At 48.5% G+C, this 71,477-nt stretch overlaps 2 protein-coding genes across 2 annotated transcripts; both read right to left on the bottom strand.

Annotated features, from left to right (window-relative positions):
- Positions 1–27,213: 27,213 nt before the first annotated feature.
- On the bottom strand, positions 27,214–29,112 carry LOC132590313 (zinc finger protein 391-like; the record flags this gene model as incomplete). The annotated part of the gene is made up of 2 exons (XM_060263378.1): positions 27,214–27,307; positions 28,529–29,112. Coding segments are annotated over 2 exons (678 nt in total), but the record flags the coding sequence as incomplete, so codon positions are not given.
- A 678-nt stretch (positions 29,113–29,790) lies between these two features.
- On the bottom strand, positions 29,791–63,827 carry LOC132590309 (oocyte zinc finger protein XlCOF6.1-like; the record flags this gene model as incomplete). The annotated part of the gene is made up of 4 exons (XM_060263366.1): positions 63,753–63,827; positions 56,251–56,377; positions 52,254–52,646; positions 29,791–30,224 (listed from the first exon to the last, which is right to left on the bottom strand). Coding segments are annotated over exons 1-4 (1,029 nt in total), but the record flags the coding sequence as incomplete, so codon positions are not given.
- Between the last annotated feature and the right edge of the window lie 7,650 nt (positions 63,828–71,477).

Below are 71,477 nucleotides of genomic sequence, written 5' to 3'. Positions count from 1 at the left end.
AACCTCTCTCCCACCCTCCCCAGATATCTAGTCTTTCAGGATACCTCATCCCTACGAGAGCCACACCTGAGCTCTTGCTCAGAGGGAGCTCCTGACCCTACAAGTCCCAGTCCCCAGAAGGCCTCCTGTCCCTGCAGTGGACTGTCTGATTGTACCAACCAAATGTTGCTCCGAACTCAATCCAAAATCCCCCATGGCTATTCCTTGCCTCTTCCAGAGCCAGTTTGGTGTAGTGATGAAGTGTGCGGACTCTTATCTGGGAGAACGGGGTTTGATTCCCCACTCTTCCACTTGTAGCTGCTGGGATGGCCGTGGATCAGCCATTGCGCTCGCAGAGCTGTCCTTGAAAAGGCAGCTTCTGAGGAGACCTCTCTCAGCCCCACCCACCTCACAGATCCAATATCTTATTCTTCTTGACATCCCCAGAAGGACTCCTCCCCCCCCAGTGGGTTGTATGATTGTACCAACCTGCACTGGAGACACTGTACTGATCGCCTGTAGTGTTCTCAGCCTGGCTCAAAGTGCTGGTTTGGCCCTTTAAAGCCCTATATGGCTTGGGTCCTGTCTACTTTCTGGACTACCTTTCCCCACACAAGCCCTAGAGAGCACTACAATGAAGCTTGTTAAATCTGTTAAAGACCCCCGGGCTAAAGGAGGCCCGTTTGACCACTACAAGGGCAAGAGCCTTTTCCGTGGCTTCGCCTGCCCCCTGGAAGGCCCTGAGGAGACCAGGGCCCTGCGGGATTTATCACAATTCTGCCGGGCCTGTAAGACATACCTGCTCAGGCAGGCTTTTAATAACAAAGTGGAGGCACTTTTAACATCTATGGGGTGTGTACTATCTACCCCACAATGGCATCACAAATTAATTCAAAACAGACAAAGCGTGCTATGTGAACTGTATTCAAACTGTTATAAAATTTTAATAATGTTTTATTGTTATAATGTGAATCTGTCATCGAATTGTGACCGTTGTTAGCCGCCCTGAGCCCGTTTGGAAGAAGAAGATAGAAGATATTGGATTTATATCCCGCCCTCCACTCCGAAGAGTCTCAGAGCGGCTCACAATCTCCTTTACCTTCCCCACAACAGACACCCTGTGAGGTGGGTGGGGCTGGAGAGGGCTCTCACAGCAGCTGCCCTTTCAAGGACAACTTCTGCCAGAGCTATGGCTGACCCAAGGCCATTCCAGCAGGTGCAAGTGGAGGAGTGGGGAATCAAACCCGTTTCTCCCAGATAAGAGTCCACACACTTAACCACTACACCAAACTGGCTCTCCCCACAAGGGCGGGATACAAGTACAAGAAATAAAAATAAAATAAATAACTAAATCTTGCTTCGAAGTCAATCCAAACTCCCCCATGGCTATGCCTTGCCTCTTTCTTGGCCTAACTGAATGATACTTACTGTCAGACAGCTCATTTGGGGAGGAAATATGCTCTTGAGATCCTGTTGAGAAACTCCCCAGCTTTTCTTTGGATGCAAGGCGATTGTCTTTCACCACCAAAGTCTCTCTTATACTTCTGGCTTCATTTGCAGAGAGAGAGAAAGAAAAAGTAATCATTCTTCCATCGGGAAGGAAATAAATTCAAGAGTAAAAACTCTTCTGGAATCATGGTCAGGATCTTAGCCCGCAATCCCAGCCAGTGTAAGAGGGACAGATCTGTGAGGCAAAGCAGCCTAGTTCCCCTCAAGGGTTAATGTGAGTATTAAATGGTCCGTCTGACTTGCAGATGTTGATGATTTCACCCCGTCCCCCAACCTTATCTTTCTCAAGGCTGGCTTTGGTGAATCCTGAGAACCTGTATCCGGTTGTGTAACCAGGAGTTAGAGGGGACTGGGAGGGTGCTGACAGCTTCTGCAAGATTCCATATGGGAGGACCCTCGATTGGGTCATTCGGACCACCTGACACTACAGAGGTAGAAGTATATTAACAGGGGGACCAAGGCTTCGGTTCTTGACAGGATCTTTTCCAGGTCACAGTCAAAGGGGATGTTTGTAATCCCATCCAGGGGGGAGGGGGTGTTGTAAATGTAAGCAGCAGAGAAATGAGGATCTGGCGCATTCCAGATTCTTTGTCAGGGTCTCTTTCATCTCCACCTTTGCCTCCGGCTGGGACACCTTCTCAGTAACACCAACAAAGCAGGATCACATTTCACACAACAAAAGAAACAAACACTGGTGTACTGGCTAACAATGTTTAGTAAAACCTTTTTAGAGAGCAGCCTCGTGGCGCAGAGTGGTAAAGCAGCAGTGCTGCAGTCTGAACTCTCTACTCACGACCTGAGTTCCATTCCGGCGGAAGCTGGATTCAGGTAGCCGGCCCAAGGTTGGCTCAGCCTTCCATCCTTCCGAGGTCGGTAAAATGAGTACCCAGCTCACTGGGGGGAAAGTGTAAAAGACTGAGGAAGGCAACGGCAAACCACCCCGTAAAAAGTCTGCCGTGAAAACATTGTGAAAGCAACGTCACCCTAGAGTTGGAAACGACTGGTGCTTGCACAGGGGACCTTTCCTTTCCTTTTAGAAAAACCATAATTTTTTTTGTACATTACAAAAACACAAGAAAGGTTCATTCTCACATTGCAATATTACAAGAAAGGTCCAATGTGCACCCAGAAACGTGCCACTCAATCCCTTTGGAGCTTGCTTTCTGCCATCAAAAGGAATGGCTTGCTCCTAATAAAAATATTGTAGAGAGCAATGTGCCAGCAAGCTCCAGAGGGCTTTTGTATCTGATTAAAGAAGTGGTTCAGGACTGGTTTAAGCTCCAAGTAAATATATATATATATATATATATATATATATATATATATATATATATATATATATACACACACACACACACACATACACACACACACACACACACACACACTTAAGTGGGACTGAGTGGTAAGTTTTTACCAACAATTAACAATATCTTAAAATTTAAAAATTATCAATTTCCATTCAGCTTTGTGGTGTGTCCTGTTGTTATCGCCATGGTTTATCCCAAGATGAGAGAACTTGAAAAAAACAGATGTTGCAGAAGAACATTTACATTCCATTGTTAGAAGACGTTGAGAACCCTGAAAGAAATAAGAAGGACTACTCTTGAGGAAGAAGTTCATTGACAAAATGAGCCGATATCTCATCTAAATCTGAGAGGCTCACTGGACCTCTCTCCAGGCCAATAGCCAGAAAATTTCTGGTGGAGGGGCTCCAGAGGGAAGAAAAATTGGTGGCGGGCAGCGGAGCAGCAGTGATGAATTCAGGTGGGGGCCACAAGAGCGGTGATGAGAGTGGGGGCCACCAGAAAAGCAGCGGGGAGTTTGTGCGGGGGCTGCAAGAGCAGCGGCGGGGAGATCGGGTGGGGCAGCCAGACAAGGAGTGCGGAGATCGGGCAAGCGCCGCAAGAACAGCAGCAATGAGATCAGGGGCTGCAAGAGCGACGGGGAAAAGAGGGGCCATACATGTTGAGGAGGGGTTCGGTGGAGGGGCCGTGCCCCCCTGGGGCCTCCCTTAGGTACGGGCCTGCCTCTCTTGTAATACTGTAATCTGAGAATGGACCTTTCTTGTGCTGTTGTAATGTAGGAAAACATTCTATGGTTTCTCCAAAAAGGTTTTACCAAACATTGTTATCCGGGACACCTTCTCAGGCTTCGGTGACAGCCACAACACTGGTCTCAGTTGCCCCTCACCAAAGCTGGAAAGGCCTCAACATGATGTATTGCTGTTCAACAGTTTGATTCCTGCATCATCTCAGGGGTACCAACTCACACCTTTGTCCCCTGTGAAAGCTCCTTACCCAGAGAGATGGCGCTTCCATAGTTCTCCTGCATGACTTCCCTGTAGAGAGTCCTCTGGCCCGGATCCAGCAGGGTCCACTCTCCTGGGGTGAAGGAGACAGACACTTCCTCAAAGGAAACGGAGCACTGAAAGAAAAAGGAGATTCCCTCGTCAGCGATCACAAAATCCTAGAGTTGGAAGGGACCTCCAGGGTCCTCTAGTCCAACCCCCTGCACAATGCAGGAAACTCACAAACCCCTCCCCCTACATTCACAGGATCTTCATTGCTGTCAGATGGCCATCTAGCCATCTGCCTTATTTTCTTTCTTTTTAATGGTTTTAACTGTTTAATTTTAACTGTCTTATTGTGTGATTTAATTATTTCATTATATTGTAATCTTCCCTGAATCCGACTTGGGAAAGGGCGGACTAGAAATCCGCAAAATAACTAAATAAAATAAAGAAACCTCCAAGGAAGGAGAGCCCACCACCTCCCAAGGAAGCGTGTTCTATGCAGGTCAGACATTGCACACTGGAAGGGAGGAATCTGGGACGGAACAGGATATACGGGTTGGCATGGGAAAGGGAGCTGGATTTAGATCCTCTCTCATCTGGACCGTTGTAGGAACTGTGGGAGCAGAAGCCCCCCCTTCTCGAGAAAGAAGAGGGACCCAGGCTGTCACCCGCTCATCTCCCCTACCTGGACTGGAGGTAAAGCAGCCGTTTCCACACCTCCAACAACACAGCGGCTGAACAGCGTCTCTCCACTGCCTGTTCATAACAGAAAGAAAGAAGGGAGGGGGTTTGACTTCTTATTCCATTTGCTTTGTCACTCCCTGCTTCACGCACCCCCTTCCCAGGCGTCTGAGACAAGCCCTGTGTACACTCAACACATTCTTTCACATTTTTTACTAAATCCTGGGAGAGGCAGAAGAGAAATACCCATGAGGCTTGGGGTGAAAACCTCTGCCAACATATTTCAGACTTCAAACGTGCCCTGGGAACTCTGGAGTTCCTAAAGTTACAGCATCCCTGCTGGATCAGATACCAAAGCCAGGAATCCCATTCTTCTGCCGCCTGGACCCTTGAGTCTGGGCTGGGGGTGGATATAGATAGGGGTGGAAATGACGTTGCATGAAATGTCACCATCATGTTCAGCCCAAATCCCAGATGTCACTGGAGCATTTCTGGAGAATCCAGGGCAGGGGTGTCGAACACTTGCACCGTGTGCCAGAAGCGACTCGCCCAGGGCTTCAATCAGACCCATGGAGCTCTTTTCTGCCCCCTCTTGTCTTTACCCTTTGAACTTCTAAGACTACCTCCCTTTCAGTTCTCAGGTTCTTTGAAGCTCTGAGGCAGAGTCTCCAGTTTGGAGCTTTAAAAGCTCTTTGAATCCCTCTTTGAAGCTCGCAGGTTGATTCTCAGTTCCCAGCTCTTCCTGCCTTTCTTTGCTGGCTGCTAAAAGGAAAACGGGTGGTGGATTTTAAGGTCTGTTCCATGTTTTCCTTGTAGCTTTCTCTTTGCTCTGCAATGGTTTTAAATGGAGCGGAGAGGGTTACATTTTCAGAGTTCCTACAGGCAGCTCAAACTCCTGCTTCCTGGAGTTGTGTCCCTGCAAACAAAATGTTGATACTTCCAGCCAGCTTATCTGTTGAATGGCTCTAATCTAGTGAGTACTCTAATGTGGGAACCCACAGCCAAAGGGGGATATTGTACTGGAAAGCCATTGCCAACCTGAGTAGACTTGGGGGTGGGGGAGAAGCTTACAATGCCATTTCACTGTTTCCACAGAGTCATACCCTTTGTGCCTTTTCTTGATGTTTTATTTTAAAAACTGCACTGCCAAATTTCACTGTTCCCCCACCTTTCCAACAAACAATATACTGGAAGAGTTTTAAGTAAATTTGTATTTTAAGTTTAAAAATAATATCTTTAACTGTGTTTGTCTGCGTCTGTTATAAAGTTTATATCTCCACTATCTGGCAATATATTTTATGACATAAAAGGCCTGGCCCCACAAAGTCCCATTTCTGACAGCTCCAGCCCTCCTAACGAAGGAGTTTGACGCCCCTGATCTAGGGTACTATCCGTGCCAAGCTTCACACCAAGGCCTCCCCAAATCTCCTGGGCTTCCGGCCACACCCTGTCATCCCAATTGCACAATCCTGTTTCCCACAGTGGCCCCTCTGATGCCACTATAAGCACAGGCACAGAAGCCAAATCTCCCCTTTGATTCTTGGCCTCTAGGAACTGGTTTCCAGTGCTCTGACCTTAATGTTCTCCCCATCACATTCACGGGGTGCCCCAATCGCCTCCAGGCACAAAGAGTCCTTACCAGAGGAGAGGGCATCTTGGGCACCCTCCTGGGCCTGCGCCCTCTGCCCTTGCTCCAAGGAAGCTCTGTCTGCCCCAGAGAATGCAGCTTCTGCCTTCACCGATGGTCCCCACATCTGAAACAGCAGCGAGGGAAAGGGGTCAGAGATGGAAAGGAAAAGAGGCCAAGCACTGGATCCTGCCCCACTCCCAGACTCTGCACCCTTCCATCAGCAGACCTGGTCACTTATCTGGAGGGAGCAGAAATTATCTACTAGAAGAGGCTGCTGAAGGAGGGATTAAATCTCCCATTTGGAGGATTAACTCTTGGACAAATTTCCCTCAGGGAAACCTTAGATAAGGCCAGATATTGAATTGGACGTAGCCGGAGGAAACCCCCTCACCTGCTGCTCCGGCTGCCTCTTCTCCTCTGCCTGACTCAGGAGGAAACCTTCGGCCAAGGCCACCGCCTGGGAACTGCTCTCCGGCCCACATCCTCTGACCCAGCACTGCATTTCTTGGGGCAGGAGGGCCAAGAACCGCTCCAGAACCACCACGTCCAGGACCTGCTTCTTGGTGCGCCTCTCCGGCTTCAGCCAGTGGTTGCAAAAGCGATGGAGCTGGCTGCAAACCTCTCGGGGCCCATCAGCCTCATGGTAGCAGAACTGCCAGAAGCGTTGGAAATGTGCGTCTGAGGTCAAGGTGTCCTTAGGCAGAACCTCTGGCACAGGGCTTTCACAGAATTCAGCGTTGCTCCCAGCTAGGGTGGGACGGGGGCCTTTGCTTGCCGTCTTCCCGGTGCCACGTCCTTCTGGGTCCTGTTCTTCCATCTCCTTCCCCTTCTCTTGGGCCACCTCCGTCTGTGTCAATGTCCCTTTAGTGAGTTGGCTATGAAGAAAGGTTTCTTTCTGGGGAGGGGTAAAGAGAGACAGAGACAGTTAAATGTCACAAGGAAAGCAAATGAGAATTGCCCCAGTGGATCAGAGCAAAAGTGCTTCTTGTGGTTGGTAGATCAGGTTTATTTTCATTTTGCTATAAAACATACCAAACTATTTTAGATACGTCTCCCTCATTCTTTTGGGAAAGTTCACTGTCTCTGTTTAGTTCTTTAAGGATATTACAAGCTTAACCTCTCATTACATTGGTTCAGTCTGTCCCAGGGGTGAATTCATAAGTCCACGGAGGAGAGAGATCCAGGCGGGCAGCTGTGTTGGTCTGAAGCAGCAGCAGAACAAAGCAATAGTTAAGTGGCACATTTAAGACCAACAAAGTCTTATTCAGTGATGAAGGGTGCTTCTAGCACACCAAAGCTTACATTCTGAATCCACAGGACCGCCATTGCTGTCAGAGGGCCATGCAGCCTCTTTTGAAACACCTCACAGGAAGGAGAGCCCAGTTAAAGCACAGAATCCTAGAGTTGGAAGGGATCTCGAGGGTCATCTAGTCCAGCTCTCTGCACAATGCAGGAAACTCACAAACACTTCCCCCTAAATTCACAGGATCCTCATTGCTGTCAGAGAGCCATGCAGCCTCTCTTGAAACACCTCCCAGGAAGGAGAGCCCAGTTAAAGCATAGAATCCTAGAGTTGGAAGGGACCTCCAGGGACATCTAGTCCAACCGCCTGCAGGATGCAAGGAACTCACAAGCCCCTCCCCCTGAATCCACAGGACCTTCACTGCTGTCAGAGGGCCATGCAACCTCTGTTGAAACACCTCCCAGGAAGGAGAGCCCAGTTAAAGCACAGAATCCTGGAGTTGGAAGGGACCTCCAGGGTCATCTAGTCCAACCCCGTGCACAATGCAAGGAACTCACAAGCCCCTCACCCTAAATCCACAGGGCCTTCATTGCTGAGAGAGGGCCATGCAGCCTTTGTTGAAAAACCTCCAAGGATGGAGAGCCCAGTTAAAGCATAGAATCCTAGAGTTGGAAGGGACCTCCAGGGACATCTAATCCAACCCCTGCAGAATGCAGGAAACTCACAAGCCCCTCCCCCTGAATCCACAGGACCTTCATAGCTGTCAGAGGGCCATGCAACCTCTGTTGAAACACCTCCCAGGAAGGAGAGCCCAGTTAAAGCACAGAATCCTAGAGTTGGAAGGGACCTCCAGGGTCATCTAGTCCAACCCCTGCACAATGCAAGGAACTCACAACCCCCTCCCCCTCAATCCACAGGATCCTCATTGCTGTCAGAGGGCCATCTAGCCTCTGTTTAGAAACTTCCAAAGAAGGAGAGCCCAGTTAAAGCATAGAATCTTAGAGCTGGAAGGGACAAGAAACCCCTCCCCCTCAATCCACAGGACCCTCATTGCTGTCAGGGGGACAGGCAGCCTTTGTTGAAACACCTCCCAGGAAGGAGAGCCCAGTTAAAGCACAGAATCCTAGAGTCAGAAGGGACCTCCAGGGTCATCTAGCACAACCCCCTGCACAATGCAGGGAACTCACAACAACAACAACAATTTTTATTTATATCCTGCCCTCCCCGCTGAAGCAGGCTCAGGGCGGCTAACAACAAGCCCCTCCCCCTCAATCCACAGGACCCTCATTACTGCCAGAGGGCCATCCAGCCTCTGTTGAAACACCTCTCAGGAAGGAGAGCCCAGATAAAGCACAGAATCCTAGAGTTGGAAGTGACCTCCAGGGTCATGTAGTCCAACCCCTGCACAATTCAGGGAACTCACAAGCCCCTCCCCCTCAATCCACAGGACCCTCATTGCTGTCAGAGGGACATCCAGCCTCTGTTGAAAAAACTCCCAGGAAGGAGAGCCCAGTCAAAACAGAATCCTAGTGTTGGAAGGGACCTCCAGGGTCATCTACTCCAACCCCGTGCCCAATACAGGGAACTCACAAGCCCCGCCCCCTCAATCCTCAGGACCCTCATTGCTGTCAGAAACCAATCCAGCCTCTGTTGAAACCCCTCCCTGGAAGGAGAGCCCAGTTAAAGCATAGAATCCTAGAGCTGGAAGGGACCTCCAGGGTCCTCTAGTCCAACCCCTGCAAAATGCAGGGAACTCACAAGCCCCTCCCCTCCATGCACAGGACCCTCATTGCTGTCAGGGGCCCCGCAGCCTCTCTTGAAGCCCCTCCCAGGAAGGAGAGGCGGGTCCTTCCCTGCAGGCTTCCGGAGCCCGCCCTGCTTGCCAAGCCCTCCCGCCTCCTTCCGCTGGGCTCCGTGCATTGAGCGAGCGGGGCTGCCTTCGGGGAGCCAGAGCCGGCGTGCAAGAGCAGCAGGAGGGGGCTGCAAGACTCACCAGTCCGCCGGCTCCGTTCCCCCAGGGCCTCCGGGTGCAGCAGCCACAGCACGCCGGCCTCGCCGGGAAACCCTCCCCGGCCCCTGGGTTCCGCCCCCAACAGTTCCGGCCTCCTCCAGGAGTTCTCGCCCGGCGGCACCGGCCTTCTCCCTCCGTCCGGGGGACGCCCTTCCTTCCTCCCTCCCTCCTTCCTTCCCTCCTGCCTGCCAGTCCGCCTGCTCCGTTCCCCCAGGGCCTCCAGGTGCAGCAGCCACAGTGCGCCGGCCTTGGCGGGAAACCGCTCTCCAGCCCCTGGGTTCCGCGCCTTAAGAGTTCCGGCCTCCCAGCCCCTGCCTGGCCCAGTGGCACCGGCCGGCCTCCCTCCCTCCCTGGGACTCCCTTCCTTCTCTCCCTCCTTTCTTCTTTCTTTCTTTCCTTCCTTCCTTCCTTCTCCCTCCATCCTTCCCTCCCTCCTTCCTTGCAGATGGGCGGTCCTTTCCATGCGCTGTCTTTTAGCCCGGGCCGGTAAACGCAACAGGACCTTCCCCTGCTCCCGTTTCCTTGCAGAGCTCTGCGTTGCAGCAGGGCAGGCAGAAACTCAGCGGGTGAAGTTCGGCGCCTGGCATTAGGGTTAACAAGTCCCATGCAAGAAATATCTGGGGGCTTTGGGGGTGGATCCAGGAGCAAGGCTGTGAAAAGCACCATTGTTCTCCAAATTTGACTGCACACCTTTTTAAATGCCTTCCCTCCCTTGGAAAAAATGAAGGATATGGGCACTTTCTTTGGGGGCTCATAGAATTGAACCCCCTGGTACGATCTTTTTGAAACTTGGCAGGTATTTTGGAGAGAGGCACTGGATACTATGCTGCAGGTTTGGTACCCCAACCGCAAAAAAGAGCCCCCCTCCGAGCCCCAGATACCCACAGATCAATTCTGTATTATACCCTATAGGAATTGGTCTGCATAGGGAATAATGGAGTGCTGGAAGACATTTTCCTCGCCCTCTGCTTTCTGATGACCCTGAAGCGGGGTGAGGGCCTCTAAACAGCTCACCCTCTCCAGGCTACAGAACCAATGAATGCTTTTTTGGGGGGGGGAGTGGATGGACTCTATGGCATTGCACCGCAGCTAGGGTTGCCAACCTCCAGTTAGGGCCTGGGGAGGGATCTCCTGGCATTGCTGCTGATCGATAGTTGATTAGAGAGATCAGATTCCCTGCTTCAGCGGTCAAGCCCTATAGCCCTGTGCCCTGATGAGCTCTGCTCCCCAAACTCCTCCCTCACCTGGCTCCGCCTCCAAATCTCCAGCTCTTTTCCAACACACACCTGGCCACCCTGCACCCCACTGAGGTCTCTCTCCTCCGCTGGCGCCATCCCCAAATCTCCAGGAATTTCCCCACCTGGAGTTGGCAAGCCTCCATCTCCCACCCCCCACTGATTTATTGATTACTTATTAAGAGCCCCGTGGCGCAGAGTGTTAAAGCTGAAGTACTGCAGTCCTAAGCTCTGTTCACGACCTGAATTCGATCCCCGGCGAAAGCTGGGTTTTCAGGTCGCCGGCTCAGCCTTCCCTCCTTCCGAGGTCGGTAAAATGAGTCCCCAGCTTGCTGGGGGGAAAGCCATAGTATGTGTGTATATATATATATATGTGTGTGTGTGTGTGTGTGTGTATACACACACACATATATTGGCCACTGTGTGACACAGAGTGTTGGACTGGATGGGCCATTGGCCTGATCCAACATGGCTTCTCTTATGTTCTTATGATCAATTCTCCATTATACCCTATGGAAATCGGTCTCCATAGGGATTCATAGAGTGCTCGAAGCCATTTTCCTCGCCCCCTGCTTTCTGATGACGCTGAAGCGGGGGGAGGGCCTCCAAACTGGGGGATCCCCTGCCCCCCACCTGGGGATTGCAGCAAACCAAAGAAATAGCGTGATACAATAACGAAGAAACCATCCAATTCACTTATACAAATTTATCAAAAATGATCATAGCTATAGTGATATCAATTTTTGATAAATTTGTATAAGTGAATTTGATGGTTTCTTCATTATTGTATCACGCTATTTCTTTGGTTTGCTGTCCCCCCTGATTCTCCCTGGTTGTATTACCCACCTGGAAATTGGCAGCCCTACCTGGCATGTTGAAATACCTGCCTGTCCGGAGAGTGCTCAAGAGAAGCCCCACAGGGGAGGGGGAGCCAGGGGTGTAGCTAGGATTTTAAAAGTCAGGGGGCCCCCTTTCCCAGCCACAATGGGGCTTGCTGCTTCTCAGAAGCTTTCTGGGGTTGGAGCAAAAGCTGGAGGTTCTGAAAGCGGCCAAATCGGGGCAGCCAATCCTAACATTTTGGAGTCAAGAAGGGACTGCAGTGTGCAAGCAGCCAGCAGCCGGATCCCTTCCTCCCCTTCCCGGTCCATTCCATGCCTCCACCACCTGCTCCTCCTCCCCTAGCACAGCCATGGACAGAGAGAGAGAGAGAGGCTGTGCCCCAGAGGGCCTCCTGGAAGTCGGGGGGCAGTGCCCCCATGGGCCCCCCTGTGGGTACAGGGCACAGGCCAGGGGGGGGCAGAGGGGAAAGGAAGGGGTGGCCTGACTGGTGCTAAGGATAAGCAAATGCAGTGCAATGAGTGCCCAGCGCATTTTGCGGGGAGCGTACGGGAAAGGGTGGGCTGGTGGAGTTGCAAACCTCTAGGTGGGGCTTGGAGATCTCCCGGAATTTCAGCTCACCATCTTCAGGCTACAGAACCAATGGGTGCTTTTTTTTGGGGGGGGGGGGGTGGATAGACTATGGCATTGCACCCCAGCTAGGGTTGCCAACCTCCAGTTAGGGCCTGGGGAGGGACCTCCTGGCATTACAGCTGACCTATAGCTGACTAGAGATATCAGAGTCCCTGCTTCAGCGGTCGAGCCCTATAGCCCTGTGCCCTGATGAGCTCTCCTTCCCAGGTTCCACCCACAAAATCTGCAGCTCTTTCCCAACATGCAGCTGGACACCCTGCATCCCACTGAGGTCTCTCTCCTCCGCTGGCTCCGCCCCCAAATCTCCAAGAATTTCCCAACCTCCCAATCTCCAGAAATTTCCCAATCAGCAGTGCTTGTAGAGAAAAAGTTAGGAAAGCTAAAGCTCAGTATGAGCTTAGGCTGGCCAAAGATGCTAAAAACAACAAAAAAGGGTTCTTTTCTTATGTTCAGAGTAAGAAAAAGAGCAAGGACACGGTAGGCACATTGCGAGGGCAAGAAAGTGAAATTGTAACAGGTAATGAAGAGACGGCGGAACTGCTCAATTCCTACTATTCCTCAGTCTTCCCTTCTGAGGGAAACGGTACTCAACATGGCAAAAACATAACATATAAGGAGGGTATGAAGTTCCAACCTAGGATCAGCATAGGGGTACTACATAAACACCTAGTTTCTTTAAATGAAACTAAGTCCTCAGGGCTAGATGAATTGCATCCAAGGGTTCTAAAAGAGCTTGCAGATGTAATTTCTGCGCCTTTGGATATTATTTTTGAGAATTCTTGGAGAACAGGAGAGGTGGTGGAAGATTGGAGGCGGGCGAATGTTGTCCCCATCTTCAAGAAGGGGAAAAAAGACGATCCGGATAACTACCGACCTGTCAGCTTGACGTCTATACCTGGAAAAGTTTTAGAACAAATCATCAAACAGTCGGTCCTGGAACATTTAGAAAGAATGGATGTGATTACTAAGAGCCAGCATAGTTTTCTCAAGAACAAGTCATGTCAGACTAACCTGATCTCTTTTTTTGAGAAAGTGACTACCTTGCTGGATCAGGGGAATGCTGTAGACATTGTTTTTCTTGATTTCAGTAAGGCTTTTGATAAAGTTCCACATACTATCCTTGTTGAGAAGTTGGTAAAATGTGGTTTGGATCCTGTTACCGTTAGGTGGATCTGTAACTGGTTGACAGATCACATCCAAAGAGTGCTTGTGAATGGTTCCTCATCCTCTTGGAGAGGAGTGACAAATGGAGTGCCTCAAGAATCTGTCCTGGGACCTGTTTTGTTCAACATCTTTATCAATGATTTGGATTAAGGAATAGAGAGAATGCTTATTAAATTTGCAGATGATACTAAATTGGGAGGGGTTGCAAACACAAAAGAAGACAGAAACAGGATACAGGATGACCTTGACAGGCTGGAAAACTGGGCTAAAATGAACAAAATGATTTCTAATGGGGATAAATGTAAAGTTCTGGATTTAGGTAAGAAAAATTCAATGCATGGTTATAGGATGGGGGAGACTTGTCTTAGCAGTAGTATGTGAGAAAAGGATCTAGGGGTCTTAGTGGATCATACGCTGAACATGAGTCAACAGTGTGATGCGGTGGCTAAAAAGGCAAATGCGATTTGGGGTGTATCAACAGAAGTATAGTGTCCAGATCACGTGATGTGATGGTATCGCTTTACACTGCTCTGGTAAGACCTCATCTGGAGTCTTGTGTTCAGTTATGGGCACCACATTTTAAGAAACATCTAGACAAGCTGGAATGGGTCCAGAGGAGGGCGACGAAGATGTTGAGGGGTCTGGACACCAAGTCCTAGGAGGAAAGCCTGGAGAGGAGGCGGCTGAGAGGCAATAGGATCACCATCTTCAAGTACTTGAAGGGCTGTCCTATAGAGGATGGTGTGGAATTGTTTTCTGTGGCCCCGTAAGGTAGGACCAGAACCAATGGGTTGAAATTAAATCAAAAGAGTTTCCGGCTCAACATTAGGAAGAACATCCTGACTGTCAGAGCAGTTTGTCAGTGAAACAGGCTTCCTTCTCGGGAGGTGGTGGTCTCTCTTTCCTTGGAGGTTTTTAAACAGAGGCTAGATGGCGATGTGACAGCAATGAAGATCCTGTGAAGTTAGGGGGAGGTGTTTGTGAGTTTCCCCTGTATTGTGCAGGGGTTTGGGCTAGATGACCCTGGAGGTCCCTTCCAGCTCTATGATTCTGTGAACCTGGAGCCAGCAAGCCTCCATCTCCCATACCCCACTGATGGCCACGGGTGACCTGTCACTCCTAGCCTGGAATGGTCATCTAATTAAGCTTCACCTTTCCTTATAGTTAAGTGCCGGCCCAACAGTTGAAGAGTTTGGGAGTGATTCTGGATGCCTCTCTTTCTATGGAGGCCCAGGTCACGATGGCTGCTGAGTCTGTCTTTTACCATCTACGGCAGATCAGGCAACTAGCACCATCTCGGTCACCCCAACACCTGGCTGCAGTGACCCCTGCAATGATCACCTCCAGGCTGGACTACTGTAACTTGCTCTACGCTGGCTTGCCCTTGACGCTGATCCGGAAACTGCAGTGGGTGCAGAATGCGGCAGCTCACCTGCTGACTGCATCACCTGTATGGGTGAGCATATGGCCAGCGCTCCACGGCCTGCACTGGCTGCCTATAGAGTACCGGGTCCGTTTCAAGGTGCTAGTTTTGACTTCTAAAGCCTTGCGTGGCCTGGGACCAACATATCTGTGGGACCGTCTCTTCCCATAGATGCCCCGGAGATCGCTTTGTTCAGCTTCCCAAGATCTTTTGACCGTCCCTGGCTTAAGAGATGCCCATCTTGCCTCTACCTAGTGGAATCAGCTCCCTATGGAGATCTGGGCCCTACCTGGCTTGTTAGCCTTTCGTAGGGCCTGTAAAATGGAGCTGTTCCGCCAGGTGTTTTGATGAGGCGGCGGGTATCTATCTATTAGAACAGTTGGCCTCCCCTACTGTATCATCTTGCTGGACAATCCTGTTGCACTACCAACTAAATATTGTTATTGGCTTTTATTGTGATGTTATTGTGATTTTATTATTACTTATGTTGATGTACTCTGTCCTGAGCCCCCACGGGGGAATGGGTGGAATAATAATAATAGTAATAATGATTACTATTACAGTAACAGTTGAAAATGTTTTCATTTTAAAATACTTTTAAAAACCCCTCGTCCTCCCTCCGTTAAAAGAGACGCCTGCCAATTCAAACTCCCTGAAAAGCTCTGGCAAACAGATGGGCCGGGCAGCCCCTCCTGAAGCTGAGGAATGCCAGCCAGGGTCTCTCAGCCTCCGGTTGCCAAGTCTGACTCTAGAAATATCTGGGGACTTTGGAGGTGGAGCCAGGTGTGGCAAGCACAATTGAACTCCCAAGGGAGTTTTGGCAATCACATTTAAAGGGACCTCATGCCTTTTAAATAAATGTTAAAAACATAAGAGAAGCCATGTTGGATCAGGCCAAAAAAACCAGGTGCCATCTGGAGGTCCATCAGTGGGGCCAGGAGACTAGAAGCCCTCGCACTGTGCCCCCTCCCAAGCCCCAAGAATACAGAGCATCAGTGCCCTAGACATAAGAACATTAGAGAAGCCCTGTTGGATCAGGCCAGTGGCCCATCCAGTCCAACACTCTGTGTCACATAAGAACATTAGAGAAGCCCTGTTGGATCAGGCCAGTGGCCCATCCAGTCCAACACTCTGTGTCACATAAGAACATCAGAGAAGCCCTGTTGGATCAGGCCAGTGGCCCATTCAGTCCAACACTCTGTGTCACATAAGAACATAAGAGAAGCCATGTTGGATCAGGCCAGTGGCCCCTCCAGTCCAACACTCTGTGTCACATAAGAACATAAGAGAAGCCCTGTTGGATCAGGCCAATGGCCCATCCAGTCCAACACTCTGTGTCACATAAGAACATAAGAGAAGCCATGTTGGATCAGGCCAGTGGCCCCTCCAGTCCAACACTTTGTGTCACATAAGAACATAAGAGAAGCCATGTTGGATCAGGCCAATGGCCCCTCCAGTCCAACACTCTGTGTCACATAAGAACATAAGAGAAGCCATGTTGGATCAGGCCAACGGCCCCTCCAGTCCAACACTCTGTGTCACATAAGAACATAAGAGAAGCCCTGTTGGATCAGACCAATGGCCTCTTCAGTCCAACACTCTGTGTCACATAAGAACATAAGAGAAGCCCTGTTGGATCAGGCCAGTAGCCCCTCCAGTCCAACACTCTGTGTCACATAAGAACATAAGAGAAGCCCTGTTGGATCAGGCCAATGGCCCATCCAGTCCAACACTCTGTGTCACACAGTGGCCCAAAAACCAAGGTGCCATCAGGAGGTCAATCAGTGGGGCCAGGACACTAGAAGCCCTCGCACTGTGCCCCCTCCCAAGTCCCAAGAAGACAGAGCATCAGTGCCCTAGACATAAGAACATAAGAGAAGCCATGTTGGATCAGGCCAATGGCCCATTCAGTCCAACACTCTGTGTCACATAGTGGACAAAAAACATAGGCACCATCTGGAGGTCCATCAGTGGGACCAGGACACTAGAAGCCCTCCCAATGTTTTCCCCCACCCCAAACACCAAGAATACAGAGCATCTCTGCCCCAGATATAAGAACATAAGAGAAGCCATGTTGGATCAGTCCAACGGCCCATCCTGTCCAACACTCTGTGTCACACAGTGGCCCAAAAACCCAGGTGCCATCAGGAGGTCCATCAGTGGGGCCAGGACACTAGAAGCCCTCCCACTGTGCCACCCCCAAGCACCAAGGATACGGAGCATCACTGCCCCAGACAGAGAGTTCCATCTATACTCTGTGGCTAACAGGGCTCCCAGTGTCCTGGCCCCACTGATGGTGCCTGGGTTTTTTTGGCCTGATCCAACATGGCTTCTCTTATCTTCTCAACATTCAAGAGTCCAATTGGGATCTCTCTGTCAGGACCTCCTGGCCGTGAGGTATGGGACAGTAGAAGACTTAACGACTAACAAAATTTCCGGCAGGGTGTGAGCTTTTGTGAGTCACTGCTCATCTCCTCAGATGCCAGTCATTTGTAGGAGGAAAATTTTAAAAGGGGGGGGGGGGAACGGGACTCAAAACAAAACAGAAGAAAACATTTCCTATGATGGAAAATCCATTTGTCAAATGGCATAAAAGACCCTGGGAACTTCTACATGCCAAGCAGTTGCTGTAGACGGTTTCAGACATTTTAAAAAACGCTGTTTCAATCCACTTTAGTGACCGTTTGCAAGTGGATTTTGGCCTTTCATGCAGTAAACTGCAGTTGCAGAGTGCATGGAAAGTGCATTTTTTAGTGTGCATAAAACAGCCCCGCACCACTGAGCCACGGCCCTTTGGCTCCTTTCCAGCCTTTGGTACACCATGTTTTATTTCAGTTGACCAGATAGCTATGTGTAAGCAGTTAACAGTATAATCCTTCGTGGACTTGGACGTTCTCTTCCCCCCCAACCCTGGCTCTGCACGTCAAAAGTTGCAGGGGCGTCTGGCCTCGAGTTGGCAAGCCGTGGTTTGTTGGATTAACAAGAATTAAAACCCTCTCCCCTTCAAAGGCCCACCTCCCCAGTCTCCAGTTCAGCTCTGGGATGGGAAACGCACTTATTAATAAAAGTGTTCCACACTTCAGCTTTGAAAAAACCTGACAAAGTTTATTCAGAACAAGTTGAAAGAGTAACAAATCACTGTCTGATGATAGAGAAAAAAGAATACCAATGCCAATAGCAAAGTTTCACTCAGTCAAAAATTTATTGTGTATAGCCATTGGCCATTACAAAACAGAACACAAGCACCAATGGTCCCAGAAAACATCTTAAAAGTTCCCCAGAAGGGCTGACCTTAAGAAGTGATTGATGGATGATACTGGATTTATACCCCACCCTTCACTCTGAATCTCAGAGCATCATACAATCTCCTATATCTGCTTCTTCCACAACAGAAACTCTGTGAGGTAGGTGGGGCTGAGAGGACTCTCACAGCAGCTGCCCTTTCAAGGACAATCTCTGCCAGAGCTATGGCTGATCCAAGGCCATTCCAGCAGCTGCAAGTGGAGGAGTGGGGAATCAAACCCTGTTCTCCCAGATAAGAGTCCACACAATTAACCACTACACTAAACTGGCTATCAAAGTTACATTTGATATCACTCTTGCTCTTATTTTCATAGATGCAGGGGCAAACAAAGAGACTTACAGATACATGAGCAGTACCGTTATGTAACAGAGACAGAAAGTGGCTATTAGCCACAGTGTCTGTGTGTGTGGCCGCTGTGTGACACAGAATGTTGGACTGGATGGGCCACTGGCCTGATCTAATATGGCTTCTCTTATGTTCCACCCCGTTTAATAACATTTATTAATCAACAAACATTCAAGACATATTTTACAAAAACTTAACACAAACATCACATACAACATCTAACACCTAAAGAAGCGTTAGGATATCATCTAATGTCTATATCTTAATCTATCTTACAATTTCAAAATGTTTCACCCATTTATACATTGGTTGCCATGTTTTCTCACATTCTATAACATTTCCTTCTTGTACTCTTGTAGTGAGCAAATCCATTTCTGCTATTTCCATTATTTTATTTATTTATTTATTTTATTTATATTTCGACTTATATCCCGCCCTTCCCACCGAAGTGGCTCAATAAATTCTTTTCTATTAGGTGTTTCCCCTGTTAAATATTGTTTATTTAACAATAAATTCTTTTCTATTAAGTGTTTCCCCTGTTTTCCACTGCTTGGCATATAATATTCTGGCAACAGTTATCATGTGTAATAAAAGCTTTTTCTCCGCTTTGGTTGTCTCAATTTTGCAAACATTTACAAATATAATTCTGGTAAATGAGGAATTTGCTTTTTTAATATCTTATGGATCCATATAAGAACATAAGAGAAGCCATGTTGGATCAGGCCAATGGCCCATCAAGTCCAACACTCTGTGTCACACAGTGGCAAAAAATTTTATATACACATACACTATGGCTAATAGCCACTGATGGACCTGTGCTCCATATTTTTATCTAAATCCCTCTTGAAGGTGGCTATACTTGTGGCCGCCACCACCTCCTGTGGCAGTGAATTCCACATGTTAATCACCCTTTGGGTGAAGAAGTACTTCCTTTTATCCGTTTTAACCTTTCTGCTCAGCAATTTCATGGAATGCCCACGAGTTCTTGTATTGTGAGAAAGGGAGAAAAGTACTTCTTTCTCTACTTTCTCCATCCCATGCATTATCTTGTAAACCTCTATCATGTCACCCCGCAGTCGACGTTTCTCCAAGCTAAAGAGTCCCAAGCGTTTCAACCTTTCTTCATAGGGAAAGTGCTCCAGCCCTTTAATCATTCTAGTTGCCCTTCTCTGGACTTTCTCCAATGCTATAATATCCTTTTTGAGGTGCGGCGACCAGAACTGCACACAGTACTCCAAATGAGACCGTTCCATCGATTTATACAGGGGCATTATGATACTGGCTGATTTGTTTTCAATTCCCTTCCTAATAATTCCCAGCATGGTGTTGGCCTTTTTTATTGCAGACGCACACTGTCTTGACATTTTCAATGAGTTATCTACCACGACCCCAAGATCTCTCTCTTGGTCCGTCTCTGCCAGTTCACACCCCATCAACTTGTATTTGTAGCTGGGATTCTTGGCCCCAATGTGCATTACTTTGCACTTGGCCACATTGAACCGCATCTGCCACGTTGACGCCCACTCACCCAGCCTCAACAGATCCCTTTGGAGTTCCTCACAATCCTCTCTGGTTCTCACCACCCTGAACAATTTAGTGTCATCCGCAAACTTGGCCACTTCACTGCTCACTCCCAACTCTAAATCATTTATGAACAAGTTAAAGAGCATGGGACCCAGTACCGAGCCCTGCGGCACCCCACTGCTTACTGTCCTCCACTGCGAAGACTGCCCATTTATACTGACTCTCTGCTTCCTATTACTAAGCCAGTTTTTGATCCACAAGAGGACCTGTCCTTTTACTCCATGACTCTCAAGTTTTCTAAGGATCCTTTGATGAGGAACTTTATCAAAAGCTTTCTGGAAGTTAAGGTAAACAACATCTATCGGGTCTCCTTTGTCCACATGTTTGTTCACCCCCTCAAAGAAATGTAACAGGTTAGTGAGGCAAGATCTTCCCTTGCAGAACCCATGCTGAGTCTTCCTCAATAACCCGTGTTCATCAATGTGCCTACTCATTCTGTCCTTGATAATGGTTTCTACCAACTTTCCCGGTATTGAAGTCAGACTGACTGGCCTGTAATTTCCCGGATCTCCTCTGGAACCTTTTTTAAAGATGGGGGTGACATTTGCTACCTTCCAGTCCTCAGGAACGGAGGCAGATTTCAATGAAAGATTACAGATTTTTGTTAGAAGATCCACAAGTTCAACTTTGAGTTCTTTCAGAACTCTCGGATGTATGCCATCTGGACCCGGTGACTTATTAGTTTTTAATTTGTCTATCAGTTGTAGGACCTCCTCTTTTGTCACCTCAATCTGACTCAGGTCTTTCAACACCCCTTCCAAAATTAGTGGTTCTGGGGCAGGCAAAAAGTTCTCGTCTTCCATAGTGAAGACGGAGGCAAAAAATTCATTTAGCTTCTCAGCCATTTCCCTATCCTCCTTCAGTAATCCTTTTACCCCATGGTCATCCAAGGGCCCCACTGCCTCCCTGGCTGGTTTCCTACTTCTAATATATTTGAAGAAAGTTTTATTGTTGGTCTTTATGTTTTTTGCAATATGCTCCTCATAGTCCCTTTTTGCCTGCCTGATCACAGTCTTGCATTTGATTTGCCACAGCCTGTGTTCCCTTTTACTAATCTCACTTGGACTGGTTTTCCACCGCTTAAAGGAGTCCTTCTTACCTTTTACAGCTTCCATTACTTTGCTGGTTAACCATGCAGGCCTTTTCTTATGCCTGTTTGTGCCTTTCCTAACTTGTGGTATGTATTTTATCTGAGCTTCTAGGATTATAGTTTTAAATAGCGTCCAAGCTTCCCCAAGGGTTTTGACCGTATGTACCTTTCCTTTCAGTTTCCTCCTCACATGCCTCATCTCAGTGTATTTACCCCTTTTAAAGTTAAACGTGGTTGTGGCGGTCTTTTTGGACAACTCCCTATTTATACAAATGGTGAAATCAATAACATTATGGTCACTGCTCCCAAGCGGCGCAATCACTTTTACATCTCTCACCAAGTCTTGGGCATTACTTAGGACCAAATCCAGGATCACCCCACCCCTGGTAGGTTCTGAGACCATCTGCTCCATAGCACAGTCATTGAGAGCATCAAGAAACTCAATCTCTTTCTCTCGACCAGAACACATATTGACCCAATCAATCTGCGGGTAGTTAAAATCACCTATTACGACACAGTTTTTACGTTTAGCCGCTATCTTTAAGAAGATATTGGATTTATCCATCATATTATAATGGCCTTATAAAAGCCTTCCATCATATTATAATCGTCCTCTATCTTTTGATTTGGTGGGCGATAACAAACTCCCATAGTTAAATTTCCTTTTGGGCCCTCTATTTCAACCCAAAGCATTTCTAAAAGTGGATCTAATTCTCTGACCTCAGTCTTACTGGACCGTATATCCTCTCTGACATACAGAGCCACCCCACCTCCAACCCTTCCCTCCCTACCCTTCCGATATAACTTATATCCAGGAATCACCGTGTCCCACTGATTCTCCTCATTCCACCAAGTTTCTGAAATTCCCACAATGTCTATGTTTTCTCCCAACACTAAACATTCCAATTCACCAATTTTACTTCGAACACTTTACTTCGAACACTTCTAGCATTTGCATACAAACATTTAAATAAGGCTCTCCTAATCTCATGTCTGAGAAAATGGCTATCTTTTGCTGGGGAACTATACCAAATATAAGAGTGCCATCCCCTTGTCAGATCTGCACCTTCTAATGTTAACAATTTCTTATTTCGTAATAATAACAACCAGTCTTTAACCCAAGATAATATACAAGCTTTGTGATATAATTGCCAGTCTGGAAGTCCAAATCCTCCTCTCAATTTAGAGTCCTGCATAATTTTTAGTTTAATTCCGGGTTTCTTATTCTGCCATATAAATTTTGTTACTAATTTGTTTAATTGTTGAAAAAAAGTTTGAGAGAGAGAAATTGGTATCATTTGAAACAAAAACAAAACCCTTGGTAAAACACTCATTTTAACCGAAGCCACTCTTCCTAGTAAGGATATTTGCATGTCACCCCACCTTTCCAGATCAGATCTTATTTCTTTTAAAATCTTTTCATAATTATCTCTTTGAAGCATTTTTAATTCCGCAGTTAGGTAAATACCTAAATATCTAACTTTCTTTTCATGAGAAAATCCTGATTTTGTTTCCAATTCTAAAATTTGATCTTTTGTCATATTTTTAGCCAGAAATTTGGTTTTTTGATAATTTACTTTGAATCCCGCCACTTCTCTATATTGCTTTAATTTCCCTTTTAAATTTTCGATCGAGCTATTTGGATCTTCAAGAGTAAACAATACATCATCCGCAAATGCTTGTGTTTTAAATACTTCTTTTCTTACTCTGACACCTTGAATCTCTTTATCTTCTCTTATTACCTTCTGGAAGGGTTCTAAAGTGAACGCAAACAGCAGAGGGGAAAATGGACATCCTTGTCTAGTTCCTTGTACAACTTTTATAACTTCAGTCAACGATCCATTAATATTAATCTTTGCTTTTTTACATGTATAAATTCTCCTAATTATTTTCACAAAATCTTCTCCACATCCAATTGCCATTAATGTCTTAAAAATGAAATCTCAATTTACATTGTTGAAAGCTTTTTCAGCGTCTAAGGTAATTGCTGCAAATTGTTTTTCTGGATGTTCTTTGTAATATTCCAAAATATTCAGGATAACTCTCAAATTCTTTCTTATTTCTCTTCCAGGGATAAAACCTGTTTGGTCTTCTTCTATTATATCTGGCAATATTTTTTTAATCTATTTGAGAGAATAGTACAAATTTTATAGTCTATATTTAGTAGAGAGATTGGTCTATAGTTCCGAATTTCAGTTGGATCTGATCGTTCTATGTGAATTAGAGATATTAACGCCTCTTGCCACGATACTGGTATTCTTGCTTTATCTGCTCTCTCTTCCAATACTCTTTTATACGGAATTATCAACTCTTCTTCAAAGCATTTATAAAATTCAACTGGAAGACCATCTAGACCAGGTGCTTTATTATTTTTCTGTTTCTTCTGTTTCTTGATGGCTCAGTGGTAGAGCATCTGCTTGGGAAGCAGAAGGTCCCAGGTTCAATCCCTGGCATCTCCAAAAAAGGGTCCAGGCAAATAGGTGTGAAAAACCTCAGCTTGAGATCCTGGAGAGCCGCTGCCAGTCTGAGAAGACAATACTGTCTTTGATGGACCAAGGGTCTGATTCAGTATAAGGCAACTTCATATGTTCATTGCTTCTGTTATCTCTTGCATTGTTATTGAATACCCTAATGATTTTTTCTGTTCCTCTGATATTTGTTTCAATTTACTTTGTTTCAAATAATTTTCTTGATCAAGTTCTGAAACTTCTTGCCCACTATAAAGTTTTTGGAAAAAATTTATTACAGTTTCTTCTATTTGTTTTTTTTGTGTCACAACCACCTTGTTTTCATCCTTTAAAGATCCAATAATTTTCTTTTCTCTTTGCTTTCTCAATTTATAAGCTAACCATCTGCTGGTTTTGTTTGCATTCTCGAAATAATTTTGTTTGGTCCATTTTAATTTTTTCTCCAATTCTTATGCCAACAACAAATTAATTTGATGTTGTATTATCTGGATCTTCATTCTAATTTCTTCTGTATTTCTAACCTTTTGCAATTTCTCTTGTTTGCTTAAATTGTTAAGTAATTCATTATATTTTTGCATTCATTCCCTTTTTCTTTTCGCCGAATAGCTAATTGCCATACCTCTGAAGAAAGCCTTAAAAGCATCCCATATTATTTGTATCGGTGTATCCGCTTCTCGGTTACAATCAAAAAACATTTTTATCTTATCTTTTGCTTCTTTCATGAATTCTTGGTCTTTAAGTATTTGGGTATTTAATATCCACCGAATTCGAGTTGGTAATTTTTGCAAAACAATCTGAATCGGATTATGGTCCGCATATGTTTTTGGAAGAATATTGGCTTGTTCTATTGTTGTGGCTAAGAACATGGACATCCAGCACATGTCGATTCTGGACCAGGATCTGTGTACATGTGAAAAATAAGTAAAATCCACCGTAGAAGGATTTTTCAGTCTCCATGCATCTACCAAACTCAGCTCGTCTGCCATCTTAAAGAAGCTCTTTGGTAAAGACCCCTGCAATTTTTTAGCTTTTTTCTTCTCTGTCTTCTTATCCTTGCTTACATCATATACTGCATTGAAATCTCCAAAGATGTAGTAATTCGTGGCTTCAAATTCATTCAATTTCTTATGTAGGTTAACAAAGAATTTTTCTTGGCTGTTATTGGGTGCATATATGTTGCCAATTATTATTCTTTTCCCGTCTATCTCTACTTCTACTAGTAAAATCCTTCCCAAGTCTTCACTATAAAGTACATTCGATTTTATATATTCCTTCACATAAATAGCAACTCTTCTTTTTCTTTTTAAATCTGATGCTATGTATAGTTGACCCAATTTTTTGTTTTGTAAAAATCTCGAATCTTCTTTTTTAATGTGGGTTTCTTGAAGACAAATTATATCCGATTGTGTTTTATTTAATTGAAGAAAAGTTTTTTTCCTTTTTTCTCGGTTCATTTAATCCATTAATATTGACCGATGTAATTCTCAATCCCGCTTTATTCATTTTCTTTCAGTTACTATCCAATATCTTCTTTTTCTCTTTAGCTGTTTGTAGTCTTGTCTTTATTCTACCTTTCCCTCCTCTTGCAACTTCACCTTCTTCAATACTACTTGGATCTTCTTCTTCTTCTTTATTATCTTCTAGTTCAGAATCTTGGCTATCTGAGTCTACATATTTGCTCCAAAAATCCTGCACTTTATCTAAAGATGTTAGATTGAACCTTTTGCTTTGGTAGGTAAAAAGGACGCCTTCCGGGACTAGCCATCTGAATGGAATTGACTGTTCCATTAACCATCCCGTTAACCTCCTATATCCCATTCTTCTGTTTCTTATACTCCATGGGATATCTTTCAGGACTTTTATTTTATTTCCTTTCCATGTCAATTCTGCTTCATGTATAGTTCTTAAAATCCTCTCACTTGTTGAAGCTCTCATAAATTTTACATGTACCTCCCTCGGCAGTTTGTGGTTTTTTTGTATATGAGGTTGTCACTCTCCTAATATAATCAATTTCTTTCTCTCCTTTTATTATTTGTTCTTCTTGTGAAGATAGAATTTCAATAACTGTTTTATAGATACCCTCCCCTTTTTCTTCAGGAATATTTTGCAATCTCAAATTATATAGAGCTTTATCCCATTCAATTCTAGCTATTCTATCTTCCAACTGTGAAGATTGATCTTTAGATTCTCTCAACTTAGATCTTATCACCTTCCCTTGTTCTTCCAAAGTTCCCACTTTTGCTGACAGTTTGTGAATTTGTTGCGTGTTTGCCAATAGCTGTTGCTGAATTGTCTACTTTCTCATTCGTCTTTTTTATCTCTTCCTTAAACTCCGTCTTAATTTCTTCCAGAGCTTCCTGATTCTGCTTGAATCCTGCCACCATTATACTTTGTAATTTATCAATGGCATCTTGATTAATTGTTGTTGTTACTGACTTCCCTAGTCTAGGGGATGAACCCTGTAACATTTTTTTTTGTTTTAGTCTTCATTGCTTGCCAAATTACGAATTTATTTTATCCTATCTTCTCTTACTATTTGTCTTAAGGTCCAAATTGAACCTTTCCCCTTATTTCTTATATTCTGATACTATTTATATCCCCCACACTTCTCTAATTAATAGCTCTACTTACCTTTATCTCTATCTGCAAATTATTTAACAATTCTACCATTTAATTAACAATCTTAATATCATTCAACACTCTATATCAGTCTAATATCCCCCTATACACAATAGTATCCCAATTAAATTAATCAACAATTACACTAGATATTTTCTCTTTAAGACGACAAATCTCATTCAGAATAGTCCCACCTTTCCGTCTTTCCTTTTTTCTTCTTTTTCCCAGCAGGCTCTATAAATAGGTCTTAGTCCACTAGGAATCCCACCATTTTAAAATGCAAAATCCTTATTTTAGTTCCTCTGTCTTAAAGTCTGGTCCACCTTTTATATTCAAAGTTAATTCCAGTAAAAATACTTTTTTCAAACAAACCACTCTTCAAGAGAGAGATAGCCGCAGCTAAGTTTGCTGCTAAAAACTATCTCTCCCTCCTTTTCCTCGAACAAGCTGCTGTGTTGTCATTTTCTTTCTCTGCTCTTTCTTTTAACCTTTCTTCTTCCTTCTTTACCTAGTTCAAAATTTCCCCAACATCCTTCCCTTTTCCTTCTTTACTCTTACTTATTTCTTCCCAAAAGCTTTCTGCATTTCCACTTTATAACTTCCCCCTTCTTTCTTCCTTCTCCTTCCTCCCGCCACACAGACACTTCCCCCTTCCTTCCCAAACCTTCCCTGTTCTTTCTTCACTTTCAAACATCGTCTTCTTTCACCTCTCAAGTCTCGATTCTCCGCTTCTCTGCTACCATGCGCTGTCCAAATTCTCCGTTCCGTCTTCCTCTCCCTTTCTCAGCATTCACCACATTGACAATTCCGCAATCTCCATCTCTGTCTTCTTCATCTTCTACGCCATCCTCTCCGCCGCCATTAATCCGTCTTCATTCTCTCAGCCGCCATCAATCCCTCCACTCACAACCTTGAGCTTTCCCATCTGTCTCCCACCTCTCGACTCTCCACCTCTTCATTCACTTTCTCCAAGCTCGCCACAATTTTCTGTGTTTTTCTTGTCGCTCCGCCTCTACCTCATTCACCCCGTCACCATTCTGGTCGTCTCCGTCTTCCTCCTATTCTCCGCCATCGTTCGTCTCTTCACCACACCGCCCTCTCTGTCAGCTGCCAGTAGGTAGGTATTTCTACTCCTTCCTACTGCCCATATTCTAGATAAAAGTCAGACCTTGAGATGATTTGATGGAGCTTCGCTTGGTCCTTCATGCTCCTTTTTCAGCAGCCCAGTTACTGCTAGAAGCACTTGCAGCCTCTGCCTAGAGAAAGGTTGGAGACGTGAGGAGAAGCCTCCGCTGCTTCCCTCAAATTTCCACCAGCTCTCCTGGCTGCGGTGTGTCATCTGACACTCCTTTAAGGGGTACCCACCAAAGGAGGTCCCCTCTGAGGCTTGCAAATACAGAACGTTCCCACCAGCTATGGGACTTCGTTCCGTGTCACTGCGCCATCTTGCTGAATCTCCGAGACAGAAAGTTTCAAGCTCTCAGACCCAGGTGACCAGGAGGGTAAAAGGCTAATTTCCCTAAAGGAAGGCCTCCAGCAGCATTAAAGAGCCTGCCACCCAATCAAGGCCAAAAGATAAAGTATCATTTGCAGGTGTAGGATGCTTAGGGAGAACACACCAAAGCCCCAGCTGGAATACTTCACAGATGGTTAGAAAAGCATTCCTTTGGTAGCTGGAGCCAAAGCAACTTACAATTTGTGTTGCAGGTCAGACATGTGAGAGGGAACAAACTTCAATAACAAATGATACTTCTGTTCACCCCAGCCCCCACAATCAGATGGGAAAAAAATTACTGTTTACAATAATAATATAGTAATTTACAATAATTTCATAGCAGTATTCATCAACTTATTAAAACTAATTTCAAAGGACCAGATAGCTATGTATAAGGAGTATAAGTCTCATATACCTGATACGCATAATAATCTCTTAAACAACCTATGAACATTCCTTAGTTCAGCTTTGTTTTCTGAGATTAATAAACAATCTAGGGTTGCCAACCGCCTGGAAGAAGAGTCTGGTGTCCTTCTAATACCATATGCAGTAGTGGGATGTATATGAAAGCTTCAAACACGGCTCAAGTTTCTTACATATTTAGAGCATTTTTAAATATTTCTTCCTGGTTACACTAACATTTCTGTGTACATTCAAGCTTTCTACAATAGTTTATATAGTGCCAGTTCTTTATACGGATTGTGGCTCTTTTTTAGTTATAAAATAAGATAAAAGCTGCTTTAACAGGCTAAGCAATTACATGGTTTCTATTCTTTGGGGGTTTTGGTGTCGCTGAAGAGTGTCACTCTGACTAAATCTGTTTCCATGCTCTGAGCATTGAAAATGTCTCTCAGTTGGGTGGGTTTTCTGATGACTTTGAAGACTGCCACTCCGACTGAATCTCTTTCCACACTCTCAGCATTCAAAACGTCTCTCCCTTGTGTGGGTTCTCTGATGACTTTGAAGATGACCACTCCGACTGAATCTCTTTCCACACTCTGAGCATTCAAAAGGTTTCTCCCCTGTGTGGGTTCTCTGATGACTTTGAAGACTGCCACTGTGACTGAATCTCTTCCCACACTCTGAGCATTCAAAAGGTCTCTCCCCTGTGTGGGTCCTCTGATGACTTTGAAGATGACCATTCTGACTGAATCTCTTTCCACACTCTGAGCATTCAAAAGGTCTCTCCCCTGTGTGGGTTCTCTGATGCTTTTGAAGACTGCCACCCTGACTGAATCTCTTTCCACATTCTGAGCATTCAAAAGGTCTCTCCCGTGTGTGGGTTCTCTGATGACTTTGAAGATAGCCACTCCGACTGAATCTCTTTCCACACTCTGAGCATTCAAAAGGTCTCTCCCCTGTGTGGGTTCTCTGATGACTTTGAAGACTGCCACTGTGACTGAATCTCTTTCCACACTCTGAGCATTCAAAAGGTCTCTCCCCTGTGTGAGTTCTATGATGCCTCTGAAGATTCCGTCTCTCACTGAACCGCTTTCCACACTCTGAGCATTCAAAAGATCTCTCCCGTGTGTGAGTTGTCTGATGGCTTTGAAGATGGCTACTGTGACTGAATCTCTTTCCACACTCTGAGCATTCAAAAGGTCTCTCCCCCGTGTGGGTTGTCTGATGCATCTGAAGAGTCCGTCTCTCACTGAATCTCTTTCCACACTCTGAGCATTCAAAAGGTCTCTCCCCTGTGTGGGTTCTCTGATGACTTTGAAGATTGCCACTGTGACTGAATCTCTTTCCACACTCTGAGCATTCAAAAGGTCTCTCTCCTGTGTGGGTTCTCTGATGCCTTTGAAGAGTGCCACTCTGACTGTATCTCTTTCCACACTCTGAGCATTCAAAAGGTCTCTCCCCTGTGTGAGTTCTATGATGCCTCTGAAGATTCCGTCTCTTATTGAACCTCTTTCCACACTCTGAGCATTCAAAAGGTCTCTCCCCTGTGTGGGTTCTATGATGATTTTGAAGAATGCCGTTCTGACTGTTTCTCTTTTCACTTTCTAAACAGTCAAAAGGTCTCTCTCCTTTGTGGATTCTCTGATGCTTGTGAAGATTCCCTCTCTCACTGAATCTCTTTCCACACTGTGAGCATTCAAAAGGTCTCTCCCCTGTGTGGGTTCTCTGATGCCTTTGAAGACTGCCACTGTGATTGAAACTCTTTCCACACTCTGAGCATTCATAAGGTCTCTCCCCTATGTGGGCTCTCTGATGACTTTGAAGACTGCCACTGTGACTGAATCTCTTTCCACACTCTGAGCATTCAAAAGGTCTCTCCCCTGTGTGGGTTCTCTGATGACTTTGAAGACTGAAACTCCGACTGAATCTCTTCCCACACTCTGAGCATTCAAAAGGTCTCTCCCCTGTGTGGGTTCTCTGATGACTTTGAAGATGACCATTCTGACTGAATCTCTTTCCACACTCCGAGCATTCAAAAGGTCTCTCTCCTGTGTGGGTTCTCTGATGCTTTTGAAGATTGCAACTCCGACTGAATCTCTTTCCACACTCTGAGCATTCAAAAGGTCTCTCCCCTGTGTGGGTTCTCTGATGACTTTGAAGAGAGTCACTCCGACTGAATCTCTTTCCACACTCTGAGCATTCAAAAGGTCTCTCCCGTGTGTAAGTTCTCTGATGACTTTGAAGATGGCCACTCTGACTATTTCTCTTTTCACTTTCTAAACAGTCAAAAGATCTCTCCCCTTTGTGGATGCTCTGATGCTTGTGAAGATTCCCTCTCTCACTGAATCTCCTTCCAAACTCTGTGCATTCAAATGGTTTCTCCCCTCTTCGTTGTCTTTGGTGCAGAGGGAGCTGTGATCTGGTTTTGAAGTACTTTACACACTGAACGGATGTACTTGCCCTCATTATCCTCTGCTTTGGAAAACGTGCATTATGTCGTCTTCCATCTCTCTTCTCAGCTGTATGGCTGCCTTTCTTTCTCTTAGGTCTTCCTGGATTCCTGATGTTTTCTTTCAAGTCCACCTTTTCAACTCGATCTGGCAACTGCTGATCCAGTTTCTCACCCTCCTCATTGCTCTGATCATCCTGGGCTGGAATAAGAAGAGAGATCCCATTAACAACTGGAGGGCAGGTAAGTTCTAAAGGCATCGATGTTACTGCAGGAGGAAAGGACTGAGGGCCCTTCGGCCTCCTTTGGTTTACCTGATCTTAACCTCTCTGTCACCCTCCCCAGATATCTAGTCTTTCAGGATACCTCATCCCTACGAGAGCCACACCTGAGCTCTTGCTCAGAGGGAGCTCCTGACCCTACAAGTCCCAGTCCCCAGAAGGCCTCCTGTCCCTGCAGTGGGCTGTGTGATTGTACCAACTGAATGTTGCTCTGAACTCAATCCAAAATCCCCCATGGCTATTCCTTGTCTCCTCCAGAGCCAGTTTGGTGTAGTGCTGAAGTGTGCGGAGTCTTATCTGGGAGAACGGGGTTTCATTCCCCACTCTTCCACTTGTAGCTGCTGGAATGCCCTTGGGTCAGCCATAGCTCTTGCAGAGCTGTCCTTGAAAAGGCAGCTTCTGAGGAGAGCTCTCTCAGCCCCACCCATCTCACAGGGTGTCTGTTGTGGTGCGGGGGGAAAGGTAAAGGAGATTGTGACCTCTCTGAGAGTCTTGAGATTCAGAGTATAGGGCGAGATATAAATCCAATATCTTTGTCTTCTTGACATCCCCAGAAGGACTCCTCCCCCCCGCAGCGGGCTGTGTGATTGTACCAACCTGCAGTGGAGACGCTGCACAGGTTCTCTGTAGTTTTCCGAGCCCAGTTCAAAGTGCTGGTTATGACCTTTAAAGCCCTATATGGCTTGGGACCTGTCTACTTTCTGGACCGCCTTTCCCCACACGAGCCCCAGAGAGCACTACGACGAAGCTCGTTAAATCTGTTAAAGATCCCCGGGCTAAAGGAGGCCCGTTTGACCACTACAAGGGCAAGAGCCTTTTCCGTGGCTGCGCCTGCCCTCTGGAAGGCCCTTCCTGAGGAGACCAGGGCCCTGCGGGATTTATCACAACAAGGTTTTTAACAACTAAACGGAGGTACTTTTAACATCTATGGGGGTGTGTACTATCTACCCCACAAGAGCATCAGAAATTAATTCAAAACAGACAGAGCGCGCCATCTGAGCTGCATTTAAACTGTTTTAATATTTGAATGTTTTAATAATGTTTTATTGTTATAAGTTGAATCTTTCATCAAATTGTGACTGTTGTTAGCCGCCGTGAGCCCGTTTGGGGAGGGCGGGATACAAGTGCAAGAAATAAAAATAAAATAAATAACTAAATGTTGCTCTGAAGTCAATCCAAACTCCCCCATGGCTATGCCTTGCCTCTTTCTTGGCCTAACTGAATGATACTTACTGTCAGACAGCTCATTTGGGGAGGAAATATGCTCTTGAGATCCTCTTGAGAAACTCCCCAGCTTTTCTTTGGATGTAAGGCGATTGTCTTTCTCCACCAAAGTCTCTCTTATACTTCTGGCTTCATTTGCAGACAGAGAGAAAGAAAAAGTAATCATTCTTCTATCGGGAAGGAAATAACTTCAAGAGTAAAAATTCTTCTGGAATCATGGTCAGGATTTTAGCCCGCAATCCCAGCCAGCGTAAGAGGGACAGATCTGTGAGGCAAAGCAGCCTAGTTCCCCTCAAGGGTTAATGTGAGTATTAAATGGTGTGTCTGACTTGCAGATGTTGATGATTTCACCCCGTCCCCCAACCTTATTTTTCTCAAGGCTGGCTTTGGTGAATCCTGAGAACCTGTATCCACTTGTGTAACCAGGAGTTAGGGGGTGCTGACAGCTTCTGGAAGATTCCATCAGGGAGGACCCTCGATTGGGTCATTCAGACCACCTGACACTACAGAGGTAGAAGTATAATACCAGGGGGACCCAGGCTTGGGTTCTTGACAGGATCTTTTCCAGGTCACAGTCAAAGGGGATGTTTGTAATCCCATCCAGGGGGGGAGGGGGTGTTGTAAATGTAAGCAGCAGAGAAATGAGGATCTGGCCCCTTCCGGATTCTCTCTCACGTTCTCTTTCTCTCCACCTTTACCTCTGGATGGGACACCTTTTCAGTAACACCAACAAAACGGGATCACACTTCACATTACACACAACAAGAGAAACAAACAGTGCGGTGTAGTGGCTAGCAATGTTTAGTAAAACCTTTTTAGAAAGCAGCCCCGTGGCGCAGAGTGGTAAAGCAGCAGTACTGCAGTCTGAACTCTCTACTGACGACCTGAGTTCCATTCTGGCGGAAGCTGGATTCAGGTAGCTGGCTCAAGGTTGACTCAGCCTTCCATCCTTCTGAGGTCGATAAAATGAGTACCCAGCTTGCTGGGGGGAAAGTGTAAAAGAATAGGGAAGGCAACGGCAAACCACCCCGTAAAAAGTCTGCTGTGAAAACATTGTGAAAGCAACGTCACCCTAGAGTCGGAAATGACTGGTGCTTGCATAGGGGACCTTTCCTTTCCTTTTAGAAAAACCATAATTTTTTTTGTATATTACAACAGCACAAAAAGTTCCATTCTCACATTACAATATTACAAGAAAGGTCCAATGTGCACCCAGAAACTTACCATTCAATCCCTTTGGAGCTTGCTTTCTGCCATCAAAAGGAATGGCTTGCTCCTAATAAAAATATTGTAGAGAGCAATTTGCCAGCAAGCTCCAGAAGGCTTTTGTATCTGATTAAAGAAGTGGTTCAGGACTGGTTTAAGCTCCAAATAAATACATATATACACTTAGGTGGGACTGAGTGGTAAGTTTTTACCAACAATTAACAATATCTTAAAATTTAAAAATTATCTATTTCCATTCAGCTTTGTGGTGTGTCCTGTTGTTATCGCCCTGGTTTACCCCAGGATGAGAGAACTTGAGAAAAACAGATGTTGCAGAAGAGCATTTACATTCAATTGTTACAAGAGGCTGACAACCCTGAAAGAAATAAGGACTACTCTTGAGGAAGAAGTTCATTGACAAAATGAGCCTATATCTCATCTAAATCTGAGAGGCTCACTGGACCTCTCTACTGGCCCGTAGCCAGAAAAGTTCTGGGGGAGGGGCCCCAGAGGAAAAAAAAATTGGTGGGGGGGGGCTGCGGAGCAGCAGTGAGGAATTCAGGTGGGGGCTGCAAGAGCGGTGATGAAAGTGGGGGCCACCAGAAAAGCGGCGGAGAGTTTGGGAGGGGGCCGCAAGAGCAGCGGCGGGGAGATCGGGCGGGGGCAGCCAGACCAGCATTGCGGAGATCGGGCGAGGGCTGAAAGAGCAGCGGCGCAGAGATCAGGGGCCGCAAGAGCGGCGGGGAAAGGAGGGACAATACTTGTTGAGGGGGGTTGGGTAGAGGGGCCTTCCCCCCCTGCGGCCTCCCTTAGCTACAGGCCTGCCTCTCTCGTAATATTTTAATGTGAGAATGGACCTTTCTTGTGCTGTTGTAATGTACAAAAAGATTATATGGTTTCTCCAAAAAGGTTTTACCAAACATTGTTATCCGGGACACCTTCTCAGGCTTCGGTGACGGCCACAACACTGGTCTCAGTCGCCCCTCACCAAAGCTGGAAAGGCCTCAACATGATGTATTGCTGTTCAACAGTTTGATTCCTGCATCATCCCAGGGGCACCAACTCACACCTTTGGCCCTTTTGAAAGCTCCTTACCCAGAGAGATGACGCTTCCATAGTTCTCCCGCATGACTTCCCTGTAGAGAGTCCTCTGGCCCGGATCCAGCAGGGCCCACTCTCCTGGGGTGAAGCAGACAGAAACCTCCTCAAAGGAAACGGGGCACTGAAAGAAAAAGCAGATTCCCTCGTCAGCGATCACAAAATCCTAGAGTTGGAAGGGACCTCCAGGGTCCTCTAGTCCAACCCCCTGCACAATGCAGGAAACTCACAAACCCCTCCCCCTACATTCACAGGATCTTCATTGCTGTCAGATGGCCATCTAGCCATCTGCCTTATTTTCTTTCTTTTTAATGGTTTTAACTGTTTAATTTTAACTGTCTTATTGTGTGATTTAATTATTTCATTATATTGTAATCTTCCCTGAATCCGACTTGGGAAAGGGCGGACTAGAAATCCGCAAAATAACTAAATAAAATAAAGAAACCTCCAAGGAAGGAGAGCCCACAACCTCCCAAGGAAGCGTGTTCTATGCAGGACAGACATTGCACACTGGAAGGGAGGAATCTGGGACGGAACAGGATATACGGCTTGGCATGGGAAAGGGAGCTGGATTTAGATCCTCTCTCATCTGGACCATTGTAGGAACTGTGGGAGCAGAAGCCCCCCCTACCCGAGAAAGAAGGGGGACCCAGGCTGTCTCCCGCTCATCTCCCCTACCTGGACTGGAGGTAAAGCAGCCGTTTCCACACCTCCAGAAAGACAGCGGCTGAACAGCGTCTCTCCACTGCCTGTTCATAACAGAAAGGAAGAAGGGAGGGTGTTTGACTTCTTATTCCATTTGCTTTGTCACTCCCTGCTTCACGCACCCCCTCCCCAGGATTCTGAGACAAGCCCTGTGTACACTCAACACATTCTTTCACATTTTTTACTAAATCCTGGGAGAGGCAGAAGAGAAATACCCATGAGGCTCGGGGTGAAAACCTCTGCCAACATATTTCAGACTTCAAACGTGCCCTGGGAACTCTGGAGTTCCTAAAGTTACAGCATCCCTGCTGGATCAGATACCAAAGCCAGGAATCCCATTCTTCTGCTGCCTGGACCCTTGAGTCTGGGCTGGCAGCCACATGTACAGGGCATTACAGTAGTCTAACCTCAAGGTGACCATTGCATGGATCACTGTTGCCAGGTTGTTGCGCTCTAGGAAGGGAGCCAACGGTCTCGCCCGCCTAAGATGAAAAAAGGAGGATTTGGCAGTGGCTGCTATCTGGGCCTCCATTGTCAAGGAAGACTCCAGTAGCACTCCCTTCAAACGTGCCCTGGGAACTCTGGACTTCCTAGAGTTACAGCATTCCTGCTGGATCAGAGCACAAACCCAGGAATCCCATTCTTCTGCCGCCTGGACCCTTGAGTCTGGGCTGGGGGTGGATATAGATAGGGGTGGAAATGACGTTGCATGAAATGTCACCATCATGTTCAGCCCAAATCCCAGATGTCACTGGAGCATTTCTGGAGAATCCAGCGCAGGGGTGTCGAACACTTGGAGCGTGTGCCAGAAGCGACCCGCCCAGGGCTTCGATCAGACCCACGGAGCTCTTTTCTGCCCCCTCTTGTCTTTACCCTTTGAACTTCTAAGACTACCTCCCTTTCAGTTCTCAGGTTCTTTGAAGCTCTGAGGCAGAGTCTCCTTCAGTTTGGAGCTTTAAAAGCTCTTTGAATCCCTCTTTGAAGCTCGCAGGTTGATTCTCAGTTCCCAGCTCTTCCTGCCTTTCTTTGCTGGCTGCTAAAAGGAAAACGGGTGGTGGATTTTAAGCTCCGTTCCATGTTTTCCTTGTAGCTTTCTCTTTGCTCTGCAATGGTTTTAAATGGAGTGGAGAGGGTTACATTTTCAGAGTTCCTACAGGCAGCTCAAACTCATGCTTCCTGGAGTTGTGTCCCTGCAAACAAAATGTTGATGCTTTCAGCCAGCTTATCTGTTGAATGGCTCTAATCTAGTGAGTACTCTAATGTGGGAACCCACAGCCAAAGGGGGATATTGTACTGGAAAGCCATTGCCAACCTGAGTAGACTTGGGGGTGGGGGAGAAGCTTACAATGCCATTTCACTGTTTCCACAGAGTCATACCCTTTGTGCCTTTTCTTGATGTTTTATTTTAAAAACTGCACTGCCAAATTTCACTGTTCCCCCACCTTTCCAACAAACAATATACTGGAAGAGTTTTAAGTAAATTTGTATTTTAAGTTTAAAAATAATATCTTTAACTGTGTTTGTCTACGTCTGTTATAAAGTTTATATCTCCACTATCTGGCAATATATTTTATGACATAAAAGGCCTGGCCCCACAAAGTCCCATTTCTGTCAGCTCCAGCCCTCCTAACGAAGGAGTTTGACGCCCCTGATCTAGGGTACTATCCGGGCCAAGCTTCACACCAAGGCCTCCCCAAATCTCCTGGGGTTCCGGCCACACCCTGTCATCCCAATTGCACAATCCTGTTTCCCACAGTGGCCCCTCAGATGTCCCTATAAGCACAGGCACAGAAGCCAAATCTCCCCTTTGATTCTTGGCCTCTAGGAACTGGTTTCCAGCGCTGTGACCTTAATGCTCTCCCCATCACATTCACGGGGTGCCCCAATCGCCTCCAGGCACAAAGAGTCCTTACCAGAGGAGAGGGCATCTTGGGCACCCTCCTGGGCCTGCGCCCTCTGCCCTTGCTCCAAGGAAGCTCCGTCTGCCCCAGAGAATGCAGCTTCTGCCTTCACTGATGGTCCCCACATCTGAAATGGATAAGAGATGGGATGGAGAGACCATGCACTGGATCCTGCCCCACTCCCAGACTCTGCACCCTTCCATCAGCCGACCTGGTCACTTATCTGGAGGGAGCAGAAATTATCTACTAGAAGAGGCTGCTGAAGGAGGGATTTAAATCTCCCATTTGGAGGATTAACTCTTGGACAAATTTCCCTCAGGGAAACCTTAGATAAGGCCAGATATTGAATTGGACGTAGCCGGAGGAAACCCCCTCACCTGCTGCTCTGGCTGCCTCTTCTCCTCTGCCTGACTCAGGAGGAAACCTTCGGCCAAGGCCACCGCCTGGGAACTGCTCTCCGGCCCACATCCTCTGACCCAGCACTGCATTTCCTGGGGCAGGAGGGCCAAGAACCGCTCCAGAACCATCATGTCCAGGACCTGCTTCTTGGTGCGCCTCTCCGGCTTCAGCCAGTGGTTGCAAAGGCGATGGAGCTGGCTGCAAACCTCTCGGGGCCCATCAGCCTCATGGTAGCGGAACTGCGTGAAGCGTTGGAAATGTGCGTCTGAGGTCATGGTGTCCTTTGGCAGGTTCTCTGGCACAGGGCTTTCCCAGAATTCAACGTTGCTCTCAGCTTGGGTGGGACGGGGGCCTCTGCTTGCCATCTTCCAAGCTCCAGGTCCTTCTGGGTCCTGCTCTTCCATCTCCTTGCTTTTCTCCGTCTGTGTCAATGTCCCTTTAGTGAGTTGGCTATGAAGAAAGGTTTCTTTCTGGGGAGGGGTAAAGAGAGACACAGACAGTTAAATGTCACAAGGAAAGCAAATGAGAATTGCCCCAGTGGATCAGAGCAAAAGTGCTTCTTGTGGTTTGTAGATCAGGTTTATTTCCATTTTGCTATAAAACATACCAAACTATTTTAGATACGTCTCCCTCATTCTTTTGGGAAAGTTCACTGTCTCTGTTTAGCTCTTTAAGGATGTTACAAGCTTAACCTCTCATTACATTGGTTCAGTCTGTCCCAGGGGATAAATCATAAGGTAAACTGAAGCCCCCAGAGGACCACAGGGACTGGTGACCCCCTTCACCATTGCCTCTATCCCCTGCATAGACCTGAACTATTAGGCAAGAGCGTCTCTTCCAAAAACCATGGAGCGAGCCCCCCTTTGAACGGTGGGGCTCACTTGGTCAGATCCTGGTTAGATGTCCAGCAAAGAGGTATTTGGGGGAGGCTGAAAACCAGCTCCTCAGGGCTCTCCTTTCAGCTAGAAGGAAACTCTCAGTGCAGTTGCAGGATTGCAGATCATGACAGAACAACAGGGTCTCAGTTAATGACTCTCAGCACTCCACAATTAAGAAGGGTACATTTACACATCAGTCTCCAGTTTCCATATATTTATTTACTTCCCTGTTTCCCCTGGCCCAGTATTCGATCCAAGCAAATGAGGACCATATAAACTAACCATGTTATTCCTGTTGGGTCCTCGCATCTCTTAAACATCTTCATCATATTGTATGCTAATCTGCTGCTCACCTTCTTTACCTATAGGTATGGACATTTCGGTGTATCTGAGGAAGTGTGCGTTCACACAAAAGCTTATACCTTGGATAAAACTGTTGGTCTCAAAGGTGAACATATGAAGCTGTCTTATACTGAATCAGACCCCCCTCGGTCCATCAAAGTCAGTATTGTCTTCTCAGACCGGCAGCGGCTCTCCAGGGTCTCAAGCTGAGGTTTTTCACCTCTTTGCCTGGACCCTTTTTTGGAGATGCCAGGGATTGAATCTGGGACCTTCTGCTTCCCAAGCAGATGCTCTACCACTGAGCCATCGTCCCTCCCTCAGTTCAGGTGCCACTGAACTCAAACACTATTCAAAATTAGCCAAAACTACTGAAGAATGAAAAGCTTCTGAAGCATGAAATTTCTTGGAAAAGGCTCTGTAAGTGTGGGATTTAATAGGAATAGCAAGGAAGCACCATTGCTTAATCATATTTGTATTACTTGCACTAATAAGTTCTTGACTGTAAATCAAACTCACTGGCACAGGTGTGGTCCTTGCAGAATAGGAAAGCCAAATGTGTAAAAGTATTCCAGTGTTTGCAAATGGGTAGCTATTCAAATTGTAACATCTACCACCTGGAGGACTCGCTGCCGGCGTCCTGGCTTACTGGGCCATGGCAGATGACCCCATGGTGAAAGGGTGGAGCCAGTACTGCGCACACTGCGCTTCACCTAAAAATTCCTCTGCGCAGGCCTGAAGAGCATGTCCACATCCACAACCCACAACATACCAAGTCCTGCAGCGATGGGCAAGGGGCGAAATGGCAGGTGGAAGATGCCACTGGAAGCCGCAGTCCCGATCCTGCATGTAGGCGGTTCAGGGTATTGGTCGCCTGATGCTGACCCGGAGACGAAAGCATTTTTCGGCAGCACCCTGAACAACCAAGCAGCCTTATTTAGGGACAGCACTGCTTGCTCCGCATGGAGAGGGGCCTAGAAAAGGTGGACTGATACAGCACCAACCTCAAATCAGACTTTTCCCTGCAGCCACTGTGGCTGGACCTGCCTGTCCCGCATTGGTCTTGTCAGCCACCAGCGAGCCTGCAACAGACGTGGACTACTGCACCTTTCTTAAATCTTCGTTCGCGAAGTCAAGCCGAGTGAGAGCTATTCAAATCCCATGCATGTTGGCATACAAAATATTGTGTCCGGAGATCACAGAGTTAATTTCACCAGACTACAACTTTCGCACAAGAAAAGGAAGGGGAGTTCCCTGAAACAGACAAGTGTCTCTTTGGACTTTGTGCTTCTGACCGTTTGTATTTTTTCCTGGCCTGCAAGGAAATTTTGTATGCAAAAACTGTACGGGATCTGAATTGTTACCCATTTGCAAGCACTGTAAGACTTTTACATATTGTTCTGTATTCAGTATTTTTCAATACACTGCTATATTTACAGCTGGTGTGGCTATGAGCATTTGTGCTTTTCTTCTTTACTTTCACATGGCTTCCTCTTGTTTGGGTATTGAACAGCAAAGCCGACAGAGCGCCGAGAGATTCTGATTCCCAGAGAAAGGAGTCTCGTAAGCTTCCTATAAACCGAGTGTCAGGGCCACCCTGCTTCTGAGAAGGGATCCACAAGGAAGCAAGGAGATCCCTGCATTTCTGTTATATTGCTAATGCTAAGTCCACAGAGGAGAGAGCTCCAGGCGGGCAGCCGTGTTGGTCTGAAGCAGCAGCAGAACAAAGCAAGAGTCAAGTGGCACCTTTAAGACCAACAAAGTCTTATTCAGTGCTGAAGGGTGCTTCTAGCACACCAAAGCTTACATTCTGAATCCACAGGACCCTCATTGCGGTTAGAGGGCCATGCAGCCTCTGTTGGAAAACCTCCCAGGAAGGAGAGCCCAGTTAAAGCACAGAATCCTAGAGTTGGAAGGGATCTCGAGGGTCATCTACTCCAGCTCTCTGCACAATGCAGGGAACTCACAAGCCTCTCCCCCTAAATTCACAGGATCCTCATTGCTGTCAGAGGGCCATGCAGCCTCTCTTGAAACACCTCCCAGGAAGGAGAGCCCAGTTAAAGCATAGAAACCTAGAGTTGGAAGGGACCTCCAGGGACATCTAGTCCAACCCCCTGCACAATGCAAGGAACTCACAAGCCCCTCACCCTAAATCGACAGGACCTTCATTGCTGTCAGAGGGCCACGCAGCCTCTGTTGAAAAACCTCCAAGGAAGGAGAGCCCAGTTAAAGCATAGAATCCTAGAGCTGGAAGGGTCCTCCAGGGTCATCTAATCCAACCCCTGCAGAATGCAGGAAACTCACCAGCCCCTCCCCTCAATCCACAGGACCCTCATTGCTGTCAGGAGGCCATGCAGCCTCTCTTGAAACCCCTCCCAGGAAGCCCAGTTAAAGCATAGAATCCAAGATCTGGAAGGGACCTCCAGGTTCATCTAGTCCAACCCCCTGCAAAATGCAGGGAACTCACAAGCCCCTCCCCTCAATCCACAGGACCCTCATTGCTGTCAGGGGCCCCCGCAGCCTCTCTTGAAACCCCTCCCAGGAAGGAGAGCCCAGTTAAAGCACAGAATCCTAGAGTTGGAAGGGATCTCCAGGGTCATCTAGTCCAACCCCCTGCACAATGCAAGGAATTCACAAGCCCCTCCCCTCAATCCACAGGACCCTCCTTGCTGTCAGGGGCCCCCGCAGCCTCTCTTGAAACCCCTCCCAGGAAGGGGAGCCCAGTTAAAGCACAGAATCCTAGAGTTGGAAGGGACCTCCAAGGTCATCTAGTCCAACCCCTGCACAATGCATGGACCTCACAAGCCCCTCCCCTCAATCCACAGGACCCTCATTGCTGTCAGGGGGCCATCCAGGCTCTGTTGAAACCCCTCCCAGGAAGCCCAGTTAAAGCACAGAATCCTAGAGCTGGAAGGGATCTCCAGGGTCATCTAGCCCAAATCCCTGCACAATGCAGGGAACTCACAAGCCCCTCCCCTCAATGCACAGGACCCTCACTGCTGTCAGGGGGCCCCGCAGCCTCTCTTGAAGCCCCTCCCAGGAAGGAGAGGCGGGTCCTTCCCTGCAGGCTTCCGGAGCCCTCTCTGCTTGCCAAGCCCTCCCGCCTCCTTTCGCTGGGCTCCGTGCATTGAGCGAGCGGGGCTGCCTTCGGGGAGCCAGAGCCGGCGTGCAACAGCAGCAGGAGGGGGCTGCAAGACTCACCAGTCCGCCGGCTCCGTTCCCCCAGGGCCTCCGGGTGCAGCAGCCACAGCGCGCCGGCCTCGCCGGGAAACCCTCCCCGGCCCCTGGGTTCCCCCCCCAAGAGTTCCGGCCTCCCCGCCCCCTGCCTGGCCCGGCGGCACCGGCCTCTCTAGCTCCCTCGGGTTCGGTTCTTCCTTTTTTCCTCCCGGGGACTCCCTTCCTCCTCCCTCCTCTCTTCCTTCCTGCCTGTCAGTCCGTTGCTCCACAGCACGCCGGGAAACCCTCCCCGGCCCCTGGGTTCCGCGCCCCAAGAGATCCGGCCTCCTCCAAGAGTTCTGGCCCGGCGGCACCGCCCTCCCTCCCTCCCTTCCTTCCGGGGGCTCCCTTCCTTCCTTGCAGGTGGGGGGGGGGCTGGGTCCTTTCCATTCGCCGTCTTTTAGCCCCGGCCGGAAAACGCAACCTGACCTTTTCCTGCTCCCGTTTCCTTGCAGAGATCCCGCGCTTGGCCTTGCATCCCGCGTTTCCGCCTTGCATCAGGGCAGGCAGAAACTCAGCGGGTGAAGTTCGGCGCCTGGCATTAGGGTTGCCAAGGCTAATGCAAGAAATATTTGGGGGCTTTGGGGGTGGAGCCAGGAGCAAGGCTGTGACAAGCACGATTGAATTCCAAAGTGACTGCACACCTTTTACATCTCTCACATCCTTTGGAAACAATGCAGGATACTCACAAGCCCCTCCCCCTCAATGCACAGGACCCTCCTTGCTGTCAGGGGCCCCGCAGCCTCTCTTGAAACCCCTCCCAGGAAAGAGAGCCCAGTAAAAGCATACAATCCTAGAGCTGGAAGGGACCTCCAGGGTCATCTAGTCCAACCCCTTGCACAATGTAGGAAACTCACAAGCCCCTCCCCCTCAATCCACAGGACCCTCCTTGCTGTCAGGGGCCCCGCAGCCTCTCTTGAAGCCCCTCCCAGGAAGGAGAGCCCAGTAAAAGCATACAATCCTAGAGCTGGAAGGGACCTCCAGGGTCATCTAGTGCAACCCCCTATCCAATGCAGGGAACTCACAAGCCCCTCCCCTCAATGCACAGGACCCTCCTTGCTGTCAGGGGCCCCGCAGCCTCTCTTGAAGCCCCTCCCAGGAAGGAGAGGCGGGTCCTTCCCTGCAGGCTTCCGGAGCCCTCCCTGCTTGCCAAGCCCTCCCGCCTCCTTTCGCTGGGCTCCGTGCATTGAGCGAGCGGGGCTGCCTTCGGGGAGCCAGAGCCGGCGTGCAAGAGCAGCAGGAGGGGGCTGCAAGACTCACCAGTCCGCCGGCTCCGTTCCCCCAGGGCCTCCGGGTGCAGCAGCCACAGCGCGCCCGCCTCCCTCCCTCCCTCCCTCCGGGGACTTCCTCTCTCCCTCCCTCTTTCCTTCTTCCTTCCTTCCTGCTTCCTGCCAGTCCGCCGGCTCCGTTCCCCTAGGGCTTCCGGGTGCAGCAGCCACAGCACGCCGCCCTCGCCGGGAAACCCTCCCCGGCCCCTGGGTTCCGCGCCCGAACAGTTCCGGCCTCCCCGCCCCCTGCCTGGCCCAGCGGCACCGGCCTCCCTCTCGGGGGCTCCCTTCCTTCCTTCCTTCCTTCCTTCCTTCCTTCCTTGCAGATGGGCGGTCCTTTCCACGCGCCATCTTTTAGCCCCGGCCCGACCTGCTCCTGCTCCCGTTTCCTTGCAGAGCTCTGCCTTGCAGCAGGGCAGGCAGAAACTTAGCGGGTGAAGTTCGGCGTCTGGCATTAGGGATGCCAAGTCCCATGCAAGAAATATCTGGGGACTTTGGGGGTGGAGCCAGGAGCCTTTGGGGGTGGAGCCAGGTCCAGGAGCAAGGCTGTGAAAAGCACCACTGTACTCCAGATTTGACTGCACACCTTTTTAAATGCCTTCCCTCCATTGGAAAAAATGAAGGATATGGGCACTTTCTTTGGGGGCTCATAGAATTGAACCCCCTGGTGCGATCTGTTTGAAACTTGGAAGGCATTTTGGAGAGAGGCACTGGATACTATGCTGCAGGTTTGGTACCCCAACCGCAAAAAAGAGCCCCCCTCCGAGCCCCAGATACCCGCAGATCAATTCTGTATTATACCCTATGGGAATTGGTCTGCCTAGGGAATAATGGAGTGCTCGAAGACATTTTCCTCGCCCTCTGCTTTCTGATGACCCTGAAGCGGGGTGAGGGCCTCTAAACAGCTCACCCTCTCCAGGCTACAGAACCAAAGGATGCTTTTTGGGGGGGGGGGGGCGGGGAGTGGATGGACTCTATGGCATTGCACCACAGCCAGGGTTGCCAACCTCCAGTTTGGGCATGGAGAGGGATCTCCTGGCATTGCTGCTGATCGATAGTTGACTAGAGAGATCAGATTCCCTGCTTCAGCAGTCAACCCCTATAGCCCTGTGCCCTGATGAGCTCTCCTCCCCAAACTCCTCCCTCACCAGGCTACACCTCCAGATCTCCATCTCTTTCCCAACACACAGCTGGCCACCCTACACCCCACTGAGTTCTCCCTCCTCCGCTGGCTCCACCCCCAAATCTCCAGCTCTTTCCCCACACACAGCTGGCCACCCTGCACCCCACTGAGGTCTCCCTCCTCCGCTGGCTCCACCCCCAAATCTCCAGCTCTTTCCCCACACACAGCTGGCCACCCTGCACCCCACTGAGGTCTCCCTCCTCCGCTGGCTCCACCCCCAAATCTCCAGCTCTTTCCCCACACACAGCTGGCCACCCTGCACCCCACTGAGTTTTCCCTCCTCCGCTGGCTCCACCCCCAAATCTCCAGCTCTTTCCACCCCCAAATCTCCAGCTCTTCCCCAACACACAGCTGGCCACCCTGCACCCCACTGAGGTCTCTCTCTGGCGCCATGCCCAAATCTCCAGGAATTTCCGCACCTGGAGTTGGCAAGCCTCCATCTCCAATCCCCCACTGATTTATTGATTGATTGATTACTTATTAAGAGCCCCGTGGTGCAGAGTGTTAAAGCTGAAGTACTGCAATCCTAAGCTCTGTTTACGATCTGAATTCGATCCCTGGCGGAAGCTGGTTTTTCAGGTCGCCGGCTCGAGGTTGACTCAGCCTTCCATCCTTCTGAGGTCGGTCAAATGAGTCCCTAGCTTGCTGGGGGGAAAGTGTAAAAGACTGGGGAAGGCAATGGCAAACCACCCCGTAAGAAGTCTGCCGTGAAAAGGTTGTGAAAGCAACGTCACCCCAGAGTCGGAAACGACTGGTGCTGGCACAGGGGACTTTTCCCTTTTCTTTCTTATTACTTTAGACTTTTTTCCCGCCCTCTCCGCAAGCGGACTCAGGGCGGCTAGCAATCAGTCGAAAAATCTACAATTACAATTTTAAAACGATAAAAACAATTGAAAAACATTTTACGGTGCTGCTTAACTTCAGTGTAGGCGGGATCTTTCTTTCTTCTGCCAGTGATCGGAATTCCTCAGCAGTGCAGGGGGGCAGTCCTCTCCCGGTTCAAGACCTGTCAAAACAATTCAGTTTTGCAGACCCTGTGGAATTGGGAAAGATCCCACAGGGCCGCATCTTTGACACCCCTGCCCTAGCCCGTGTAGAACACAGTCTGGCCTCCCTTGACCCGGGGATAGACGGTAGGTTTTGTGTCCCTGAACGCAGTGCTCTCTGGGGAACAGGCGGAGAAAGGCGGTCCCGTAGATAGGCAGGGCCCCGACCATAGAGGGCTTTAAAGGTCAATAGCAACGGAGACGGAACACAATAGGTAGCCAGTGCAGCTCTTTCAGCACCGGTTGAATGTGCTCCCATTGAGGGAGCCCCGTTAACAGCTGTGTTGCAGGGTTCTGCACTAGCTGTGGTTTCTGAGTTAGGTTCAAGGGCAGTCCTACGAACAGAGCATTACAGTGATAAATAACCTGTCACCCCTATCCTAGGACGATTACAATTCATTTCATTAAGCTTCACCTTTCCTTATAGTTCAAAGTGCTTACAATAACAGTTGAAACTGTTTTCATTTAAGGAAGAAGAAAAGGAAAGGTCCCCCCTGCAAGCACCAGTCGTTTCCAACTCTGAGGTGACGTTGCTTTCACAACGTTTTTACGGGGTGGTTTGCCATTGCCTTCCCCGGTCATTACACTTTCCCCCCAGCAAGCTGGGGACTCATTTGACCGACCTCGGAAGGATGGAAGACTGAGTCAACCTTGGTCGGGCTACCTGTATCCAGCTTCCGCCCGAATCGAACTCAGTCGTGAGCAGAGAATTCAGACCACAGTACTGCAATACTGCTGCTTTACCACTCTGCGCCACGGGGCCTTTCATTTAAAAATACTTTTAAAAATCCCTAGTCCTCCCTCCGTTAAACGAGATGCCTGCCAATTCAAACCCTCTGAAAAGAGAGTTCAGTTCCCACTAAAGAAAATGGCTGCTTTGGAAGGTGGACTCTGTGTAGGGTTGCCAAATCCGACTCAGGAAATATCTGGGGACTTTGGGGGTGGAGCCAGGTATGGCAAGCACGATTGAACTCCCAAGGGAGTTTTGGCAATCACATTTAAAGGGACCTCGTGCCTTTTAAATGAACGTTAAGAACATAAGAGAAGCCATGTTGGATCAGGCCAAAAAAACCAGGTGCCATCTGGAAGTCCATCAGTGGGGCCAGGACACTAGAAGCCCTCGCACTGTGCCCCCTCCCAAGCCCCAAGAATACAGAGCATCAGTGCCCTAGACATAAGAACATAAGAGAAGCCCTGTTGGATCAGGCCAGTGGCCCATCCAGTCCAACACTCTGTGTCACATAAGAACATAAGAGGGGCCATGTTGGATCAGGCCAATGGCCCATCCAATCCAACACTCTGTGTCACATAAGAACATAAGAGAAGCCCTGTTGGATCAGGCCAATGGCCCATCCAGTCCAACACTCTGTATCACACAAAGGTTGAAAAAAACAGGTGCCATCTGGAGGTCCATCAGTGGGACCAGGACACTAGAAGCCCTCCCACTGTGCCCCCAAGCACCAAGAATAAAGAGCATCACTTGCCCCAGAGAGTTCCATCTATCCTCCTTGGCTAATAGGGCTCCAAGTGTCCTAGCCCCACTGATGGTGCCTGGGTTTTTTTGGCCTGATCCAACATGGCTTCTCTTATCTTCTCAACATTCAAGAGTCCAAATTGGATCCCTCTGTCAGGACCTCCCGGCCGTGACGTATGGGGCACCAGAAGCCTTAACGACTAAAAATTTCCGGCAGGGTGGGAGTTGTGAGTCACTGCTCATCTCCTCGGATGCCAGTCATTAGTAGGAGGAAAAATTTTTAAAAGGGGGGGGGGACTCAAAACAAAACAGAAAAAAGGTTTCCTATTATGGAAAACCCATTTATCAAATGACATAAAAGACCCTGGGAACTTCTACATGCCAAGCAATTTCTGTAGGCCAGTGTTTCCCATTTGCAGGGTCGTGACTCAGTACCGGGCCACGGAAGCCTCACTACTGGGTCACAAGAAAAGCCAAAGCTAGCCCCGCCCCCAGCAAAGCCTGACCTGTGCTCTGCTTCCTTTCTTCCCCCGTCTCTCTGTTGTGTAGAGAAAAGCTAGCCTTGAAGACTGACACAGGCTGCAGAGCCTGAGCTCCATTTAGCTTCCTTCCTTTCCCCGTCTCTCTGTTGTGCAGAGAAAAGCTAGTCTTTGAGACTGACACAGGCTGCAAAGCCTGAGCTCCATTTGGCTTCCTTCCTTCCATCTCTCTGTTGTGCAGAGAGGAGCTAGCCTTGAAGACTAGCACAAACTGCAAAGCCTGAGCTCCATTAGGATTCCTTCCTTCCTCCATCTCTGTGTTGTGCAGAGAGGAGCTAGCCTTGAAGACTGACACAGGTTGCAAAGCCTGAGCTCCATTTGGCTTCCTTCCTTCCCCCGTCTCTCTGTTGTGCAGAGAGGAGCTAGTCTTGAAGACTGACACAGACCGCAAAACCTGACGTCTACTTGGCTTCCTTCCTACCCCTTCCTTCCTTGTTTTTTTTTGTCCCCCCCCCCCTTTTATCTTTCTTTCCCTGTAAGTGGTGCTCTGTCTGTATTCTTGGAGCTGGGGGGGGGGTGGGGCGGGAAACACAGCCAGTAAAAAGCTGCAAGCCCCTCATAAATATCCTTTTTGGGATAACTGCAGAAAAGGTTGTATGAACTTTATAGAACTTAAAATTAATTCATTAATTGCAGTCCAATTCTCTGCTACCTTTCACAGCAATTTCCCAGTGTTTTAGCCAAGTATGAAAAATAGCTGTCAAAAGATTTTCTTGAAACCAAGCAAGCTTGGTTGTAGCTTGAGGCAGGGTTCCAGTAGCAGCAGCTGAAGGAAAGGCCTACTAAATGTGTCAGATATTTTGAGGTAGAGCAGCTGCCAGGGCCCAGTGTGGGTGGTATACAGTGCTGGCATTCCTGATGGCAATGGCAACAGCACTCCCAACTGCATATACTGGCCAGTGCTGTTGAGGAAGGGGTGTGTAGGTAGTGCAGGCAACTGAACATGGGCATGAGGAAGGTGGAGAAGAACACACAGATAGATGCCTGCAGGTGTGGAGGTGGAAAGAGGGGACTCTGGGAATGTATGAAAAAGTTGCAGACTGCCCACTTTCCACTCCCATTTTGGCTCAGCATGAGTTTCAGAGAGATTTTTCTGAAAACGAAGTTACTTAAGAAGAAGGAGCAGGTTTGGGGGAATGCCCTGGAATTGACCATCACAGGAAATGGTAGAGTTTTGGTTCAGTGTGCCCCAGAAGTGACATCACTTGGCCCTTGACCTGGAAGTGACACCACAGGAAATGACATAATTCCTGTCTCCCAGCTTCACCCCCGAAGTCTCCTGGCTCCACTCCCACATTTTAGTGGGCCACGAAGAAGTGTAAAAATAACCGGGCCGCCGGAAAGAAAAGTTTGGGAAACCCTGCTGTAGGCGGTTTCAGACATTAAAAAAAACTGTTTCTATCCACTTTAGTGACCACTTGCAAGTGGATTTTGGCCTTTCGCACAGTAAACTCCAGTTGCAAAGTGCATTGAAAGTGCATTTTTCAGTGTGCGTGAAACAGCCCCGCACCACTGAGCCATGGTCCTTTGGCTCCATTTCAGCCTTTGATACACCATGTTCCAATTCAGATGACCAGATAGCTATGTGTAAGTAGTTAATAGTATAATCCTTCGTGGACTTGGAGCTTCTCTCCCCGCCCCCAACCCTGGTTCTGCATGTCAAAAGTTGCAGGGGCGTCTTGCCTCGAGTTGGCAAGGAGTGGTTTGTTGGATTAACAAGAATTAAAACCCTCCACCCTTCAAAGGCCACCTTCCCAGTTTCCGGTTCGGCTCTGGGATGGAAGACACACTGATTAACAAAACTGTTCCACACTTCAGCTTTGAAAAAACCTGAAAAAGTTTATTAAGAAAAAGTCAAAAAAGTAACAAATCACTGTCTGATGATAGAGAAAAAAGAATACCAATGCCAATAGCAAAGTTTCAGTCAGTCAAAAATTTATTGTGTATAGCCATTGGCCATTACAAAACAGAAAACAAACGCCAAAGTTCACAGAAAACATCTTAAAAGTTCCCCAGAAGGGCCGCCCTCAAGAAGTTGTTGTTGATGGATGATATTGGATTTATACCCCACCCTTCACTCTGAATCTCAGAGCAGCTTAGAAACTCCTTTTCCTTCCCCTCCCGACAACAGACACCCTGTGAGGTAGGTGGGGCTGAGAGAGCTCTGACAGCAGCTGCCCTTTCAAGGAGAACTCCTAAGAGCTACGGCTGACCCAAGGCCATTCCAGCAGCTGCAAGTGGAGGAGTGGGGAATCAAACCCCGTTATCCCAGAAAAGAGTCTGAACACTTAACCACTACACCAAACTCTCCATCAGTTACATTTGATATCACTCTTGCTCTTATCAGCTGCAAAGGCAAGCAAAGAGACTCTATAAGATACATGAGCATCATTGTCAGATAACAGAAAGAGAAAGTTTCAAACTCTCAAACCCAGGTAACCAGGAGGGGAAGAGGCTAATCCCCCTAAAGGAAGGCCTCCAGCAGCATTAAAGAGCCTGCCAGCCAATCAAGGCCGAATGATTAAGTATCATTTGCAGGTGTGGGATGCTTAGGGAGAACACACCAAAGCCGCAGCTGGAATACTTCACAGAGGGTTAGAACAGCACTCCTTTGGTAGCTGAAGCCAAAGGAACTTACGATTTGTGTTGCTGGTCAAACATCTGAGAGGGAACAAGCTTCAATAACAGATGATACTTCTGTTCACCCCAGCCCCCACAATTAGATGGGGAAAAAAATTACAGTTTACAATAATAATTTAGTAATTTACAATAATTTCATAGCAGTATTCATCAACTTATTAAAACTAATTTCAAAGGACCAGATAGCTATGTATAAGGAGTATAAATCTCATATACCTGATACACATAATAATCTCTTAAACAACCTATGAACATTCCTTAGTTCAGCTTCGTTTTCTCAGATTAATAAACAATCTAGGGTTGCCAACTGCCTGGAAGAAAAGAGTCTGGTATCCTTCTAATACCATATGAGGTAGTAGGATGTATTTGAAAGTTTCAAATACGGCTAAAGTTTCTTCCATATTAAGAGCATTTTTAAATATTTTTTCCTGGTTACAGCAACATTTCTGTGTACATTCAAGCTTTCTACAATAGTTTATATAGTGCCTACTCTTTATACGGATTGTGGTTGTTTTTTAGTTATAAAAGAAGATAAAAGCTGCTTTAACAGGCTAAGCAATTACATGGTTTCTATTCTTTGGGGGTTTTGGTGTCGCTGAAGAGTGTCACTCTGACTAAATCTCTTTCCATGCTCTGAGAATTGAAAATGTCTCTCCGTTGGGTGGGCTTTCTGATGATTTGCAAGAATGTCACTCCGACTGAATCTCTTTCCGCACTCTGAGCATTCAAAAGGTCTCTCTCCTGTGTGGGTTTTCTGATCACTTTGAAGACTGCCACTCCAAGTGAATCTCTTCCCACACTCTGAGCATTCAAAACGTCTCTCCCCTGCGTGGGTTCTCTGATGATTTTGAAGATGACTATTCTGACTGAATCTCTTTCCACACTCTGAGCATTCAAAAGGTCTCTCCCCTGTGTGGGTTCTCTGATACTTTTGAAGACTGCCACTGTGACTGAATCTCTTTGCACACACTGAGCATTCAAAAGGTCTCTTCCCTGTGTGGGTTCTCTGATGACTTTGAAGACTGCCAATCTGACTGAACCTCTTCCTACACTCTGAGCATTCAAAAGGTCTCTCTCCTGTGTGGGTTCTCTGATGACTTTGAAGACTGCCACTGTGACTGAATCTCTTTCCACACTCTGAGCATTCAAAAGGTCTCTCCCCTGTGTGGGTTCTCTGATGACTTTGAAGATTGCCACTGTTACTGAATCTCTTTCCACACACTGAGCTTTCAAAAGGTCTCTCCCCTGTGTGGGTTCTGTGATGATTTTGAAGACTGCCAATCTGACTGAACCTCTCCCCACACTCTGAGCATTCAAAAGGTCTCTCTCCTGTGTGTGTTCTCTGATGACTTTGAAGACTGCCAATCTGACTGAACCTCTTCCCAGACTCTGAGCATTCAAAAGCTCTCTCCGCTGTGTGAGTTCTATGATGCCTCTGAAGATTTCGTCTCTTACTGAACCTCTATCCACACTCTGAGCATTCAAAAGGTCTCTCCCCTGTGTGGGTTCTATGATGCTTTTGAAGAGTGCCACTCTTACTGTTTCTCTTTTCACTTTCTAAACAGTCAAAAGGTCTCTCTCCTTTGCAGATTCTCTGATGCTTGTGAAGATTCCCTCTCTCACTGAATCTCCTTCCACACTCTATTCAAAAGGTCTCTCCCCTGTGTGGGTTCTCTGATGCCTTTGAAGACTAACACTGTGACTGAATCTCTTTCCACACTCTGAGCATTCATAAGGTCTCTCCCCTGTGTGGGTTCTCTGATGAGTTTGAAGATTGCCACTCCGACTGAATCTCTTTCCACACTCTGAACATTCAAAAGGTCTCTCCCCGGTGTGGGTTCTCTGATGAAGTTGAAAATGGCCACTCTGACTGAATCTCTTTCCACACTCTGAGCATTCAAAAGGTCTCTCCCCGGTGTGGGTTCTCTGATGAAGTTGAAAATGGCCACTCTGACTGAATCTCTTTCCACACTCTGAGCATTCAAAAGGTCTCTCCCCTGTGTGAGTGCTATGATGCCTCTGAAGATTTCGTCTCTTACTGAACCTCTTTCCACACTCTGAGCATTCAAAAGGTCTCTCCCCTGTGTGGGTTCTATGATGCTTTTGAAGAGTGCCACTCTGACTGTTTCTCTTTTCCCTTTCTAAACAGTCAAAAGGTCTCTCTCCTTTGCAGATTCTCTGATGCTTGTGAAGATTCCCTCTCTCACTGAATCTCCTTCGACACTCTGAGTATTCAAAAGGTCTCTCCCCTGTGTGGGTTCTCTGATGACTTTGAAGACTGCAACTCCGTTTGAATCTCTTTCCACACTCTGAGCATTCATAAGGTCTCTCCCCTGTGTGGGTTCTCTGATGAAGTTGAAAATGGCCACTCTGACTGAATCTCTTTCCACACTCTGAGCATTCAAAAGGTCTCTCCCCTGTGTGGGTTCTATGATGCTTTTGAAGAGTGCCACTCTGACTGTATCTCTTTTCACTCTCTAAACAGTCAAAAGGTCTGTCTCCTTTGTGGATTTTCTGATGCTTGTGAAGATTCCATGTCTCACTGAATCTCCTTCCACACTCTGTGCATTCGAACGGTTTCTCCCCTCTTCGTTGTCTTTGGTGCAGAGGGAGCTGTGATCTGGTTCTGAAGTGCTTTACACACTGAACGGATGTACTTGCCCTCATTATCCTCTGCTTTGGAAAACGTGCATTATGTCGTCTTCCATCTTTCTTCTCAGCTGTATGGCTGCCTTTCTTTCTCTTAGGTCTGCCTGGATTCCTGATGTTTTCTTTCAAGTCCACCTTTTCAACTCGATCTGGCAACTGCTGATTCAGTTCCTCACCCTCCTCATTGCTCTGATCATCCTGGGCTGGAATAAGAAGAGAGATCCCATTAACACCTGGAGGACGGGTAAGTTCTAAAGGCATCGATGTGGCTGCAGGAGGAAAGGACTGAGGGCCCTTCGGCCTCCTTCGGCTTGCCTGATCTTAACCTCTCTCCCACCCTCCCCAGATATCTAGTCTTTTAGGATACCTCATCCCTACACCTGAGCTCTTGCTCAGAGGGAGCTCCTGACCCTACAAGTCCCAGTCCCCAGAAGGCCTCCCATCCCTGCAGTGGGCTGTCTGATTGTACCAACCAAATGTTGCTCCGAACTCAGTCCAAAATCCCCCATGGCTATTCCTTGCCTCTTCCAGAGCCAGTTTGGTGTAGTGCTGAAGTGTGCGGACTCTTATCTGGGAGAACGGGGTTTGATTCTCCACTCTTCCACTTGCAGCTGCTGGGATGGCCTTGGGTGAGTTATAGCTCTCGCAGAGCTGTCATTGAAAAGGTAGCTTCTAAGGAGAGCTCTCTCACAGGGTGTCTGTTGCGGTGCGGCGGGGGAGGTAAAGGAGATTGTGACCGCTTTGAGACTCTTGAGATTCAGAGTATAGGGCAAAATATAAATCCAATATCTTTTTCTTCTTGACATCTGCAGAAGGACTCCTCGCCCTGCAGCGGGCTGTATGATCGTACCAACCTGCAATGGAGACGCTGCACAAGTTGTCTGTAGTGTTCCGAGCCCGGTTCAAAGTGCTGGTTATGACCTTTAAAGCCCTATATGGCTTGGGACCTTTCTACTTTCTGGACCGCCTTTCCCCACACGAGCCCCAGAGAGCACTACGATCAAGCTCGTTAAATCTGTTCAAGATCCCCGGGCTAAAGGAGGCCCGTTTGACCACTACAAGGGCAAGAGCCTTTTCCGTGGCTGCGCCTGCCCTCTGGAAGGCCCTCCCTGAGGAGACCAGGGCCCTGCGGGATTTATCACAATTCCGCAAAGCCTGTAAGACATACCTGCTCAGGCAGGCTTTTAATAACTAAGTGGAGGCACTTTTAACATCTATGGGGTGTGTACTATCTACCCCACAAGAGCATCACACATTAATTCAAAACAGACAGAGCGCACTATGTGAACTGTATTCAAACTTTTTAAATATTTTAATAATGTTTTATTGTTATAATGTGAATCTGTCATCGAATTGTGACCGTTGTTAGCCGCCCTGAGCCCATTTGGGGAGGGCGGGATACAAGTGCAAGAAATAAAAATAAATAAAATAAATAACTAAATGTTGCTCCAAAGTCAATCCAAACTCCCCCATGGCTTGGGCTAACTGAATGATACTTACTGTCAGACAGCTCATTTGGGGAGGAAATTTGCTCTTGAGATCCTCTTGAGAAACTCCCCAGCTTTTCTTTGGATGCAAGGCGATTGTCTTTCTCCACCAAAGTCTCTCTTATACTTCTGGCTTCATTGGCAGAGAGAGAGAAAGAAAAAGTAATCATTCTTCTATCGGGAAGGAAATAAATTCAAAAGTAAAAATTCTTGTGGAATCATGGTCAGGATCTTAGCCCGCAATCCCAACCAGTGTAAGAGGGACAGATCGGTGAGGCAAAGCACCCTAGTTCCCCTCAAGGGTTAATGTGAGCATTAAATGGTCCGTCTGAGTTGCAGGTGTTGCTAATTTGACACCCCCCCCCCCTCCAGCTTATCTTTCTCAAGGCTGGCTTTGGTGAATCCTGAGAACCTGTATCCAGTTGTGTAACCAGGAGTTAGGGGGGACTGGGTGGGTGCTGACAGCTTCTGGAAGATTCCATCAGGGAGTACCCTCGATTGGGTCATTTGGACCACCTGACACTACAGAGGTAGAAGTATAATACCAGGGGGACCCAGGCTTGGTTCTTGACAGGATCTTTTCCAGGTCACAGTCAAAGGGGATGTTTGTAATCCCATCCAGGGGGGAGGGGGTGTTGTAAACGCAAGCAGCAGAGAAATGAGGATCTGGCCCCTTCCAGATTCTCTCTCAGGGTCTCATTCATCTCCACCGTTGCCTCCGGCCGGGACACTTTCTCAGTAACACCAACAAAATGGAGTCACACTTCACATTACACGCAATAAGAGAAACAGACCCTCTGATGTACGGGCTAACAATGTTTAGTAAAACCGTTTTAGAAAAACCATATAATTTTTTTGTACATTACAACAGCACAGGAAAGGTCCATTCTCACATTACAATATTACAAGAAAGGTCCAATGTGCACCCAGAAACTTACCACACAATCCTTTTGGAGCTTGCTTTCTGCCATCAAAAGGAAGGGCTTGCTCCTAATAAAAATATTGTAGAGAGCAATTTGCCAGCAAGCTCCAGAAGGCTTTTGTATCTGGTTAAAGAAGTGGTTCAGGACTGGTTTAAGCTCCTTAAATGTATATATATACACACACACACACACACTTAAGTGGGACTGAGTGGCAAGTTTTTAACAACAATTAACAATATCTTAAAATTTAAAAATTATCTCTTTCCATTTAGCTTTGTGGTGTGTCCTGTTGTTATCGCCATGGTTTATCCCACGATGAGAGAACTTGAAGAAAAAGATGTTGCAGAAGAGCATTTCCATTCAATTGTTACAAGAGGCTGACAACCCTGAAAGAAATAAGGACTACTCTTGAGGAATAAGTTCATTGACAAAATGAGCATATATCTCATCTAAATCTGAGAGGTTCACTGGACCTCTCTCCAGGCCTGTAGCCAGAAAAGTTCCGGTGGAGGGGCCCCAGAGGAAAAAAAATTGTTGGGGGGGCGGGGCTGCAGAGCAACAGTGCGGAATTTGGTCGGAGGCCACAAGAGTGGTGATAAGAGTGGGGGCCACCAGAAAGAGGTTAGGCGGGGGCCGTAAGAACAGCGGTGGGGAGATCGGGCGAGTGTCGCAAGAACAGCAGTGCAGAGATCAGGGTCCGTAAGAGCGGCGGGGAAAGGAGGGGCCATACATGTTGAGGCGGGGTTGGGTGGAGGGGCCATACCCCCTTGCAGCTCCCCCTCAGCTACAGGCCTGCCTCTCTCGTAATATTGTAATGTGAGAATGGACCTTTCTTGTGCTGTTGTAATGTATAAAACGGATAGAAGGAAGTACTTCTTCACCCAAAGGGTGATTAACATGTGGAATTCACTGCCACAGGAGGTGGTGGCGGCCACAAGCATAGCCACCTTCAAGAGGGGTTTAGATAAAAATATGGAGCAGAGGTCCATCAGTGGCTATTAGCCACAGTGTGTGTGTGTGTGTGTGTGTGTGTGTGTGTGTATATATATATATATATATATATATATATATATATATATATATATATATATATATATATTTGGCCGCTGTGTGACACAGAATGTTGGACTGGATGGGCCATTGGCCTGATCTAACATGGCTTCTCTTATGTTCTTGTGTACAGAAAGATTATATGGTTTCTCCAAAAAGGTTTTACCAAACATTGTTATCCGGGACACCTTCTCAGGCTTCAGTGACGGCCACAACACTGGTCTCAGTCGCCCCTCACCAATCAGCTGGAAAGGCCTCAACATGATGTATTGCTGTTCAACAGTTTGATTCCTGCATCATCCCACGGGCACCAACTCATACCTTTGGCCCTTGTGAAAGCTCCTTACCCAGAGAGATGACGCTTCCATAGTTCTCCCACATGACTTTCCTGTAGAGAGTCCTCTGGCCCGGATCCAGCAGGACCCACTCTGCTAGGGTGAAGCAGACAGAAACCTCCTCAAAGGAAACAGGGCACTGAAAGAAAAAGCAAATTCCCTCGTCAGCGATCACAGAATCATAGAGTTGGAAGGGACCTCCAGAGTCCTCTAGTCCAACCCCCTGCCTGCACAATGAAGGAAACTCACAACCCCCTCCCCCTAAATTCACTGGATCTTCATTGCTGTCAGATGGCCATCTAGCCATCTGCCTTATTTTCTTTTATTTTAATGGTTTAACTTTAATTTTAACTTTTTATTGTGTGATTTAATTATTTTATTATGTTGTAATCCGCCCTGGATCCGACTTGGGAAAGGGCGGACTAGATATCCGCAAAATAGCTAAATAAAATAAATAAACCTCGAAGGAAGGAGAGCCCACCACCTCCCAAGGAAGCGTGTTCCATGCCGGACAGACATTGCACACTGGAAGGGAGGAGTCTGGGGCGGAACAGGAGATATGGCTTGGCATGGGGAAAGGGAGCTGCATTTACATCCTCTCTCATCCGGACCGTTGTAGAAAATGGAAGCAAAAGCCCCCCCTCCCTGAGAAAGAAGGGGGACCCAGGCCGTCTCCCACTCATCTCCCCTACCTGGACTGGAGGTAAAGCAGCCGTTTCCACGCCTCCAGCAAGACAGCAGCTCAACAGCGTCTCTCCACTGACTGTTCATAACAGAAAGGAGGAAGGAAGGGTGTTTGACTTCTTATTCCATTTTCTGGCTGGTTCCCTGCTTCACGCACCCCCTTCCCAGGAGTCTGAGACAAGCCCTGTGTATACTCAACACATTCTCTCACACGTTTTACTAAATCCTGGGAGAAGCAGAAGAGAAGTACCCATGAGCCTCGGGGTGAAAATCTCTGCCAACGTATTTCAGACTTCAAACGTGCCCTGGGAACTCTGGAGTTCCTAAAGTTACACCATCCCTGCTGGATCAGAGCCCAAACCCAGGAATCCCATTCTTCTGCCGGCTGGGCCCTTGAGTCTGGGGTGCCAGTGGATATAGACAGGGGTGGAAATGACGTTGCATGAAATGTCACCATCACGTTCAGCCCAAATCCCAGATGTCACTTGAGCGTTTCAGGAGAATATAGGACAGGGGTGTCAAACACTTGGCCCGTGTGCCAAAAGCGGCCCGCCCAGGGCTTTGATCAGGCCCACGGAGCTCTTATCTGCCCCCTCTTGTCCTTACCCTTTGAACCTCGAAGACTACCTCCCTTTCAGTTCTCAGGCTCTTTGAAGCCCTCTTTCAAGCTACCAGAGTGAGCCTCAGTTCCCAGCTCTTCCTGCCATTCCTTGCTGGCTGCTGCAAAGAAAACGTGGGGTGGATTTTAAGGTCTGTTCCATGTTTTTTTTGCAGCTTTGTCTTTGCTCTGCAATGGTTTCAAATGGAGTGGAGAGGGTTACATTTTCAGAGTTCCTACAGGCAGCTCAAACTCCCGCTTCCTGCAGTTGTATCCTTGTAAACAAAAGGTTGATGCTTTCAGCCAGCTTATCTGTTGAATGGCCCTAATCTAGTGAGTACTCTAAGGTGGGAACCCACAGCCAAAGGGGGATATTATACTAGACAGCCATTGCACACCTGAGTAGACTTGGGGGTGGGGGAGAAGCTTACAATGCCATTTCATTGTTTTCACAGAGTCACACCCTTTGTGCTTTTTCTTCATGTTTTATTTTAAACATTGCACTGCCAAATCCCACTGTTCCCCCACCTTTTCAACTTAAAAAAAAATTGGAAAAGTTTTAAGCATGTTCGTATTTTAAGTTTAAAAATATCTTTTAACTGTGTTTGTCTGTGTCCGTTATAAAGTTTATATCTCCACCAATGTTCCCCCTAAGCTGAGTTAGTGTGAGCTATCTCACAGCTTTTTACCCTCCAGCTCACACATTTTTATCTTAGCTCAGGAAAAATGGCCCAAGAGGAAGCTAATTTATGCAATACCTCATAACTTTAATGCAGTTAGCTCACAAAGTAGAATTTTTCCTCACAAGACCCCACAGCATAGAGGGAACATTGATCTTCACCACCTGGCAATATATTTTATGAGACACACGGCCTGGCCCCACAAAGTCCCATTTCTGTCAGCTCCAGCCCTCCTAACGAAGGAGTTTGACACCCCTGATCTACGGTACTCTGAGTGCCAAGCTTCACACCAAGGCCTCCCCAAATCTCCTGGGGTTCCGGCCACACCCTGTCATCCCAATTGCACAATCCTGTTTCCCACAGTGGCCCCCCCAGATGCCCCTATAAACACAGGCACAAAAGCCACATTTCCCCCTTGATAACTGGCCTCTAGGAACTGGTCTCCAGCACTCTGCTGCCCCAGAAGGCTGAAGCTCCCTGTAGTCACCAAGCTGAATAGCTCTGCCCCAGTTTGTCTGCCTTTCTTTTTGGAGCCACCTTGACCTCCTCTGGTGGAAGGAAAGTGAAATATGAATAATGAGTGAGAGGACTTGCCCTCCACGAATCGGTCTGATCCCCTTGGAGAAGAATGACAGTTAGTGGGTATTGAGTGCTGTGTGTTCTGTGGAGACGTATTTAATCCTTTTCCTGACCTTAATGCTCTCCCCATCACATTCACGGGGTGCCCCAATCGCCTGTAGGCACAATGAGTCCTTACAGAGGAGAGGGCATCTTGGGCACCCTCCTGGGCCTGCCCTTGCTCCAAGGAAGCTCCATCTGCCCCAGAGAATGCAGCTTCTGCCTTCACCGATGGTCCCCACATCTGAAACAGCAGCGAGAGAAAGGGGTCAGAGATGGGATGGAAAAGAGGCCATGCACTGGATCCTGCCCCACGCTCAGACTCTGCACCCTTCCATCAGCAGACCTGGTCAGTTATCTGGAGGGAGCAGAAATTATCTACTAGAAGAGGCTAGTAATCCTTCATTTGGAGGATTAACACTTGGACAAATTTCCCTCAGGGAAACCTTAGATAAGGTCTGTGACGGAACGGCCCTGGTTTGCCTACCAGACCCCCGTTCCCCTTTTTGGAGGGAGCTATTTCTCCTCCGGCCACTTGGGCTCGCTGCCACCACCTGCTCAGTCTAGGGGTTCAGATTGAGAAGAACAGGACTCCCAATCCCCCTCTCCAGCTCTGAGGCCAGGCCTCAAGGTCCTCTGCCACCCTGTACTTGGCTATCACAGAGATCACAGCACTTCTTCGGGGAACCCCTGGAGGATTGGCACCTTATTCAACTACTTGCCTTCCCCCTTTCCCCGGGGGCCCCTTCATAAAGCAATGTGGTCTAAAGCAGTTGGGGATCTATGTGGTACAAAGTTTGACTGCCAGCATTCAAAATAGTAAAAATATTTAATTAGAAGAGAAAAAGAAAAGAAAAGAAAAAAAACAAAAGCAGTTTCATGTAACAGTTTAGCACAGCACCCGAATAGCAACCAGAAGGACAAATAAAAGGTGGATTTAAACACATCCTCCCGTCCCTGGTCTAAACTTGCCCTGCCTTGTGGGTGACTTCCTCAGTCTGATTGCCTAGAGTCCTCTCCCTCTTGAGAAGTCCTCTCCCACAGGCAGGAGCCCAGACTGACAACCTCTCTCCTTGAGGGCCAGCCGAGAACTGACCTTTTCCCGCCTCACTCCAATAAAACAAAAGAACTTCCTGCCCCTCTAGGAGGCTTTCCCCATAGAGTTGATGGTTTAACTCCAGAAGGGAGGAGGGAATGAGGGGAAGGCTAGGCCACAAAGCCTGCCTTAGCAGTTTCATGTTCCCTCCCAACCAAGCACCACCATTAACTAAGATGGCGTTTCTCCACAAGGTCAGATATGGAATTGGATGTAGCTGGAGGAAATCCCCTCACCTGCTGTTCTGCCTGCCTCTTCTTCTCTGCCTGACTCAGGAGGAAACCTTCAGCCAAGGCCACCGCCTGAGAACTGGCCTCCGGCCCACATCCTCTGACCCAGCACTGCATTTCCTGGGGCAGGAGGGCCAAGAACCGCTCCAGAACCACCACATCCAGGACCTGCTTCTTAGTGAGCCTCTCCGGCTTCAGCCAGTGGTTGCAAAGCCGATGGAGCTGGCTGCAAACCTCTCGGGGCCCATCAGCCTCATGGTAGCGGAACTGCATGAAGCGTTGGAAATGTGTGTCTGAGGTCACGGTGTCCTTTGGCAGGTTCACTGGCACAGGGCTTTCCCAGAATTCAACATTGCTCCCAGCTAGGGTGGGACGGGGGCCTCTGCTTGCCATCTTCAAAGCTCCAGGTCCTTCTGGGTCCTGCTCTTCCATCTCCTTCCCCTTCTCTTGGGCCACTTCCGACTGTGTCAATGTCCCTTTAGTGACTTGACTATGAAGAGAGGCTTCTTTCTGGGGAGGGGGAAGGAGAGACAGAGAGAATTACATGTCACAAGGAAAGCAAATGAGAATTGCCCCGGTGGATCAGAAGAAAAGTGCTTCTTGTGGTTTGTAGATCAGGTTTTGTTTCATTTTGCTATGTAATTAGATCCAAGTAGTCAGCCATGTTGGTCTGAAGTAGTAGAACAAAACAGGAGTCAAGGGGCACCTTTAAAACCAACTTAGTTTTATTCAGAACGTAAGCTTTCGTGTGCTCTCTAAGCACACTTCATCAGACGAGGAATTCGGTACAGGGAGCAAATGGTGATCCCTGGGCCGAGAGAGGTCAAGCTCCAAAAAACTAGAGCTCGGGCCTTTTCAGTTGCGGCCCCTGCACTGTGGAATCAGCTTCCGGAGGAGGTGCGGGCCCTGCGGAGCCTTGACCAGTTCCGCAGGGCCTGCAAGACCGTCCTTTTTAAACAAGCGTATATCGACATCGACTGCTGAATTGCTGTGAATAAAGAATCCACCATCTACACTACTATTGAACCATTTAAACTGGCAGAATCAGCGTCACGGAATTAACCATTACTACTGCCAGATAAATTTAAAAATCTAAAAATCTAAACTAACTTAAATTATGTATTGAAATCTACTAACTGGTTTTTATATGTTTAATTTTAATTGTTAAATTTAAAGTTTTTATCTATTGATGTAAATGTATAGAATGTTGTTAGCCGCCCTGAGCCGCCTGGACGGGGAGGGCGGGATACAAATAAAATTTATTATTATTATTATTATTATTATTATTATTATTATAAAGCCACACACAGCTGGTAGTCAGTGGCTCAGAATGCAAACTGGTACAAATTTAAGATCCAATCACAGTATAGTAAAATTGTCTGGTAGGGAGTGGTTTAGAATGCAAATTTAAGATTCAATGACAGAATAGTGATTAAGAGATGGAGCAAACCTTTGATCTGAGAAGCATGAGCATGCAAAAGCAATAAAACAGTAACATGTCAAAATGTGAGAATGTCTGTTAATGACTATATTGTATTAAGCTGAGATATAAATACCTTCCTTTTGAGCCAGGCTTAATACCATATAGTCGTTGACATTCTCACACTTTGACATATTACTGTTTTATTGCTTTTGCATGCTCATGCTACTCAGATCAAAGGTTTGCTCAATTTGTTAATTTTACTATCAATCAAGAGCTTTTATTGGCATATATCAGATTATAAACAAACAGATAAACAGCTACAGAAATAATAAAACAGTCTTATGCAGCTATACATTGGATTAATTTTACTATTCTGTCATTGAATCTTAAATTTGCATTCTAAACCACTCCCTACCAGACAATTTTAATATACTGCGATGGGATCTTAAATTTGTACCAGTTTGCATTCTGAGCCACTGACTACCAGTTAGGTGTGGCTTTGCTCCCTGTACCGGATTCCTCGTCTGATGAAGTGTGCTTACAGAGCACGTGAAAGCTTATTTTCTGAATAAAACAATGTTGGTCTTAAAGATGCCACTTGACTCCTATTTTGTTCTATTACTTCAGACCAACATGGCTGACTACTTGGATCTAATTACATAGCAAAACGAAACAAAACCTGACCTACAAACCACAAGAAGCACTTTTCTTCTGATCCACCGGGGCGATTCTCATTTGCTTTCCTTGTGACATGTAATTCTCTCTGTCTCTCCTTCCCCCCTCCCCAGAAAGAAGCCTCTCTTCATAGCCAAGTCACTAAAGGGACATTGACACAGTCGGAGGTGGCCCAAGAGAAACTAATACTTTGTTATCAGAGATCCAGTTATTCTTAGTGTCATATTTCCTATGGAAATACCCTTTCTAGATTTCTTAGTAATTTAGTAGGCAGGATTCCTGAAAACTCTTGGGTCGTTTTCGCACTTAGCGTTTGCTCCCCTTATTCCGCGGCGCAATTATGTCCGGATCATTTTCCTCGTTTTCGCACTAGTGACTCTTTTGCGGACTCGCTTTCCCTGAAGCCCCGGCTCAAATCGTTTTCGCACTGGCATCGAATTGACTTCGATGCCATGTCAATCTTTTTTTTTTAAGCGCAATTCCAGTTGCGTAACAACGTAATAGAGAATCCCCTTTTTCGCGGGCAAACCATCACGTGACGCTTCTGGTTAAGTATTGGCTGCAGCAGCAGCATCCTCCATACTGCCTTGTATCGTCAGAAGCATTCACAATGGAGAATCCAGATGACGAGACTATGGCGCTGCTTTATTCAGCATTGGAGCTTCTGCTTCTGTGCCTCTGCGCCGGGCGCCAAGTCCTCTGCACCGGAGGAAAACTCCTCACTCATCGTGCATTTAGATCCCGGAATCCTCTGATCTCCTCTAGAAAGTCTGACGCCTGGCTTCGGCTGATTAGAGGTGGCACTCGCCGCCAGGAACGTAGATGGCACTATCTTGCCGGTATCAGGTTCTCGCCCAGGTATTGGCTGTTCCCCCGTGATGTGCTCTGGTGGGAGAACTTTGTGCTTGTGTACTGGGGTGACGAGCAATGGCTTCATAACTTCCGGATGACCAGAGTGACCTTCCTGGAGATTTATGCCGCTGTGAAGGACAAGCTGGAAAGGCAAACCACACGGATGAGGTCTCCGGTCCACCCTGAGAAGCGGCTCGCGGTAGCGCTATGGTACCTCGCAACCGGAAGTGCCTATTGGGAAATCAGCTGGCAGTTTGGGATCGGCCTTTCCACTGTCCATGGGATTGTGATGGAGGTCTGCGAAGCCATCGAGACCCGTCTGTTTTCAAAGGTCGTCTGCCTCGGTGACGACATTGGAACGGTGTGTATATTTTTTTTCCCCCTTCCCTAGTTTTGCGTTATAACGCAATATCGATATATAAGACCATGATGTGATTCTCCATTGCTAATACAGTGGACGTTGCATTAACCTTGACCTGATCCATTGTACTCCATTTCTCAACAGATTATGGATGGTTTCGGTAAACTCGGTATGCCGCATACGGTGGCTGCTGTGGACGGATCGCACATCCCGATACGGGCGCCTGGGGGAAGAACTGAGGAGTTCTGCAACCGGAAGATGTTCTGTTCGGTGATCCTCCAAGGCACGGTTGATCACACAGGACGCTTCCTGGATGCAGAGTTTGGCTTCACCGGGAGGACCAACGATGCCTTCGTTTTTGCAAACAGCCATCTCTGCACCGGCAATGATGCAGGGCTCTGGGTTCCAGGGAACCCCACGGTGACTTTTGGAAATGTGACCATCCCTGCGCTTGTATTGGGCGACGGAGCGTACCCCCTTAGGCCGTGGCTGTTGTCCCCGTACAGGAAACCCATCGGGCCCGTGCAGAAGCACTTTAACAAGAAGCACGCCAGGGCCAGGAACGTGGTGGAGCGTGCTTTCGGGAGGCTTAAGGCTCGCTGGCGTGTCCTGCTAACGCGAATGAACGCACAGTACCGGAGTGTGTTCTCCATCGTGACCGAATCTGTGACTCTGCACAATATTTGTGAGGAAAAGGGACATGCGGTCACGCTGGATATTCCTGATAAGGGGATAACACTCCTCCCGGACCCAGAAGAGCCAGACTTTAGGGTGATCAACAGGAGGCAATTAGAGAGGGGGAGGATTGTGCGGGATGCTGTCGCAGAATATATTTATCAAAGGAGAAGATGATTCTGCGGCTTCCTGTCCCCCATGTCTCTCGCTCCCGCCGCCTGCGACTGAAAGACTGCTGTTTCGTTGTTACGAAGTTACACTATTACAACCGTTCCCTGTCTGCCTTTTTTAGCCTATTTTCAGCTTCCGCCCAGTAATACTGCATATTTCTTAACATTATGCCTGCATTTCTTTAGGCTGCTTCCCGTTACAGCGAATAAAGTTTTGAGCATTATAAACTGCATTGCTTTCATTTACTTTGGTGGTGGTTGGGGGGGGGAGTAATATTTCGGTGCACCAGGGGTCTTACACGTGCTTCTGGCCTGGGTCTGTTTTTGCCTTGTCGATCAGGATATGCCTTCCCCATAATTGGATAAATCAAAGCGGAAAGGGGAGGCTGCTATTCGCAAAATCGAAAGTGCGTTATTTCGAAATGACGGCCAGGGGAAGGAGAGGGACGTTCTGGCAGCGGGAGGAGGTGCTGGCAATGTTGGAGATTGTGGAGAGGAGCGGGCACGCTCGCGAAGTAATGTCCAGCACCCACCTCACCACAAGCCACATCTATGAGGCGATAGCCAGGAGGCTGCAGCGGAGGGGGTTTGAACGGACTGCTGCGCAGTGCCGCTCAAAAATCAAACGCCTCCGCTGCAGCTTCATGGCAAGCCTGCAGGCATGGGGCGGCATCCCCAGGGCGTCAGGCAGGACACCCTACCACGACGCCATGGTGCGCCTGTGGGAGTTGGCGGGGAGGCCCCGTTGGGAGGACCGTCATCATGACTGTGAGTAACACCACACACACGCCACACACAAACGCCACACACACCCCTTCCTTCTTTATTACTGCTTCATGGCAGTACAGTACAAGATCCACCCCCCCCCTTCTATGCTCTGCTATGCCTTCCTGGTGGGATGTGGGGGGGGGGAGGCACCATGGATGATCACAGAAACCTCATTAATTGGATCCCCCCCCCTTCTATGCTCTGCTGTGCCTTCCTGGTGGGATGTGGGGGGGGAGGCACCATGGATGATCACAGAAACCTCATTAATTGGATTCCACCCCCACCCCCCTTCTATGCTCTGCTGTGCCTTCCTGGTGGGATGTGGGGGGGGAGGCACCATGGATGATCACAGAAACCTCATTAATTGGATCCCACCCCCACCCACCCCCTTCTATGCTCTGCTGTGCCTTCCTGGTGGGATGTGGGGGGGGGAGGCACCATGGATGATCACAGAAACCTCATTAATTGGATTCCACCCCCACCACCCCCCTTCTATGCTCTGCTGTGCCTTCCTGGTGGGATGTGGGGGGGGGGAGGCACCATGGATGATCACAGAAACCTCATTAATTGGATTCCACCCCCACCCCCCTTCTATGCTCTGCTGTGCCTTCCTGGTGGGATGTGGGGGGGAGGCACCATGGATGATCACAGAAACCTCATTAATTGGATCCCACCCCCACCCACCCCCTTCTATGCTCTGCTGTGCCTTCCTGGTGGGATGTGGGGGGGGGGGAGGCACCATGGATGATCACAGAAACCTCATTAATTGGATTCCACCCCCACCACCCCCCTTCTATGCTCTGCTGTGCCTTCCTGGTGGGATGTGGGGGGGGGGGAGGCACCATGGATGATCACAGAAACCTCATTAATTGGATCCCACCCCCACCCACCCCCTTCTATGCTCTGCTGTGCCTTCCTGGTCCAATACGTATTACCTGCAGATTACAGTCCAGTTTTCACATATGTTGTGTGCTTTCATTCACATCACTTGCATGTATGAGTTTCATTGCTTGGTTTTTTTCTATATCATGCCACAGTTGACACCCGTCCACGAGGCGTGGCAGAGCGGCCAGGCCCACCCTTGGAGGGAAAGGAGGATGAGCAGCAGGGTGCGGAGGAGCAAGAAGGTACATTACCTGGCAAAGCGGCCACCTCTGGGTTACTGCGCATTAAACGCATTAAGAAGCCATGTGCGCAGGGCGTTCAAGAAAATAATATAATGATTACTTTTGCAAATCTTAGGCGGTGGGAGCCCAGCAGCCGAGGAGGGAGCCCAGGAGGAGGGTGCTGTTCCTGCCGGAGAGGCCGCTGAGGAGGCAGGTGGGTTCGCTGAGCCGCAGATAGAAATCAATAGGCATGGCGTGCAAGTTTCAAATAAATATGATGTTCTAATAAATATGATGTTGCAGCCTTGTCAGCCGCCCTGTCAGATGATTACAGGAGTGCACTAACTACCTGCCTCTAGGGCCACTGTGCAATAACATTGCTACACAATGCACACATGCCTATAGTTTTCTAATGTGCATGGTGTGCTTGCATTTCAGGGCCACCTCTGGGTTACTGCACATTAAACGCATTAAGAAGCCATGTGCGCAGGGCGTTCAAGAAAATAATATAATGATTACTTTTGCAAATCTTAGGCGGTGGGAGCCCAGCAGCCGAGGTGGGAGCCCAGGCGGAGGGCGCTGTTCCTGCCGGAGAGGCCGCTGAGGAGGCAGGTGGGTTCGCTGAGCCGCAGATAGAAATCAATAGGCACGGCGTGCAAGTTTCAAATAAATATGATGTTCTAATAAATATGATGTTGCAGCCTTGTCAGCCGCCCTGTCAGATGATTACAGGAGTGCACTAACTACCTGCCTCTAGAGCCACTGTGCAATAACGTTGCTACACAATGCACACATGCCTATGGTTTTCTAATGTGCATGGTGTGCTTGCATTTCAGGGCCGTCGGGAGGGGCAGCGGTGGAGGGGCGTGTGCGCCAAGCACAACCCGAGCCACAACTGGAAGCCATTGCCCGGCTGGAGGCCCTCTGCCGCTCAACATGTGAGTGTTCAGTATTTTGCATGATGGATAGTTCTTGTGAGTGGCTGAGTGACTGAGTGCTGTGCATACATTACTGAGGACGTTGCACTTACTTGCTTCTTTTCTAAATTGCAGTCAGCACCTTCACCCGGAGGATTGATGCATTGGAGCGGCGGATTGAGCGGCGTTTCCAGCGCATTGAACGGGCCATTGGGAGGGGCGGGGGTTTTGGGGAATAAAGTTTTACTGTTGTTTATATGTTTTGTTTGTCGGTTCTAATAAATTATTGTTGATGTTGAAACCTTAAGATATCTTTTTTCTTTGCCTAAACACCAAACTGGGACCTGTGCAAAACATAACTTTATTAAAAGTGCGTTGACCTGACAAGAACACAACATCAGCTGTACAGCTGTTGCGTATTAATCTCTAAGGTAGGAACACCCTGCCCCCGCAGGTATAAACAATGAAATAACATCATCAATAACAACATGCACAACATGTAAACAATGCCTGCAACTCACTGCCTCCCTTGATGGGCATTGATTCTGGTACCCATAAATGGGACAGTGCTGAAAAGCACAGCAAAATAAAAAGGCAGAGCAGCAGTACCTGCATCTGTCATAGACAGCATTGCATGTCAGAAGCAGCCAACCAGTAATGAAATGATTTTAGGGCTCAAAATACACCCACTGCTTCCCTGTGCAGGATCTTTTCTTGCCCCTACGTGAAGCCGCCACACTGCTACTTGAGCAGGGTGCAGGAGACAGGAGGCTCTGACTCTCAGGCATAGAGTCTTCTGCCAAAACCGGGTAAACTATATCTGAAGGCAGTGGTCCCCGAGTTTCGCTGCAGTCACAGTTTAGGTGCAGCTGCCTATGTGTAACAGATGGTGGAGATGCTGCATATGGTGGAGATGTTGCAGTGGCTGGCACCTCACCCACCCTTCCCTGTGCCCGACCTGTCAGAACTGGGAAGAACTTCGAATGATTCCAATACTGGTTGTAAAGTAAGGATCTTTATTGAGGAACTACAGCACTGAAGCTACAAGATAACAGTAATGCCGAGCCTTGGTCATAGGTTACATTTTATGCCATTGGCAAGGCACAATAAAACCATCATTCACACGGGTTCCAGACAAGTGTCTCTTTCCCAGCCCTTGTTATCAGAAGGGAGGATGCTTCCCTGTGGTGAAGGCCAAACGGCCTGTCTTCAAAGGGCACCTGTGGATGTTAAACAGAGACTATCTGTCGCCCTCCTTAGAGCTCTAAATATTTGAAATAACTACAGGGGGGTTGTGGTTAACTGCTCAGGCTGGGCATTCTATATTAGCATTAAAGTACAACATGGAGTCAGTTTGGTCAAGCAAGCATAGGAAAGTTACAAGTTCTGACATACTGCCCCCCCTTAGCTCTTCGCTCGGGGCTTGTGCGGGTACAGCAGGTGAAATTTCTTGAGCAATTGCGGTGCGGATACATCAGTAGATTTCACCCATTCATCACAGCTTGGGGGAAAGTACTTCCACCTGATAAGGTAGTACAACACACCCCGCTGGAACTTAGAGTCCAGAATCTCTTGCACCTCATGGTGACTCTGCCCCCTCACTTGCGTCGGAGGCGGTTCCGGAGGGCGAGGGTGAAAGGACGTAGCTCCAGGGTCCTTGCGCAAAAGGCTGCAATGAAAGACAGGGTGGATCTTACTCAGCGACTTTGGCAGTTCAAGTTCTACGGTCACCTTATTGATAACTTTCTTTATCTTAAAGTAGGGTGGCCAGATCGTCCCGGGCACCCGGGAAAGTCCCTCCCCCGCACCCAAATTCCCGCCTCCCGGCTTAGCTATCCCGGGACCATTAAAAGTCCCGGTTCAGCTAAAATGTATCTAATGGTGAGGGCTCCACATTAGCTGCCAGCCTGCCCAGCCACTGGGGACCAGTCTTGAAGTGGTCTGGGGGCGTGGCAGGCAGCTAGGGGCCCTCACCATTGGACCGTGGGACGTGGCTGCCCACCCCTGCTTCCCGCGCTGTACTTTCCCTTCCTACTCTGATCTGGGCTGGGCAGCAGACGAGGAGCTCGATCTGCTCTCCTTGCCCATTGCAGAGAGAGAGAGAAAGAGAGAGAAGAAGAAAGAGAGAGAGGAGAAGAAGAGGAAAACCCTAGACTACAGTAAGTGTGGCCTTCCCCCCTTCCCCCCATTTGCCGAAGCCTGCTCGGCGGCTGGGCCCGCCGGCGCGGCGGCCCAGGCCGCCGAGCGATCCCCAGCCTGGCCTGCCCTGTGCTGCCCGCCCCGCCCACCTGCTCGGCGGCTGGGCCCGCCGGCGCGGAGGCCCAGGTCGCCGAGCGATCCCCGACCTGGCTGCGCTGCCCGCCCCGCTCACCTGCTCGGGGGCTGGGCCCGGCCCGCTGGGGCGGCGGCCCAGGCCGCCGAGCGATCCCCACCCTGGCCTGGCTGCGCTGCCCGCCCCGCCTCGCTCACCTGCTCGGCGGCTGGGCCCGCTGGCGCGGCGGCCCAGGCTGCCGAGCGATCCCCGGCCTGGCCTGGCTGCGCTGCCCGCCCCGCTCACCTGCTCAGCGGCTGGGCCCGCCAGCACGGAGGCCCAGGCCGCCGAGCAATCCCCGGCCTGGCCTGGCTGCGCTGCCCGCCCCGCTCACCTGCTCGGCGGCTGGGCCCACTGGCACAGCGGCCCAGGCCGTCGAGCGATCCCCGGCCTGGCCTGGCTGCGCTGCCCGCCCCGCTCACCTGCTCGGGGGCTGGGCCCGGCCCGCTGGGGCGGCGGCCCAGGCCGCCGAGCGATCCCCACCCTGGCCTGGCTGCGCTGCCCGCCCCGCCTCGCTCACCTGCTCGGCGGCTGGGCCCGCTGGCGCGGCGGCCCAGGCTGCCGAGCGATCCCCGGCCTGGCCTGGCTGCGCTGCCCGCCCCGCTCACCTGCTCGGCGGCTGGGCCCGCCAGCACGGAGGCCCAGGCCGCCGAGCAATCCCCGGCCTGGCCTGGCTGCGCTGCCCGCCCCGCTCACCTGCTCGGCGGCTGGGCCCACTGGCACAGCGGCCCAGGCCGTCGAGCGATCCCCGGCCTGGCCTGGCTGCGCTGCCCGCCCCGCTCACCTGCTCGGCGGCTGGGCCCGCTGGCGCGGTGGCCCAGGCCGCCGAGCGATCCCCGCCCTGGCCTGGCTGCGCTGCCCGCCCGGCCCCGCTCCCTGCTGGGTGGCTGGGCGCGGCGGCTCAGGCCGCCGAGCGATCCCCGGCCTGGCCTGGCTGCGCTGCCCGCCCGGCCCCGCTCGCCTGCTGGGTGCCTGGGCGCGGCGGCCCAGCGATCCCCGGCCTGGCCTAGCTGCGCTGTCCGCCCGGCCCCGCTCCCTGCTGGGTGGCTGGGCGCGGCGGCCCAGGCCGCTCAGCGATCCCCGGCCTGGCCTGGCTGCGCTGCCCGCCCGGCCCCGCTCCCTGCTGGGTGGCTGGGCGCGGCGGCCCAGGCCGCTCAGCGATCCCCGGCCTGGCCTGGCTGCGCTGCCCGCCCGGACCCGCTCCCTGCTGGGTGGCTGGGCGCGGCGGCCCAGGCCGCCCAGCGATCCCCGGCCTGGCCCTGCGCTGCCTGCCCGGCCCCGCGCTGCCCCGCTCACCTGCTGGAACCTTCCATTGAGCCACACATCAAATAGGTAAGATAACTGCAAGTAGGGGGTGGATCTCATTTCCTCTCTCCCACGCTATTTCTTCCTTCCTTTCTAGTATCCTGGCTTCTAGTGTTCTGGCCCCATTGATAGATCTCCTGATGGCAGTGGCACCTAATTTTTTTGGCTTCTGTGTGACAGAGTGTTGGACTGGATGGGCCATTGGCCTGATCCAACATGGCTTCTCTTATGTTCTCTCAAAGTCCCCATAGCCTCTCCCCTTTTCCTGCTTCCTTCTCTCCTTTCACTTACCAGCCAACTTGCTTTTACCTGTCCCTTTGTCTTCAGTTTTTCCCTCCTAAATTATGGGCACTGCAAACAGACTTAATGCTTTAATGTTGCTCAGAACTTGTTTGGGGGGCAGTTTGGCTTGCAGTTGCAACTTAGGGTGCATTTCATGCCTGCTGAGTTGTGTTCAATCTATATTACAGTTTCTGAGTTGATGTGAATTGAGACACTCACTTTCCAGTGTGTTCCTCCTCCACATTCTTTAAAAAGATATCTCTGTCCACCTTCACATTACTGGGACTTCTGAGTCAGCTTTCCTTTCATTTTAAAACCAGGATGTTCCTACTGCTGGATTTGCAAATACCACACGTAGTAAATCGCACCTGCTGCAAATTCCATCATTCCTTTGATTGTTCTTTGAACTGATCTTAACTAATTCCTTCCACTAAAGAGTGTGGAGGAGAACTTTGATGTTGTTAAATAGTATCACGGTTGATTTTCTT

Source organism: Heteronotia binoei, chromosome 2 (assembly GCF_032191835.1).
Source record: "Heteronotia binoei isolate CCM8104 ecotype False Entrance Well chromosome 2, APGP_CSIRO_Hbin_v1, whole genome shotgun sequence".
In the NCBI taxonomy this organism is placed as follows: Eukaryota; Metazoa; Chordata; class Lepidosauria; order Squamata; family Gekkonidae; genus Heteronotia; species Heteronotia binoei.
This window is presented reverse-complemented; position numbering and strand designations above follow the sequence as displayed.